General features: G+C 40.2%; 2 protein-coding genes and 2 pseudogenes across 2 annotated transcripts; all 4 read right to left on the bottom strand.

Moving 5' to 3' along the window:
• Positions 1-5664: 5664 nt before the first annotated feature.
• LOC133930479 (protein CURVATURE THYLAKOID 1A, chloroplastic-like) lies at positions 5665-6858 on the bottom strand. Its single transcript, XM_062377133.1, has 5 exons — positions 6658-6858; positions 6487-6578; positions 6290-6397; positions 6135-6206; positions 5665-5914 (listed from the first exon to the last, which is right to left on the bottom strand). Exons 1-5 carry the CDS (start codon positions 6764-6766, stop codon positions 5849-5851), a joined length of 447 nt encoding a protein of 148 aa, XP_062233117.1. The 5' UTR covers positions 6767-6858; the 3' UTR covers positions 5665-5848.
• A 1734-nt stretch (positions 6859-8592) lies between these two features.
• Positions 8593-36787, bottom strand: LOC133930189 (carbon catabolite repressor protein 4 homolog 5-like; annotated as a pseudogene).
• On the bottom strand, positions 11667-25492 carry LOC133931067 (uncharacterized; annotated as a pseudogene).
• Positions 36788-39881: 3094 nt separating the features above from the next.
• LOC133930478 (asparagine synthetase [glutamine-hydrolyzing] 2) lies at positions 39882-46784 on the bottom strand. Its single transcript, XM_062377132.1, has 14 exons — positions 46530-46784; positions 45047-45185; positions 44644-44739; positions 44357-44498; positions 43488-43583; positions 43214-43308; positions 41939-42100; positions 41697-41777; positions 41393-41614; positions 41045-41179; positions 40856-40936; positions 40682-40768; positions 40466-40573; positions 39882-40368 (listed from the first exon to the last, which is right to left on the bottom strand). The coding sequence occupies exons 1-14, from the start codon at positions 46607-46609 to the stop codon at positions 40117-40119; spliced, it is 1776 nt and encodes a 591-aa protein (XP_062233116.1). The 5' UTR covers positions 46610-46784; the 3' UTR covers positions 39882-40116.
• Positions 46785-60948: the final 14164 nt, after the last annotated feature.

Below are 60948 nucleotides of genomic sequence, written 5' to 3'. Positions count from 1 at the left end.
TCCTGACAATGAATCTAAACCCAAAAGTTGATCCTAACTAGGAGGTCAATCGTCTATGACAACCCTGTTGAGTTCAACTACTCCATCTGCACCGACGCGCACTACATTAGGCTGGTCTACTCTAACTCTTCTTCAATTGCATTGTGCGTCTAGTGGTAATGATCCATGACCCTTTACTCGTATAGTTTCCTAGTTGAACGTGATAGAAATTTTTATTTTGCGCTAGCGTAGCCTACTTATTCCCCAACACGAAGTCAAGTGGTCTTCCTTGTAATAGCCGAATAGTTGGATATCGGACTAGGTGGTCATTTGCACTGGATATTTTCTACACAAATGTCTCACACCCTGCATGCCCTGTCAAGGTAGCACATGTCAGGCTTCGCCGAGGAACCCACGTCTTGGAGATGGCCAGATTCACGTGACCACCGCTACGAATGGCGGCGAGGAGATCGTAACAGAATGAAACACAACCTCAGGTAGGGTAATCATTGGCGGTTCAGAACCTTTATTATTGCCAGTTTTTGAACTGATAATGATTCTCTATAAGTGATGGATTTTCTTTGGCGGTTTGGAAACTATCAGTTATACGACCAGAAAGGTAGGCAGTGATGATAATTGCGTGGTTTGCAACATGAACATAAGTGATATTATTTTAAAAACAAGCTATTCTGGAAAAAAAAGGTGAAAGAAAAAGGAAATATGTCAGATTTTGTGATTTAGAATATGATCCTTTTGACCCTTATTTTCTCTCTATACTTATTGAAACTATTTCTTTATTAATTTTTATAAAACCATTTCTTTTGTAACGAGGAGAGTAGGAAATTAAAAAATTGATTATTGCAAGAAAAGAACAATATTATTATTGACGGTTCAAGGTAAAGCGATCTACCATAGTCCAATATCACTTAACTGTAACTGATAACATCACAATATCATTGAAGGTTCAAATTGAAAACCGTAACTGATACTAGCTCACCATTGAAGGTTCTAGCTGTGGTCATCATCATTGGCGGTTCGCAAGGAAAAACCGTTAGTGGTAGATGGCATTTCACCACTAAAGGTTCTAACTGTGGTCATCATCATTGTCAGTTCGCAAGGAAAAACCCTCAATGATAGATGACATCTCCATGGTAGTTAAACTCACTTGTGGTTGTGTATCGGAACTCCGCATGGCCGAACCCACAACCCCGTTTCGGCGTTCGATGTGAGGTGACCCTTATCATGTATTGCAACCAGTCACATGACACCGCCTAACATGCTACAGTCGTCATTCGATCCGCTGATGCATCACACTGTCACGCCGCCCTGCAGGATGCCACAAGGCATGCACCATTCGTATTCTTTGTTTTGTGAGTTTGGGTCATTGGATTTGGGTCCTGCGATAGTGAAGCTATCTTCTGGGCCTCCATCTTTGGGGCGGTTGAGGGTGGGGGTGCTAGTGATGAGTTTCCTCTACTGATCTTGATGAGGACGCTGCCGATGTACTTTCAATGTGAAAGATGCACACCAACAGAGGTTTTGAGGTGCTAGCTCTTGCAGGTACATAATGTTTGGGCTTCTTCGTCAACTCTGGTAGGAGGATTGGAACCTTCCTTTGTGAATCCACGTTGTCTTACTTCTGCATGATGGCGTGAAGACTGATGAGGCGGAAGCCTTTGGAGTAGAAGAAGATTATGAAGAGGACTTTGATGTACTACTTTGCAATTTCTTTTGTTTTGGGGCGTTGAATGTAACCTAGGGATGTACTGTGCTAACAAATTAATATATTCCTAGAGGGAAAAAAGGCACGCACCATCCACCATCATCCATGCGAGCCTTTGTTCGTACGCGCCACTCTGCTCAACCTTAAGGTTGTGTTGTGCATGAATGCACGTGGAGTTGTGGATGCATCTCTCCACTAGTTGGCCAGCCTGCCTCAGCACCATATCTTGTTGAACACTAACTTATGTGAGCTTATTGCGAAGCTGTGAGTGGTTGTCATTTCGAACACTAAGTACCAACCAGAGTGGTCATTGTTTCAAATCAAACTACGGATTTATCGCTCATGAGAGATTTTAGAATTTAACACTCAATACAGCATAATCTAGGAACATCATATCACAAGCAAGAAAGTAGTAGGAAACAAGAATGAAAACTCAAAGAGATGGTGTCCATCGGCACAAAGGAGAGTGTCGATTAGCACCAAGGGCTAAGAAAGCTTGTTTCGGCCCAACTTCATATGGAAGATTTCCACCTTCTTTGCAATTTTGAAATATCTTCTCGCGAAGCAAGGTCTATTTCCTCAGTTTTCCAAGCCTCCAAGAAAATGACTCTTAAGTGATCCCTATAAATATAAAACACAACCTTATAGCTAGAGCATTCAAATTTTCATCGAATGAATTGAGGTTTTAGGTTAGATAACAGAAGATTATCATCATGGGGGCAAGAAACACCTGATTTGGCGAGTTGGGCCTAAGTGCTAATCAGCACTACCTCTAGCTCTGATCAGCATCGCCACACCTATTTCAATAAGCGAGTTTCGTTGTAGTGTGTTTTAGACATGCTCTTGATCTATATTTCATGATGTACTCCTTCGGTATGATAGGGTAAACCTCATTTCTTCATCTGGGTTGTTGAGGGTCTTGGCAGGTAACTTTGTGATGTTTATTCTATCTTGATTAATATAATACTTTGGTGTATGCAATGTATGCTTATTATCGTTTGGTTGCAAACTTAAGCTCTTAGTGAGATAGATGAAATTGTGATTGGGTCTATTTTTGTCGATAACCTCGTTATACTATGCATGTAGATGGTGGATAGATTAGCTACACTCATGATAGGTACTATAGAGAAAATCTATTGTATCTCGTGGTCTCATGTAAAATCCAAGTTATTCATCATCCTGATAGAGTAATCCGGTCGTAGCATGCAAGTGAAACTCAAACTTGTGGGAAGATTGCTCGTAATATCTAGTCACGGCCCATAATTTCCGTTGTGTTTTAGTCTAATTCTATTTAGTAATGAACTCTTATTCAACATTTTAGTTAGTAGTGAAGCCATAAGCTAGATAAATAATCCACTTCTTCCGTTGATTCGATAATCCTAGAATGCTCTAGGTAAATAGCTACAACTTACCAGTGTGCTTTGTGGTATTTATTTATCACATGTAACTTGCATCGGCACCCTACATCTACGAACAAGTGTTCCATGGCTTAGACTACCAACAAAGCTCACCTCCATGTTAAATAAGCTTATTTATGGATGAAACTAGCTACAACTATGATGCATCCAAAGTACGCATCATATTTCCTAGTGATTTTATTAATATTTATATCCTAGTGATTTCATTAATATTTCTAATAATTATTGCTCAGCTAATTATTGATTAATTATAGTTTGCACGAGATATGTTTCTTTTTGTTAGACTTGCAAGAAAAGTAAAGATTTTGCAAATCCATGTAGATAAATGTGAAGATTTTGCGAAAATGAAGCCAACCATACGGATCACACCTCAATTGGAGTTTCTAGGAGGTTTGGAGGAGTGTGGTATGATCAGTGGTGATCGTACCTCCTGACCATACCACTCACCCTTGGTCTAGCTCGCCAAATCTAACAAATTTCATGAAGGCGGCGATGTTGAATGGTGCAAAGCCCTATTTGAATGGTTATCTAAATGCGACATCGATCTACAAAAGAAGAGCAGGCGGCACCGAGAGAAAACAAAGAGAAGATGGAGAGATACCTAGCCACCACCATTTCCACCATAGTTCATCCATTCCCCCTCCATTAGATTCATTGTAACAGGTCTCCATCATTTCTCGGTGTAAACATTCGTCACATCAAGAAAGTTATTCATCTTTGCCTTCAATTGCGCTATTTGTTTATTTGATGATGATCTTCCTTGCTTTTATTATATATTTTATTTCCATTGTGATGAGCGAGTAGTTCCCTTAGGGCCCACCATTAGTGTAGATCGGGAGTAATCTTAATGTAGTCTTTTCCTATGCAAATCCTTATGTTTGTCTCTCATCTTTCCCATGTTTGTTTGGCCACAAATACGAGAATCGAGCATACAGAGGGAGATAACGACTGTGTGGATGATAAAGTTGTAGATCGGGGCGTGACATGGACTACACTCGGCTGTAGCAAAGAAGTTCCACATTGGTTCAATGGTAAAGCCACATGATGTAAATCATTATTCCAGGATTCGTCCCTTAAGAGATGTATATGGTGGTACTGTGTGCACTGAAGGATGATTGTTATTGTCCAATGGCCCACATAAGAGATTGACGGACATGAGGAGATTAGGGCGTGCCACCCAAGTGACAAGCATACTTAATCTTTATCTTATTTATTCATGAACATGTAGATCATCTATCGATCTGTGCAACCAACTAGTTGCATGGTTCTGACATGTCTTATACCTTACTTTTAATCATTGTTACCAACATTGTTAATTTCAGTACTATTTACTTCCCGTATTTAATAGTAGATTTATTATTTAGGGTTTTCTGTTTATAAGTATTTAATCCCCTTACATGAGCAAGATCATAGTGCAAGCTTGGTAGACCAACTGCCTCCCTAAGGGATCGATATTTAAACCTAGAGTCACTAGGGATTTTGTGTTGCATGTTCTTTGAGATGACATTGGGAGAACAACCGCGTATAACAAGGAAGCGTCGCAAAGTAAGCAAACTAATATTTAAAAAACAATTTCAAATATTCAAAAAAACACATAAATTTCAGTATACATAGTTTATCTCCATTACAATGTCATCCAAAATCTAAAAAAGAATATTGGGGTATGAAACCCAGCTACCACTGTCATCATATAACTAAAGTAGTATCATCCAGCACCACAAGTGAATTGAGCTACAAAGAGCCTTAAAAATATAATCTATGGCCATTTGAACTACCCTTGAAACGGATTAATGGAACTTTTTATCACTGTATTTTTTCTCATTCCAATATTTTGCTTTCCACCAGAAATGGCAAATAAAATTAGCAATTTTTTTCTTTAGTTATTTGCATCAAGAGGCCAAATTAATGTGTGCATATATACGCTTTTCTCAGTTTGTTTTTTTATTGATTGTTTCTTTGCTTTACTTGGATAGCAAAAACCACCGATGGTTCTTTTGCATTAAACTTTTTTATATCACTCTTGGAATAAGCTTTAATTTTTCATCTTTTAAAGATTTTTACATTACGCTTGGATTAAGCTTTATCCTAGGCCACCTGTGTGATTCCAAGGACAAAACAAAAGATGAGAACGCTCCATAGAACTCAACCTAAATACATCGTCCTGAACTATAATCTATTAGAATCTTATAGGTTCGATTTTACTGCTTGATCCACTGGTAATTTCACTTGTTACACCAAACTATTCTGCTGCTCATGAAAGGTGAAGTATACGGTACACAGATCCACACAAGTACTTTTCTCTAACTTCAAGAGCAAGTTAATAATCCGGTTATCTCCAAAAGCAAGTTACGGCCATTCGTTCAGCTTTTATAGTGCTTGGAATGGGATGAGAAGATGCAATTTTGCCAAATAACTTTTGATATATGTTACTATTATATCTTGGTGCTAATCACCCTATCATAGATTAAGATTTTCTAGGTTAATATAGATCACTCCCAGTTTGTTTTAGTTTATTTATTTTCCTGCAATATGTACTCACAAATCTGCTAAAAAAAAGAAGAATTTAATGAACTGGTAGTACGATACATTTGAACTACAATGTTACTGCACAACATAACAAAGCTTCCTTTGTATACAGATATATAGCACACTTGGGCAGTAGTACTCATGTAGTTGGTTCTCCCATTAGATATTTTTCCGAAGAGCCATCCAAAATTTTCGAGAGAGTTTATTCTGTTCCAGCGATCTTTTTCTTCAAGCTGTCAATGTCAGTGGCCAACTCTTTCCTGCTTTCCTGTAATCAAGCAAGAAACAAAGGTGTTTATGTACATTGTGCGCAAATGCATTCACCAAATCAAGAAAAACTGCAAAAAGGGTTGAGCTGATTTAATGGAAATACGTAAGAATTTTCCTTGCACGATCTGTCTCTAATTAATGCAACAAATAAATTCAATCTTCTCAATGCATTCAGTCGAGCAGAACCGCAGAAGTAACGGCGGATGCTCATTGATTACCTTGAAGAGGAGGTAGCGGTACACAAACCAGCCGGTGTAGCCAAGCCCAACGAGCTCCAGGAGCTTGGGGAGCTGCTCAATCACACCAAAGAGTATCACAATTCAGATCAGGATTGCACCGGAATAACCAGCTATCATCAGTGGACACTACGTACCAGCGGCACGGAGTTGATGGCGCCGACGACCACGCTCGTCAGCCAGAGGGCGACGATGGCGCCGCCGCCGTACAAGAGCACGGTCGGCTTGTCCTCAACGGCGTCCCACTGCCAAAAGCACGTCACATTGCTTCATGGTTAACGTGTATACACATGCGTCCACGAAGGATGCTGATGCGTGCATGGCACGTACGTACCTTTGCTTTCAGGTCCTCGATGAGCTCGTCGCCGGACGCCGAGGTGTCCTCGGAGGCGGCCTTGACCCGGAGCAGAGAAAGCCTCGGCGCATCTGTGATTGCCAAACAGCCAGTCATGCTCCTGAAGCCGTCTCATGAATCTGCTCTGATGGTACCAACTGACAGAGTTACCTTGGAGGCGAAGGGAGCAAACGCTGCGCCGGGGAAGAAGGGCGGAGCGCGGGACGGTGGGGAGGCGTGCGCCGCCGAGGAGCGCCACGGAGTACGCCGTGGCTGCCATGCCGGTGCCTGGGCTACTCTTATCGCGAGCTAGCGCTTCTTGGCCTCTCCTTTTGCCCTCCTCTTTGTTGTGCTGCTATCGACCAAACTGGAACGGTTATTGTGCACGTAGGTCTCGCTCGTGCCCTGCTGTCCTCTCCCGCTGAGTGGTGACTGGGCACGTGGCAGGATGCTTGGCTGTGAATGGCTGCCTCCCTATCTTCAACATCCATGGATGACCTCCCATTCGAGCTTTTTTTAAAATAATATTATTTTATTGAAAAATTGAAAAATATTATTTAAAATGAAAACTTTGCAGAAATAGATGTCTGTCGTTATTCCAATTGCCGACTAACCACTTAGGGCAACTGAAATGCCGACATCCTATTTGTCACACACGTGGAGGCCTATCGGACACTTCAATTGTCGATAAGTCCTGTGTCCTACAGGTAATATTCAAAGAAAAATTTATGATTTTTTATATGCTCAGATGGAGATGATATTTATATGAAAATTATACCTATAGACTATATTAACAACTTTGCAGTTGAACAATGTTATATTTGAATCAGTTTAAATGCCCAAAAATTGACTAGAAATGTCATATTAGTTTTTCAGATCTGAAAGTTATAACCAATTTTTAAACATCTAAATAGATTTAAATAAAAAATATATTCAACTATAAAGTTGTAGATATCATCGACAGATACAATTTACATATAAAAAAATATTTCTATTCCAGATCATATAAACAAGTTATAAAATTTTCTTTTAATATCATCTACGGGACACAAGATCTATCGGTAATTTGAGTATCGATAAGTCCTTAAGGAATTACATATCAGTTATCCGGTTGTCGACAAAAAAAAATATCGGTAATTGGAGTACTGACTAGTACCTATTTATACAACTTTCCTATTTTAAATATTATTTTTATAATTTTTAATAAAAATAATATTATTTAAAAAGATTCCTCCCATTCCCCGGACTGATTTGGTTGGCAACAGGGGAATGAGAATGGTAGGCCCACCTGTTACTCTGTTTCTCGGATTGTGTAAACAACTAAACAAGGGCATTGCAAGTTTGCTATGTCCATAGTCCATTTGTTCTGATGGGCATTCAGGACTTGGTTTTTTATGGTACCAGACCATCACTGTTCATTGAGTTGAAAACTAGTTTACCTCCTAGCAATCTAAATGTATTTACCGAAGTAAAAAAAGTGTAAGCAGTGTAAGTGTACCAGCAAAATTGTCACTGGTGTGTCAGTACAGCACCCACAAAGTTGCCGTGTTAGAATGTTGGTCAACATTTTCTAGTTCACACATCTGATGCACAGAATAAATAAATCCACCTAAACTGCTGACTTATTTGTTCTTCTTTTCTTTCCTTGAATACTACACCGTAGTTCGTACAGACTTGCAGAGAACTCTTGATTCGTTGCAATCTTGGCATTTGGCACAGTTGCCCCATACCTGACTCTCCATGTAAATCCCGGAGGAGCACACTTTGCCTCCCCTACAGAAACTGCATAGGCGAAAACTGCACAGTCGTTGGATTAGTTTGACGTGTGAGTTGAGCTAGATTAGAGTTATATGTTGTCGGGTTTACCTCTCTCATGTGGACGCTGTTCTGTTTTGATGTCAATATTGTCATCTTAAGGTTGTTTGCCGGTTCTATTGCACTATGCAGTTATGAGGTTTTCAAATTCGATTTTCCTTATAAACTAAAGCAATTTTTTTCTTTATAAAAATCAGCACGTTTTTTGACGATTTATCATCTTAATGCGACGATAAGAGTTAATACAGCTTTTATTATAAAAAATATAAGCAAAAAATTCACATTCAACGCTCACAAAAGTTTAAGCTTAAGCTGCTGTTTCACAAAAGGATTCATTTAAATTACTACAAGGCAGATGAGGCATTACCCTGGTTGGAAGGCCCCTTGTTCTCCTCAAAACACCTATAGGTAACGTGTCCAAAACTCTGGAGCATTCAAGTCCACAAGTGTCATTGTGAAAGGAAGTCGCTAGGGGTTCACCATGAAGACCCCTATTGTTTGAATTTCCCTAGAATAATTGGTAATTAGTTTCATTAAAGGCCTATATGTTAAAAAGTCAGTGTGCTCCAATTTTAGTTACAAACTAGTACCTTTAACATAGCATAAGAACTACAGAGCTTCAATGGATGTTCAGCGACCGTGACATTTGAATACCCTGTCGCATTTCTCACTTCTTCATCACTCCATTGATACTTGAGAAAACTAAGAGAAAGAACGGTATCCGTCTTCAATAGAGTAAAAGAAGAAATGTACTAAGTCAATAGTAATCAAACAAGAAAGACCTCTGACCTACAAAGTTCGTATAGACCATATTCAGAGCTATCAAGTCCAGATAACTGCCTTCTACCATGCAAAAAAATGTTCAGCTGGTGACACAAAAATCAAACACTATGTATGCGATGTCAACTAATTTTTGTAATAACAGTGGATAACTATAATATCAAAGAAAATATAATGAATCATTCTACCTTCATTGTCAACAAGAACTTGTAGATGGCACTCTGCTCTCGAAGAAAACAAGAAAAAAAAAAGAGATGAAATAAAAATATAAGCAACATGTCACAAAGGCACCCACATTCTTCAAATTAGATAGCATCTTAAGAACTTAAGATGGCCTAATCGTACTCGTACCACACTACCATGGCCGCACAACTAATTTATAGCATCATAACTAATGAATATTAGTGTGTTTAAACATTGCATTGCAGGAAAAAGAAACTTGCTGCATATAATTTTGTTCTATAATCTAAGGCTGCAATATGTGTCAAGAACAATATAAATATACACTAGAAAATAACATGCCGTTAGCGCGCCGTATGACCCATCGCCGAGTAAGATGGGTGATGGGTTAATTTATTCTCTTTCTCGATCAATTAAGTAGGTTAGGTAGTGATAGACCATCTTATTTGGCAACCAAATTGGCTAAGTGTGATTACCATTGGAGAACGATATGCACATTCATAGTGTATCTGAATAGGTAAAAATGATATTATTATATCAAAAATCACCAACTAAACCTGGACTTGTAAGCATGCACATATGCCATAAATCAAGGAGGGAACTTGTAATTCTAACCTGGACTTTGAAAAGGTTTTCGATAAGATAAAGCACCAAGTCATACTGCAAATTTTTATTACTTTATTTTGGCAGAATAATTGGGTCAAATTTGGGGATGAAAGCACCCAATTTTCCAATGTCAATGCCACAATCAAAAACAGGAGAAATTGTTGGAATTTGAAGAGGTTTTTCCTTTAAAATTCGAATTTGAGTTGGAGTCAAATTTGAATTGAGCAAAATTCCCTGAAAAAGAAAAAAAAAGGAGGGAAGGAATTGGCCTGACTGAATGGGCCGCTTCTAGGCCCAAAAGCCGAGCAGCCCACCCGGCCGGCTGCTTGCCCTAAAGGGGTGCCCGGCTGTGGTGCTGGCGGCGGCCACCACAGAGGCGTGTTGAGGGGCTCCTCCCTTCTCGGCTTCTCCGTTCGTCGCCCAGCGATTTCGGCGCGCCGTTGAGGCGTGGTGGGGTGGCGGCCGTGCTTCTTCCTCTCTCTAAAAAGGCAGGTGGTCTCACCTGTTCTTCACCTAAGATTTTTCCTTCTGCGAGCCTTTTCCCTCTTGCTCTGATCTACAGCTCTCTCTCCTTTTTCTTCTTGCGCGAGGCTGTGCCGGCTTTCTCCGGTGGGGCGTAGACCGACACGGTTGAGCTCTCCTCTGGTGAGTTCCCGTCGGCTCTGAGTCGCCGGCCTCGTGCGGGATTTTTGGCGCCGCACCTTCTGCCTATTTGGTGCTTGGCTGATTCGGTGACTGGCTGCGCGTGTGCGTGAGGAGATCAGTGGTGTGGTGGATTGGTATTTTCTGGGCTGTGCCTTCGAGTACGCCATTGCTTGCAGTGTTCAGCTTATCCACCTTGGCCCGGTGATTGGACTCCTGCTGTTGTGGTTTCTCTGCTTCTCGCGAGTTGGTTGTGGTGTGCCTCGCAGCCGGCTTAGTGGCATTGTATCTCCGAAAGCAATTCCCAGTTGACCTCGACATAGAGGGGGAATCTCAGTTTTCTGGGTCAGCGCATTCGCGTGCCTTGCCATCTTCATCCTCCTGGACAGTAAGCTCGTTCCAATCCCATCTTTACATTCTAGCGTGCAATTTTGATTCTTATCTAAATACTCTGTATATGCATGCTAGAATTGGCAATATTCTGCTCTGTGATGAATGCGAGCTAAGTGCGTTTAGTGTATCATTTGAGCTCTTAAGCTGGGCTGTAGTTGCCGGTTATTGATCTAGCTGAAATTCTGTTATTAGTCTGTGTGTCCACTGTGGTGTGCATTTGTCACCCTCTGTTCAGTGGTTCTGTGTTGGAAAGAGAACTCTGGAAAGCTTTGGTGCTGTCTGGTTCTGTTGGCTTGGGCGCCCTTTGTATGTTACCCTTGATCTGGTGTCACTTTGTGGCATTCTGCTCTGATCAGTTGTAGTCGGCTGTATTTGATATTGTCTGATCTTGATGGTTTGGGCGCCCTGGTGTGTTCTGTGTTCGGCTGTCATTCTCTGTTAGCCGACTGGTACTGTGCTTTCCAGAGGAGTTCTCTTGATCATAGGCTTGTGTAGCTTGGCCTAGCTTTAGAGGAGATTTGATACACTAATCGGTAACATCTTAGTATGTGATGATGGCCGTTAAGTCGGCAACTCGCTCTGAGAGCCATGACGTTGTTTTAATATATGTTCATGAGTTATATTGCCTCACTGACAGTCTTGATTCATTTGTATTCATGAGTAGCTTATGTGTTTTCATATATGCTTTTGAAATGCTCATGTGTACTTATATGAAATATGTTGTCAGTTATGTTTTTATATATTCTTGTACATTCAGAATCAATTCATTCGGAAAGTTGCTAAAACGTAATTTGAAACAACAGAAATGCCATAACTTGCCTAAAGGATTTACAAGGTGCTACTCATACGGATCATAGTAACTAACTAAACATTTATGCATATAGGTTACCTTTAGCTGCTTAGCAACATCCTTGGCTGATGAACCAGAGACTTCAATCCATGTCTTTGAGAAGAGTGCGCAAGCAGACAGCATGAAAACTACAAATAACAGTGCATGGAATGGATTTGCAAGCACATCAGCAGTTAGTAACACTTAATAATGTAGATAGAAGAGGTACAAAATATATCCAAATGAAAAAAAGTAGTGGTCTGAAAGAGAGCTAGACAGTGAGACAAACACTCCTGTGAATGAAAGGGAAGTCAAGAATAGCCAAAAAATACCTTGAAGGGGGCGTTGACATAGTAAGCAAGACCTCCAACAGGAATAGAGTGCCCAGAATAATCGGATTCCTTCCATTTCCCAAGGAAGTTTACCAGGAAATTTCCATTGTACTTCCTGTAGAGCAGCTGCCACATCAATAAACAAAATGACATAAATTGCCACAACATTAATTTAAAGTATACGAAGTAAAGGTTAGTAATAAGTGTAGAATGCAGGATGATGGACATGCTAGAAGTGTATAATAGATTAATAAGATATGAGCCTTGCTGTCCACGACCATTTTTTGATCTAACTGGAAGCACAAAACGGAAGCCTAGGAAGTAGATAACTATGGGAAAGACCAACACAGTGGCAAGCAAGTTGATTACATTGGGAAGATTCTGGCGGTAGAAGGCCTCACGAACAGATGAGTTTTAGCCTAACATCCCAAATGAGCATGGTTGTAACAAAGGGCTTTGAGCATAAATAGAATAAAAGTTTAAGTTTTGGATTCATGACCCCTTTTTGGAATATATTCAACAGATATCGTAAATCATGTTTCTTTCTTTTGCATTTGTAAAAGATTGAAAGGACGACATAAAAGATGGCTAAATCACTAATTCTGTGTAGTCTTATTAGTGTCAAGCCATATCTTGGATGTGATTTTCACTGAGAAATCAGAGTACCAACAACACGGGTCAGCCATGTAGGGTTTTAGTGTCATAGCTGACTGGAAACTAACAACAACCATTTATATGGAAGTAAAATATAAGTAGTTATTTAATGCTAACAAACCCAATCCTTCTTCTAGTTTCCTTTTTTGATTAGTTTTGTATCCTTTAAAATTGTTATACAAGTAATGGCAATAGTCAATATCAAGTATCGTTCATTAATTTTACTTTTGAACAAAATATTGAGATTAGGACTTTGTCAGTTCTATTAATCAACAGATGGAACAAGGCAATAACAACCCCTTCAAATTTAGCACAGCGCCCACTTGGCATGCATACTTCTATTAGCGAATGAAAAGTATAAATTTAGCATAAACTTACTAGATATTAGTGGCAATAAACAGAGAAACGCAAGAAACAAACCATTTCCCTTCTGAAGAAGCTCATCCAGGAAAATGACAATGATACCAGCAAAGGAGAGTTGGAATATAATGAGAAGAGCATTCCCGGTTCCAAGTTGGCTTACACTACCATACATTCCAGACAGAACATATGCTACCGCTTCCCCAATAGCAATCAGGATGCCGATCAACTTTTGGGAACCATTCCTGAGCAAAAAAGAATACTAAGTCACACGACAATTCCTGTGTAAAACATAATGCCATAAATTATAGCATGATATAATAATAGTATTCACAGACCATAAGCTATGCAATCTAACAAGCCAGATATTTCATTGTAGATGAAATATGCCATCATAAGTTCCTAGGTTCAACTAATTAGGGAATATAATGTGACAAAGCAATGTTATAGATCAGATAGGTAGTGACAAGGTGAGTACATAGTTACTTTCTCAACTTTCATATGAAGATAAGTATTGAACTTTGCGCTATCATTTATTTTCTTGTCTTCTATCAAACATATTAACTTTATAATACTACTTCAAAGTGGGTTGCTATCATAAATAAAAATAGCAAAGCACCTACATTTTACTCTATTGGAGCAATAGCTTGGCATGAATTTTATCAATTTGCATTTTTAAAGCATGCATCCTTTCTTTTTATATACCATCGGTGTAGAGCTTGTCAATCTGCAGTTTTAGATTCCTAGAAACATGCATATTTTCCCTCTATCTCAAAGCACTGGCCAGAAATTATTATTATAAATAATACCAATGGTTTGAAGTGGCAGTGATCAGTCTTAACCGACATGAAGCAATTGCATATATTACTATGGAAAAATTGCAGATTGGCAATACGAGAATTGTTACCAATTCAACAGGCACTATTTGCTAAATTAATTTCTTAGTTATACAACAACTAAGCTTACTTTCCATTAATTCTCTATCCTTCTGTGCCTAATATTTGTGCAGTATAAATACTGACAATGTTTTTTATTTGGTGGTAAGCAATCCTCTGATTCTATTTTTTATAGTCGTCCGTCATTCGATCAATAGTGCAAGCCTAAAAGTCAGCTATTTAAATAGTCAGGTATTGAAATAGCATGGTATTAAAAGGGTATTGAACTTCTATAATAGTACCGAAGGCCTTTTATTATCTCATCGGATAGGAAATGCAACCTTGTAATTAATAACATTATGAAATGTCTCTGAATCTGGTATCCAAATGTTGTAAGTCGTACCTATACGTATCACCCAACAACACTTCAAGGATGGTATCTCTTGACTAGCTCAGCGTCAAACAAGTGCTGCGTGGCCCCACGCATCCTCTTGCAAGTGCTGCGTGGTCATCGTCACGCCGTGCTTGATCTGCAGCTTCATCTGGTCAGCGTTGACCCCAGGTGTGGACCTGCAGTACACGCAACCCACACCCAAAACATCTCAGTTTACCAAGATTTTGAGCAAATCAACTCGAAATCCAGCCCAAAAATTGGAGTAATATTAGTGATTTGTTTTAGATTTTTGGGAAATTTTTGTGAGGCCTAAAAAATTGCTAGAAGTTGCAAAAGGAGCACCTTTTGAGGAATTTTAGTTTAAATTCTACATAAAATTGTTAGGTGAATTCAGTTAAAATGAGTTGCTTATAAATTATAGAGTATATAAAAAAATGACATATTTTTTATGTATTTTTTAGCTCTCGTGTACTGTTCATGAGGGAAACGTGGGGTCGGTGGCATTTGAGTAGCTAATCCGGTAGAGTGGCATTTTGGTGTGCGTCATTCGATAGGGTGGTAAAAAGTTAAATCCTCCTGAAAATACATCTAGGCCCCCTATATGGATTTTGGATAATTGATGATAACCGATTAAGAGACTAATGAGTTTATTAAGGTTATGAGCAGATTTTAATCTCATTGAAGTGTTAAAAGATATTGATGTCCCTCAAAAAGAAAAGAAAAGAAGCATGTAGTCACTCAATAGATTTAAATTATTTTTATATTTTGAATTAAGTATATATGTACCGTACTATAAAGAGGGATGCGTATAAATTGTCTTAAATATGTCTCCATATTCAAGGTATCCATTTAGATCAAAGATGAGAGACACAAGTTACCCCACGAACACCAGAAAATTCTAAGCCTCTGTCTATACCCGGATGTTCTGGACTAACCCGGATACTCCGAGTTACCGGAGTCTCCGAGTTTAGCTTCGGGCTGGGGTGCTCGGTTTGGTGTTGAAGTTCAACCTAGAGTTTTCGGGTTGACCTGGATATTTCGGGTTGCCGGAGTCTCCAGACTTAGCTTTGGCATAGGGTGCTCAGTTTGAGTTAAAATGTTTTACCTGGAGTCTTCAGGGTGACCTGGATACTCCAGGATCTGGTGTTCTGTCCAGACTCTCCGACTGGGGTTGCGGCCAAGGCTTTCGGTTTCATGTTCAAGTGCCAACCCGAAGTCTCCAGGATGAACCCGAATACTATAGGTTAGTACAAAAGGTACTGTAACGGCTAGTTTTGGGGGGCTGGGTTTAAGTACCCCCTCACTCCTCCTTCATTTATTGCTGAACTAACTCGAGACAAAAGCATTCAAAGCCTCATTAGAGCCCTTCCACTCCTCTAGTGCATTAAATCTTGCAAGGATTTAAGAGTTGGGTTGGGAAAGTGAGATCGAGTGCTAGTGTGCTAGTGAGCATAAATTCATCATTTGAGCACTTGAGTTCATCATCAAACTATCAATTCACGTTCATTACTCTTGGAGCTCTGAGCTCCTAGACGGTTATGCGTCACCTGTAGAGCACTCAAGCTTGTGGAGTGCCCTAGGAGGTTTGTGAAAGTTATCCTCACCTCCGTAAGGAAAGAGGAAAGTCAAGAAAGCCCCGAGCTCGATCTCCGTGATCGCTCGGTGGGGATAAGGGTTGAAAGAGAACCGGCTCTTTGTGAGCACCTCAACGGAGGCGTAGGATCGTTGGATCCAAACTTCGAGAAACAAATTCATGTCTTCTTTTGCTTACTTTGTTGTTTTAGTTGATTTTGGATGATTTGCCCTGATCTACGTAATTGTGTGTTTCTGGCTGCAGGTGATATATTGAAAAGCTTCCATACATGCTTAGGAACCTATGGTAACCCTAGATTCAACTAGAGTTGCTTAGTTTTTTCATAAATTTTCTTGTCCTATTCTAGCCAGATTATCCGGGTTGAGCACGAAACCTCCGGACCCCGAGTCTCCGGTTTGACCTGGAGTATTCAGATTCTATAATCCACTGCGAAGTTTTAATTTTCAGGAAATGCCTATTCACCTCCTCTAGGCGACATCACATACATTGGTATTAGAGCTTAACCTCCTACAAGGTTTCACCACTTGGAGGATTTAAAGATATCAGCGTCCGAGGAGAAAGGTCTAGCAAGCTCAAAAAGTTCGAAGGATGATCTTTCGATCTGGTAACGTTAAAGGCAAGGGAGTCGCAATTGAATTCAATTATGATAAATTGAATGCCTATAATTCTTATGTATCTGTGCCATCCAGGTGTGCACCTTATTTTGATGGTACACATTATGCCACTTGGAGACACAAAATAAAATTGCATTTAATCTCTCTTCATCTAAGTATTTGGAAGATTGAGCGTACATGTTTTGAGCTATCGATGAAGACAAAGAACTCAGTCCCAAGAAAGAGCAAAATCTACACCGCAATGCATAAGCCGCAAGTGTATTGCTTGACGCTTTGAACCCCGCGGAGTTCAACAAGGTGGATGGACTTGAGGAGGCTAAGGTGATATGGGATACACTCCAAGTAGCACATGAAGGCACCACAAGTGTGATAGAATCAAAGATAGAGTTGCTTGAAGAAAAATTGGGAAGATTTGTTATGGAAGATGATGAAATCTCACAAGCAATGTATGAACGCATAATGGTGTTAGTAAACAATATAAGGAGGCTTGGAAGTGAAGAGTTACATGATCACAAGGTGGTGAGAAGATTGCTAAGAGCTTTTGCCCCAGAAAAACCCACCTTGGTTACTCTCAACCGTGAAAGAAGGGATTATAAGAGGCTCACATCAAGTGATGTGCTCGGTAGAATTCTTGCTCATGAGCTCATGGAGGAGGAAACAAATGAAGTCAAGAATCTTGTCAAGCAAAGCTCAACCTCTAAGAACAAAGAAGTAGCATTTAAGGCAAGCAAGAGCAAACAAGTTGAAGAATCAAGCTCAAGTGAAGATAAGAGCTCAAATGATGAAAAGTTAGCCTTCTTTGTAAGAAAGTTCAAGAAATTTATGAAGAAGAGTGGGTATAGCAAGTACAAGAGAGACATGCCCAAAAGAAGAACATTCAAGAGAGCTTGCTATGAGTGCGAAGAAGTTGGCCACTTCATCGTCGAGTGCCCTAACAAGAACAACAAGGATAAGGAAGAAAAGAAGAACAAACCCTACAAAAAAGACAAGTACAAGACCCACAAGAAGAAATACTCAGGTTAAGCTCATATTGGCGAGGAGTGGGACTCCAACTCCAACTCCGACTCTGATGATGAAGGGGTTTCCACCATCAACATCCACTCCTCTCCATCGATAAAAACACTCTTTGGCGGCATGAGCGACGATGATGACACTCCTAAGTGTCTCATGGTTAAAGGGAGTAAGGTAAAATCACAACCCAAGCTCCTAGATAGCGATAACAATAGTGATAGTAGTTGTGAATCTTTGCTTAAGGGTTTAAGTAAAAAATGTCATATTTAAAATAAAAGAGCTAATGGAAACAATAGAGAGTCAAGAGGAGATTCTTGAGAAGCAAGAAGACTTGGTCATCCTTGAAAATGAGAGGAGCTCCTTGCTAAAGAGAAGAAGAAAGTTAAAAAATTGACCAAAGACTTTAATTTGACCAATAACTCAATTGCTTGTCTTGAGAATAGCAATGTTACACTTCAAGAAAATTTTAAATATTTGGATGAATCTTATAAAGCTCTTGAAGTGCAATTTGATGTCCTTAAAAATAGCACTTCTTCATCTAATGATGCAACCTTACTCTCTAATGCTTCCACTAGTAATGGTTGTTCTTGTTGTTACAATGTTGATATAAATGCATATGCTACTAATGTTCGATCCTTGCAACCATTACAAAATAAGAATGAGAGTCTAAATACCTTGGTTAAGTATGGATGCATCAAAATATACAAATCTAAGGATGCACTATACAAGACCATTAAGGTCAAGGTTACAAACAAAAGAGATGCATTGTATTTGATATGCATATAAGCAAGCCAAGTGAGTGTGTGGTTATAAATGGCAAGGAGTGCCTCAAGTTCATCAAGAGAGGCAAGCAAGATGATTTCACCACACAAGGCAAGCAACCCAAATGCCATGCCCATCAATCTACCTTTTATGCATCTTAGATTTTAAAGAGGAACCACCATTGTTGCTCTATATGTTGGTGTCTGCATAAATGATCGAGTTGTAAAAAGGAATGTGTGGATACCAAAAGTGCTTGTGACTAACATAAGAGGACCTAAATAAATTTAGGTACCTAAAACAAAAGCTTAACTTATTTTGTAGGCATACTCCCCCGGTGGTTTAAGTTGGATGCTTGATAGTGAATGCACCAATTATATGACTAGAGAGAAGAACATGTTCTCTTCATTTGAAGAAAATGGAGGACAACATGAAAATATTGTATTCGTAGATGATGGAAAGGGAGAGATAATTGGTCTAGGTAAAATTGCTATATCAAATGATTATTCTATCTCAAATATCTTGTTAGTTAAATATCTTAGCTATAATTTATTATTCGTATCACAACTTTGTAAAATAGGATATAATCATCTTGTTACTAATGAGGGTGTGACCATCTCTAGAAGGGAAGACTCCTCAATAGCTTTCACCAGTCGCTTGAAGGGCAAGCTTTATGTTGTTGATATTTCAACGGATGAAGTGAGGCCTAAGACTTGCTTGATTGCTAGTTCTAGCATGGGTTGGCTATGACACCGCCGACTAGCCTATGTTGGCATGAGGAATTTGTCTAAACTTCTAAAGGGGAGCACATTCTAGGACTAACAAATGTTTCCTTTGAGAAAGATATAATTTGTATTACATGTCATGCGGGCAAGCAAGTTGGGACTCCTCACCCTGCTAAGAATGTGATGATGACCACAAGGCCATTGGAGCTTCTTCACATGGATTTATTTGGACCAATCGGCTACATAAGCATTAGCTGTAACAAATATGGTTTGGTTATTTTGATGATTATTCTTGTTTCACTTGGGTATTTTTTTTCATGATAAGAGTGAAACACAAGCCACATTTAAGAAATTTGTGATTTGGTGCATATTAATCATTTCTCCCCCTTTGGCAATGAAAACATCAAGGACAAAATATTATGCAATGCATGAACAAGCAAACCTAATGAGCTTTTACAAGTATACCACAAAGTATTTGCAAATGCTAGAAATGTCAAAGGGCTATAGAAAGTAGAGGATGGAGCTTACAATTGTACAAAGGCTAAAAAAATATAGTGACACTGGAACATGAAGCTTCACAAGATAAACCTGAAGAATTGGTCGGCGCGTTTAATTTCACATGGCTGAATCATGTTCAAAGCGACCACCACATAAGCATCCACTCATGCCGAGATAATACAAGCATTAAGAACAAGCCAACTTCAATCTCAAACTCGGCAAACAAGCATTTATGACAGTAGGCTTTGCAAATGCTCACATATGAAACTAAGAATTAGTTAGATCAAATGATTAAAATAAAAATGATCTTTTAGGCACATTTCTTTCATTTTTATCCTTAAGTTGCCTCTTATCCAAGCGAAGTGTCGTGCGACTGGGTACGTCAAACACCTCGAGGCTTCAAGACAACCGTATTGGATCACATTTTTTGCGCAAGAAATTTTATTTTCACAAGTATCAAGTTTTCATAAGATCAAGTCAAGTAGTGTCTTTTTGACACAAGGAACATATGTTCCACCAAGATTCTATCATGAGCTAAACATTTGACGAGGACAGAAAATATAGTGCAATGTTCCTCAATCCACTGACTTGAACCAAGAAGCCTAGATCAAGATATTCATCAAACTAGCCTTAATATAAGCATTGACTAAGACAAGGCAATTACGAACATGGTGATCAAGAATGTAACATTTTATAGTCTACATAATTAATAAAATTGCCAAATTTTACCTTAAGGAAAGCTAGCCTGCTTGAAATGTTGCATGTCAAAGTATCAAGAGGAGTCTATGATTGAAAGCATACTCCACACAACTACTCAAATTAGTCCAAATTCAATTCTATAAAGACATACAAGTCAAGTCAAAGCTCAACTACTATGATTATCTTACATGATGTGATGCAATGCAAATGTAAGAAAAGTAACATAAAGTATATACAAAGGCAACTTTCCCTCACACAATGCCATAGGGATGGTACACACCAAGCTTTCCCCTCAAATAGGTAAATCTAGTAGCATCTAGAGGGCTTGGTGAAGATATCAGCTAGCTGGTGTTGGTTATCAATGTATTTCAAGTCTATGTCCCTCTTTTCATAGTGGTATCTCAGAAAGTGAAACCTCACATCTATATGTTTGGTTTTGGAGTTCTAGACTAGATTATTGGCTAGGCTTATGGCACTTGTGTTATCACACAAAAATGGCACACTCTTGAAATCTAACCCAAAATCCCTCAAGGTAGCAACCATCCACAAAATCTATGAGTAACAACTAGCAGCAGCTATATATTTAGTTTCAGTAGTAGACTGTGCCACGCTAGACTATTTGTGAGAAGACCAACACACAAGAGAAGTACACAAGAAATGACAAGCACCAAAGGTACTATTCCTATTAATTCTACAACCAGGAAAATCTGCATCGAAAAAACCTCAAAGAGAAAGTGAAGAGGCAGCAGAAAACCGAAGTCCATACTCGAAAGTGTGCTTGAGGTACCTCAGAATACGTTTCACCGCTTGGCGGTGAGACGTCCTCGGTGAAGCTTGGAAGAATGCACAGAGGTAGACGGTGAGGTGGATGTATGGTATTATCGTCGTCAGGTACAAGAGGGAGCAAATCATGCTCCTGAACTCCCGCTGGTCCACCACTTTGCCATCTTCATCCAAATCAAGCACAGTCGAGATAGCCATTGGTGTCGCCAAGGGCTTCGCGTCACTCATGTCAAACTTCTTCAGTAGCTCACTGGTGTACTTCGTTTGGTGGAAGAATGTACCATACTTGCATTGCTTGATTTGAATTCCAAGGAATAAGTTGAGCTCACCCATCATCGACATCTCAAACTCCATGCTCATAGTTTCTGCAAACTTGGCCACAAGTGTATGAGAAGAGCCACAAAAAATGATATCATCCACGTAAATCTGAAAAAGTAGGAAATCTTTGCCATGCCTGTGAGTGAATAAACTTTTATCAACCGACCCCATGACATACCCATGCTCTAACAAAAAAGACCCTAAACCTATCATATCAAGCCCTAGGTTCTTGCTTTGGCTCATACAAAGCTTTTTGAAGCTTGTATACTGTGTGAGGGTACTTGGGATGCTCAAAGCCTGGGGGTTGCTTGACATAAACCACTTTCTATATGAAATCATTTAGGAAAGAACTCTTGACATTCATTTGATATAGCTTAAAAACCTGGGATTTCGTAAATGCTAGAATGATCCTGATGGCTTCTAGACTAGCTATCGGTGCAAAGGTCTCTCCGAAGTCTATACTCTCAATTTGAATGAAACCCTGCGCCACTAGTCTATCCTTGTTTATCACTACAGACCCATCCTCTTCTTGTTTGTTTTTGAAAACCCATTTTGTGCTTATGGTGTGAACATTAGGGGGTGGCTCTATAAGACCTTGGCCAAGGGCTTCCCTTCAGGGCCCAGATTCCCGTAGTGAAGGGATTATCGTTCTCTTCAGCGCTCCAACGGTTTCCCTTCTTGGTTCTTGTCACAAAGAGATTCCCAAGATCATTCCCTTCAGGATGGTATTCTCTCTCCTTTCCCTTCGCGATTCCCCTCGAAGGGAAGCTGTTGGAGATGAGAGAAAATAAAGGGAATGAAAACATGGAAGGGAATCGGGAAGGGAATGAAATGAAGAGAATATGGTTGGAGATGGTCTAAGGACCCAAACTTGGTTTCCCTCAAAATTTTCAAGCTCTTCATGCATGACATTGACCCAATTTAAATCAGATAAAGCATGTCCAACATCATGGGGCTCAACAGAAGCAACGAATGTAGAATCAGTAAAATGAGCATGAGAAACATATTTGGACCTCGTTACCCTCTCATCGATGTCACTGATCATCGCCTGTAGAGGGTGTCGCCGATGAATGTGTTGAGGGGCCTCATGCCTTGAGAGAACCTCCCCCTCAAACACAGCTGGTGCAGGATCGAGAGTAGTTGAAGTGGAGGTTGTATGACCCTGTGTTGGAGTAGAAGAAGTAGAAGCCAGCTCTAGAGCAAGTGTAGTCGAGGGAAGTAGTGGATCATCCTCGTCATCACCAAGAGCTAGAAGATCACTATCTACAAAGATGTTCTCGCTCATATCCTAATCGCCTACACATTTAAAGATAGAACTAGAACAGAGGGTTAACTCATCAAAAGTCACATCACATGATTCATCAAAAGTCACATCACATGATTCATCAAAAGTCACATCACATGATTCATCAAAAGTCACATCACATGATTCCATGATCATGTTAGTGTTAAGATTGTAAACCCTGTAAGCATAATTGTGAAGAGAATACCCCAAGAAAATACCATTACAAGTGCGTGACTCGAACTTGTTAAGATTACCACGCTTTAGGATGAAGCACCGACAATAAAAAACTCTCAAATATGAAACCTTTGGCTTCCTCCTAAATTGCAACTCATAAGAAGTCAAATTCAAGATCGAGCGCAAGAAAATCTGATTTGAGATGTAGCATGCTGTGTTAATGGCCTCAGCCCAAAATTTTCTAGAAGTCCTATGCTTATCGAGCATCGTCCTAGCCATCTCCACAAAGTCATATTATTTCTTTCAACCATGCCATTCTACTGAGGAACGCGTGGGGCAGAAAATTGATGCTTAATGCCATGTTCAAGGAAGAAAGCATCAAAGAGATAGTTCTTGAACTCAGTGTCATTATCACTGCGAGTTGCTTTTAATGCACATGGGAGTTCTTTGAACAATCTCAAAGCTAAGGTCCGAAAGTGTGAGAACACTTCATCCTTACTTACAAGAAAGAAGATCCAAGAGTAGCGAGAGTAATCGTCAACAATAACAAGTACATACCACTTCCCACCCACCGAACGAACTCGGGAAGGACCAATAATGTCCCTATAGAGAAGTTCTCACAGTAGTTCAGTCATCACTAGATTGACTGGTGGGTGAGGAACGATAACTATCTTACCATGTCGACAGGGAGCACAAACAAGGTTCTTCTCAAACTTGAGCTTAGGCGATTCTTGAATCAAGCCTAGGGCACTCAAACGAGTAAGCAAGTCAAAGCTCATGTGCCCTAGTCTTCTATGCCACATCCAAAGCTTAGAACAAGGTTGGCAATTAAACACTGAGAAGAACTAGAAGACTCAGAAAAATTGGCTCCAAAAACTCTCCCAACTCGAGAAATCTTGCAAATCGAAGCACCAGATGAATCAAGAACCAGAGAAACACCGCGCTTGAAGCGCACTTCCAAGTCCTCGTCAAGCAACTAAGATACAGAAAGTAAGTTGTATCCTAGATGCTCAACTAAAGACACATCTTTGAGAGTGAAACTCTCATTTACCTTTACCGTTCCTCTCGCATTCACTCTACCTTTCCGATCATCCCCGAATGTGATGTACTCGTGATGCTTTGGTGGGGTGAGACTGAGGAACCATGATGAATCTCTGGTTATGTGACGCGAATAACCAGAGTCGATGAGCCACTTATTCTCCAAGCCTCCACCTACCACCTATATATGAGAAGAATAGAAAGTGGATGGCTCAGTACTAGGGTTAGTCAAAAACCTCCTGGGAATCTACTACTGGGTCATCCGCCCTAAAGTAGAAACATTAAGTGCATGAAAATTAACACCAACATGCTAGGGGTTAGTAACACGATGAGGAAAATATGGTCTGCCAAAGTGCTACGACTCAAAACCTCTTACACGTGGACCAAAGCCATATGAGTCATGGTAAAATCCACGTCGGGCAACACCTCTAAGAAAAGACTGAAAAGCGCTAGAGACTCATGGGTAGGAGTGGAGAAAAGGATCATGTACACCAACAGAGGGGCGGTACATGTCCCGGGTACTCCACTCCAACTCACACCGCTCATCTCTCCTACGACGATAGCAAAACCAAACCAAGTGACCCTTCCTCTGAGGGTAGGTGCAATGGTAAAGTCTCTCGGGAGTTTGATTGCTGGTCACTCTGGGCTCTCTCACAGGGGCTTTCATCTTAGGTTGTGGAGTTCTCTTGGGTGTGGGTTTATTCTTTATAGGTTGAGGTGTAGGCTTGTTCTTTTCTAGCATGGATTATGAGGCATCGATCTTAGCTTTCTCCTACTCTAGGGTAGTGGGTATGGTAAAAATAGTCTTGCTAGAAGTGGTGTAAGTAACTCTCTTAAAGCCCAAACCCAAAGCTAACCCATCCTTATCAGCACACATCTTGGTCTTGGCTAACATCAAATCCATTTTATCCTTGCCTTCTGAGCACTTCTACACAAGAGAAAGGAGGTACTCATTCTCAGCCATGAGCTTTTCAACTTGCCCTCTAACCCAGCTAAACTTGTCCTTAAGGATCATGCAAGTGGGACACTATGGCTGCATATCCGTAGAACTCTCAACACTCTCCAATCTAGACTCTAGCTCCTTTATGCACTTGTCTTTCACATCAGCATCCTTTGAGAGCAAAGGGAAATTCTTGCAAGCGCCTAAGAGAGTAGGTCTACACTCCTCCTCAAGGAGCTTCTTCTCGACAGTCTCAAGCCGACTGATGACTTAAGCATACACAGTTTGAAGCTCGGCAAGCCCACTCATGACAACCAAGCAACTCTCACAATCCTCATCCTCAATCTTGGATCTAGACCTAAGCAACTCAAGTTCAGAAAAAACAGACTCATACTTAGGCTAAAGCTCTTTTAACTCACGCACAACTTTCTTAAATAACATATCCTGGCTAACGAGAGCATCATTTAAGGTATCGACTTGGATGGAAAGCTGGTCGTAGGAAGATAATACCTCAGAGGGATCAAGTTCGGGGTCGCTATCGTTGTTGTTGTTTGCCATGAAGCAGAGACCGATGAAGTCCTTGGCCTTTTTCTTGCTCTTCACTTGCGGCTCCTCCTTTGAGCACTTCTCCTCGCTTGAAGAGGTGTCGATGTCGCTGAATGCTACTATAAATGCCCTAGAAACCACCTTGGCCGCCTTCTTGGCCATCTTGTCACGGTTCTTCTTGAAGAAGGGCTTCTTGTTCTTCTTATTGTGCTTGTCGGAGTCGTAGTCGTGGTCCTCCCTCTTCTTGAGCTTAGGGCAATCCGCCTTGAAGTGAATGGTGTCACCACACTCAAAAAAGCACGGGGACCCCCCTCTCCTCTGGTCACTTATGTTGTTATAGAAGCGGGTGAACTTCTTCACAATAAGAGCAAAGTCCTCATCATCTAGTGCATCCACCTGCTCCTTTGTGACAGAAACTAAGGAAGACAAAGCAAAATCACTCGGTGAAGTGTTAGTACTAGAAAAGCTAGCTCCAGCCTGATTGTCACCATTAGGTCGAAAAACCAATGCCATGTTCTGAGACATGGGGTTTTCGAGACCTATTCGAGCTGCTTTGGCTATCTCAGTGGACTTGAGTTTGCTGAAGAGTTCATCATAAATTAACATGTCATAAATTATTGACTCTTCAGTGCTCGAGATCTTTAGTTACCATATGCTACGATTGAGAGCATAGAGAAGTTTGATCATCATCTCATGATCAGAGTAGGGAAAAACACCAGTGGATGTAAGGTTGCTCACAATTCTATCAAAATGAGCAAACATAGTATCTAGAGATTCACTGGACCCTTACACAAATATTTGATATTCTTGGTTGTATGTACTGTGACGTCTGGCCTTAATCTGATTAGTGCCTTTATGAAAGACACTCATCGTCCAGATCTCCTAGGCAGTACGGAGGTGCTGTATCCTGTCAAACTTATTTTGACTCAGACTTATGAATAAAATATTTCTGGCCTTATACTGCTTGATTTGAACTTGAGTAGTACGAGCAGCAGGGACTGCATAGTTGGAATCAACTATTTCCCATATTGCACTTCCTTGACTTAGAAGATATGCCTCCATGCACATCTTCTAGTAAAAAAAATCTCGACCATCGAATAAAGGTATCTTCCCACTTCTCTCTATGTCGCCTACAGATTACAAAGCCTGTTAGGGTCAACAAGTGATAAAATAATCTTTGATACCAATTGTAGAATTGAGATAGGCAACAAGAGGGAGAATGAATAGGCGTCTTACAAATTTCTTACGAAATTAATGGCATATTCCTTATTCATCCAATGCTCCTACAAAATGCACAAACGGAAGCATAAACTTTAGATAGACAAAGTGAGAAAGAAAGTTTCAAGGCAACATAACTCTACGAATGGAATATGAACCATAGGCTCTATTTAATACCATTCTATGTGTCTTTATGTACAAAAGCTTGAAACTTGAATTAATAACACAGTAAAAAGACAGTCACTGAAAGAAGTAGCTCAAAAAGAAGAAGAAGAAAATCACAACAGAAAAAACAAAACTTGCAAACTTTCAAGGGAACCAATAGAGAGACTAGAAGGAGGTGAATTCAAGCATATGCAAAAATATAAACTTTATTACTCAAAATAGTCAGCCCTATTTTAGACGGACTACAAGAATTTTCTCTCAAAAACTCTCACCTATTACATTGGCTAAGCACTCATCTTCCCCTCCTCTAAAACCCTAGCACTAAACTCTCAAATGGGTGACACAAGAGGCTCACTTGGATGGTTCAAACTCTCTCATAGCCCTTCTCCTGTATTTATATGCCTGAAAAAACTTAACCTCTATGTTTTCTAGCTTGTTACCAAAATACCCCTCTGTTGTAGTACACTCATACCTACCACCGATGGTATTTTGGTCTATTTCTTACTCCGTCCATCGAACGGCTGTGACGCCTTCACGACTTAGCTTTGCCTCAACACAAGCTTCGCGATGGTACCACATAACCCTCCAGTCCTCGCATGGTTTTGAGGCCCAACCATTAAACCATCTGCACGCTTCTCTAAGCGTGACTCGCCACTTGTTTACATCTTAAGCAAACGCTTTGATGTCGACACGTGTACTACGTCTTGCAATCCTGATCGCCGACAAGTCTTTCAAGCTCTCAATCCCTTGAGCCATCTTGTCACTTACACTAGCATCCCTTTAGCTTGACTTTGTCAATATGTCATTTTCATCCTCCGTTTCATGCTTTGCTTGACCTATATGTGTACAGCTAGTATCATCCTTGACCCTGCCAAGCCTCCTTGATTGTCTGGCACCAAGTACCCGCTTAGCCCTGATTATCCACAATCGACCGTCAAGTTGCATACATCATCTGCACACTATGAGACAAGCAAACTGTTTGAACGAGAATGATGACTAGAGGAGGGGTGAATAGGCGCCTCAACAAATTTCTTGCAAAATTGATAGTCTTCTCCTATTTGATCGCCCAACATACCTCTAAAAGAGAATCACAACAGAATGCAACACAAACACGCAGCGTAAAAACTGCATCTACCCAAAAAAGTTCGGAGACTATGGAGAAGGGACTGGAGTATCGAGAGTTTTCGGAGTCTGGAGTTTCTGAGAAAAATTAAAAACTGTAACACCCTGATTTTCAGATTTCTCAAATTTCTAAAATTTTCCAAGATTATTGAATAGCTTCACCAGTAGAATAGATTTTAAACCTATTTTCTTAATCAATCACTCAATATAGGTTATTATTTTGTGTGAATTGCATGCTGAGTTTTATCAGGAGCCAGGTAAATGCATTAGAGTTCTTTTTCTTTTTCTTTCTCTTCGGTGTTTTGAGTGAAAAAGATTTTGAAAATATTTTTACAAAACTCAGTAGTGAATAAGTTAAGGATCTTAATGGTTGGAATTCAAAATCCTTAAATTCATCATCTATTCAATCCTTGATCATATCTGATCCTTCTCCGGGTCAATTCAAATCTTATCCATACCCTTGTTTATAGTCAATCTCTCCTCTTTCTCAAATTCTACCCAAATCCAAATTCAAATTCCTTATCTACTCCTATTCTTGTTCAACCTCATTTTTCGTTTCTTTTAAATTCATTCCAAACTCAATTCAAATTCAAATCCTATTCAAATTTCTCTGCAAAAGTTTTTTTTCTAAACCCTAGATATACCTAAAGTGTCTTTGAGCTCAATCTTTCTCAAGTACAAACCCTTAGCCAAGTCTTCTAGATGGCCGAACAAAGGATCCACGAAATCTGTAAATTTTCGCGGAGTCCTAGACAGCCTCATCTTCGCATAAAGTTTTGGAGTTCAAAACGACCTCAAATGTAAATCTTAGAAATACCAAAGTTGTAGGTCTCGTCGAGAGCTTCGATTTGAACCTATGAAAGTACCCTTTTGGATAATGGAGCTAGAAATTATGGCTCCCTAAATCAGTGTTGCGCAGATAAGCTTGAGTTCAAACAGTTTATCTTGTGGTGCATTTTTGGAAATCAATATGGCATCTTCAGAAGTTTCAATGAATAACAAAGTTATAGATATTTTCGAGTACTACAATTTAGAGTAAAGAAATGTCCAATTTGGAGTCCAGACGATGGAGATATCATCCACGGAATAGTGAGCTGCGAAAAAGAAAACCGTAACCGACTCGAACTCGAATCCGATTCGTGTTCGGTTTGGACACCACCTCAACCAGCCGCCCCTAACCCTATAAATATGAGTTGCACACCCTCTCATACCCTTATTCCACGCCACCAAACCCTAGAAGTCGCTGCTGCATTGTCCGTGCGCCACCGTTCGCTGGAGCCGCCGCCCGTGATGAGCTACCTCGTCATCTCCTCCGCGAATCCTCCTTCCTCGACCATCAAAGCAAGGTGAGGAACCCTTCTTATCCTCCCTTACTACTGTTTTATCATCATACTAAGTCTCTAGCCAAGCCCTAGTCCCGGCCAAAGCCCGATCTATGCCACCACGGTCGTCGCTGTCACGGACAGCCACGCTGTAACGGATTGACATCGATGTTCCTGACCGATCAGAGGTCAAATCACCAAGCCCTTTCACCGGTGCATATCCCATGATGTTCCCTACGCCCTCACCAACTAGGTCGGCCAGTAGAGTAGCCAAAGAATTGAAATCAAGGTCGACATACGCGTTGTCCGGTTTCTAGACGAGTTCTACGCGTGCACCGGATTTGCATTCGTGTTCCCGTCAATCCGAAAACCGTATGGATGCATCAACCGCATCATGACATCCCATCGAGTCTTCTACGTGACCCTAGGAGCCCATCCCCGTTTGTGCAGCGACACGACCAGGACGCCATTGCCAACCACAGCACGTCACAGCTATCACCCATCTCATCTCCATTGATCATTCTTCCTCTCAGTGGATGATCTACCCTATGTCATAGAATTGTGTTCCTATGATATATGAACATCTCTGTTCAAATGGTTTCTCAAATTTCATAGCCAATCTTCTGGAACGCGAGCGTCTTCGTTCCTGCATCTGTTCGTGGTCACCACCAAACCTAATAGCAGTCATCGTTGTTTTGCTGCTACCTTGGATGACCCCTTCCAAAACCAACCATACCGCTGAGTTAGTCTTTCCACGTTCTACGTCATGCTTCCCTCGTTTCACTGAAACACCACTAAAGCCCGACATCGATGTCTGTGGCCACGCGCCCGATCGCTGTCTTCGACGAAACCCGAACCACCACCGCTACATAGAGTCACCAGTAGTATCCTTAACCTAGAAACGCAACCTTCGGTCTTTTTGATCCATCATAGGTGGTCAATACTAGATCTCAGCATATCCCTTCTTTAATCCAAGATGGTATTTGCATAGCATGTCAAGTCAACACCACATCATTCTCCTTAGCCTAGCCAACAAAGTCTGGTCTGCCCTACACTTCTTGAATCTTGCGCAATAATATTGTCAAGCCTGACATAGTGATTGTGCAATAGAAACTTTTCCATAGGAAGATAGTTCCGGAAAATCAGTATTTCCTTTTCAGTCTAATCCATCTCTCGAAAGATGTTCTCTTTTCATCTTAACTCTGATTTAGGCGATTCTTGCGTCTAAATATTTCTAAAATCATCCCTATCCAACTATAGTGTTTTTAAAGTATTTTAATGATGTTTGATATGTTGTTCTTAGTGTTTGCTTTGTGTTGTTTGTTGGTAGTTCTCGCGATTAGTCGATAACATTTCGGAGCAGATCAAGGGACTTTAAGATCAAGATTTCGACAACAATGAGCAGCATTGGGTAAAAGACAAGTGTCCTTGATCATCTTGAACCTATATTTTAAATGTTTTGTTTTACAAAATTGCATGCAGTGTCTGTTAATATAATGGGTAGTCAGCTATGTTAGGGTTTACCTAATTCTTCCTTTACATTCTTTGAAGCCTAAGTGGTAGTTAATATAAGTTTCTTGGGTAGAATTGTTTAGCCATGCTTTTGGGATGTTGGAAAGTGTCATATACATGTTTAGTGGACATACGCAATGGTGATGATGAACTTGTTTTAGCAACATGAAATCCTAGGACTTAGGCAAAGAATGGGTTAGGGGATGTTGGTTCTTATGGTGGGCTTGTGGATACGTTCCAAGCAGAGATGTTAGGTTTTGTTGGTTATTTCAATGTTGGATAGTTGGAAAGTCTTTGCCCAAGTGTCACAAATAAGGACCGGTTTGTGGAGCAACAACCGAAAAATTACCGTACCAACCACGAGGCCGATATGGGTAAGGCTTAGCATATTGGTTAGACACCTGGCTGGTATTCGTTGGAGTACGAAGACCTAATCAATGGACAATGCTTCATAGTGATCTCCTGGCAGCACACCACTGGCGTGTGTTAAGTATCTTGCAAACACGATAACATGAAATTCACTGACTCGTGGGGAAAGCTGGACAACCTCTACAGAGTGTAAACTGTTCTAACAGTCATGCTTACGGTTATGAGAGACTTGGATCCTCATATGATTAGTGGATTGTGATTATGGGTTTGATTGTGGTTATGGTTCTGGTACAGGGAATACTAGATGGTTGTGGTTTTGGTTATAGTACAAGGAGTACTAGACGGTTATGATATGCAAGGTGGGGAGCCTTGTATACTGAGTGTAGGACTGTATGGGTTACATTCACTTAATAATTATTTAATGCTTTTGAGTCCAAATATCTTTTCATTACTCGTATTTATGCAAATATACCATGTGTTAGCCTATTCTTGATATAAGTATGCATATCATTATCTTTCCCACACTTGCTGAGCGCATCATGTGCTCACACGTGCTATTTTCCCTACCATACGATATGTGTGCTGCTGCTCAGTGAGTGAAGATGTTGAAGACTATCAAGACGAGGTTGTGATGTTTTAGGCGCGTGTCTCCCGGTCGGTTGCCTGCGGTGTTGTTGGGCACCAGTGCTTCTGTTTCGCTGCAGATATCTTCTTAGAAGATAATATATGTCAATTGTTGTAAGAGTTTAACGTTTATTTAATAAAAATATTCCTTTTGTTACTTCATCTGTGACGTCCTTATATGTGTTGAACATCCTAGGCACACATAGGCCGCATCTGGTTTTGGCCGTTAAAACTGGGTGTGACAAAAACCAAACTTGAAGATTCAAAAAGAGGTGGGTCTCATGGTTGGAATTGAACACTAGGTTCCACAGCAAATCAATCTATGACTCATCCTCACACATATGTTGAATATTGAGAAAAGATCAGTTAAGAAACAAAAGATGAACACCGGGTGAAGAAAATTTCCAAGATGATGGTTTAAAGGCAAGAAAATTCAAGACCCTATCACATATGCATGTGTATATGAATTTTATACCTTTAGCATTAAGAAGAACAACCTCCCAATGTGTTAAAATTTTAGTTTAAAAAGTAAAACAAAAATCAACACCGAAAAGGAAAAATTCCACACAAGGCAAAGAAACTAAGAGAGAGAAACTAGAATACGAATAATTCAAGCATATGTAACAAAATAAACTTCATTAGTCAAAGAGATCAACCCTATTTAGGAAGATTATAAAGATTTTTCTCTCAAAACTCTCACCTATTACATAGGTTAAGTGTTCATCCTCCTCTCCTCTAAAACCCTAGCACAATACTCTCATATAGTTGGCGCAGGGGGCTCAAATGGCTGGTTCCTTCTCTCCCATAACCCTACCCCTCTATTATAGGGCTAGAAAATTTGACCTCTAAGTTTCCTAGCTTTTTCCCAAAATATCCCTCTTTTATAGTACACTCCTACCTACCACTAAGGATATTTTAGTCAATTTCTTCTCCATTCATTCGACAGCCGCGACGCCTTTACGACTTAACTTTGTCTTAACACAAACTTCGCAATGGTGCCACGTACTTCTCCAGTCCTCCCACGGTTTTAAGACCAAACAATGAAACCCTAGCATGCTTCTCAAAGCGTGACTAGTTATCACTTACTTCCACCTGAAGCAAGCGCTCTGATGATAACACGTGTCCTCCGTCTTGCGATTTTGATCGCCGGTAAGTCTCTCCTACTCCCGATCCCTCGAGCCACCTTATCACTTGCACCGGCATCCCCTTCGCTTGACTTTATCAACACGTCATCTTTATCCTCCGTTTCATGCTTTGTTTGACCTCTATGTGTACGGCTACGATCACCCTTGACTCTGTCTGACCCTCCTTGATCATCCGGCACCAAGCACCCGCTTAGCCCCGATCACCCGTCATCAATTGCCAAGTTACATCTGTCATCTGCACACCATAAAATAAGCGAACATATTTCTCCACACTCCAAAATATCTCCAGGTTAGCATAAAATCAAAAACTTTAAGTTTCCGGTGATCTTATGTCCATTACCGTGTAATCCTACGTGTGTCAATCTACCGAACCACCCTTCTGCAACGTCTCTGCAACAAAAGCTTTGACGCCTTCTTTGGTGTTCACAAACTCAGCGCCGGACCATCTGACGTACATATTCAAACTTGGCGCCAAAAATCTCCTCTCCATAGAAAATACTGCGGCGCTCTCTAAGTCCATTGTCGGACCATCCGGTGCTTACTTCCATTTCTACTTTAACACTGAAAATGCTATGGTGCTCACTACACCATAACACCGGACTAATCGGTGTGGTAAAAAACTCACACACCGGATATTTCGGTGAGACATAATTTCCTAGATTCTAAAATAATCTGCTCTAATTTAAACTTTGGTTAGCTATAAATAAGATCAGACACAAACAAGCTTATGCCAACCAAAATTATTTCAAATCTAATGTTGTCAATGACTCATCACATGCAAACCAATACACATTTCAATTTGGTTTCTCACAAACATATTTCTCCAACTTCAACTCCAGTTAGTCCATAATCAAAATGCTTAAATTAAGCTTAAGCAATCCAAAACTTGACATACAAAATCGATAACCTTATCAATCACTCATCATATATAATTAAAGATACATTTTAACTTACTTTCTTAAAATCACCGGTAAGCACAGTAGCATGCGAATCTGCAGGGAGAATGGAGAACAATGAATTGGATAAAGTTCTAGGGTGGTGAAATATTTTGAAGCAATTATGTCAAAACTATGCATTTTATTCGCATCGGCCATCCGATCAGCAAATGAGCAGATACGATCATATGAGTAGAGAGATGTATAACAGGACAAAGGGGAAAACATGAGGCTCAAGTTAACTGATATACCTGGCCCAGTTTTACATCCCCCCGCTTTGGATTGAACAAAACATGAATATTTCCAAGAACTAATTTGTCTGTTCCATCAAGCTGAAAAGTAAACAGGTAAGAAACAACAGAAATTACTGTCAATATACCAACATTAAACACTGGTTACTTAGCTGCAAATTAACAAAGACGGCTGCAAACTAACAGCAGATTTTATAGCTTATGGTAACTTGGGAACAGTACATGGAATTAGTAATACACAAGTTTATTTGATTATTTGGTTTAGCAATTACTTATGTTTACATGCAATGTACAATCATGAGTCAAATTGGGGGGTCACAGGAGTGGAAAATAAGCAATTATTCCTTTAACTAACTAGTGCTAATTCAAGTACCTCGAAAACACATATTTGAGCAACATTATTTCGCAGATTGAATTCACTAAAGTCAATACTATCTTCCTCAAGCAGACGTAACCTATATTTGGAAACAAAGAAAGAAGATGAAAAGGCCACTTTATTCAGGCCAATGAAGATAACAAAGGATAAATGCACTGTTCATACCGGTTTGACTTCCAAAAAGTGGCACATCCATCCCTAGCATCCCCAGTTCGCCCCTTATGATAGCACAACGGTCGCTTAAGAACTGAAACACAAGAATATTTGGAAGGCAGCATCTTTACAGACAAGTGTTGTACCTGGTATATACCATCGTACCCTCTGTTCTTCATTTATACAGCAATGTCTAAAAAGAGTAAATTTTAAAACCTACAACTATTTTGATACATATTGTAAAAAAAAAACTACAACTTATATCGCTTATTTCAAAAAGCTATAACTATTTTGACATATTTGCAAAAAACTACACTTTTTGACTGTAGCCCACTTATCATCATCTAGCAATATATGAGTCTACGGTTAATTCTTATATTACATGTTATAAAAGATAACAGGTGGGCTCACAATAAAAAAGTTGTAATTTTTTTGGCATATGTCAAAATAGTTATAGGTTTTTGAAATAAACACAAAAAATTATAGCTTTTTTAACGTATGTTAAAATAATAATAGGCTTGAAATTTACTCGTCTCAAAATCTATCCACCTCCTAATTTCCAAACCACAGTGTTACTGAGTGCAGTGGAGAACTGGGAATGGCATAACCACCATGCAGACTTCTTACCTGAAGACATACGAACTTACGAAGTCGGGGTCCCAGCAGGGTTTGAAAATTTATTGAAAACCGCTCAGTATTCATGATATTTGGCCAGTTTGGTCCGCACCGTATTTTGAATTCAACGGTTTTCGAATTTGAATTAAAAAAATTCAAAACAAATCACAAAAAATTATAAAAATACTAGAGACAATTCTAAGACCTTATGTGAAAAACAATTTAAAAATAATGTCGTTTGCATCATATTTCATAGAGAGAAAGTTTGAAAAAAAATACTGAAATGGACCGTATGAACAGGATGATTTGATCCATCACGTTAAAGAAAAACTTAAAATACAAACACATATTTTTGTGTAGAGTGTATCTCAAGAGGACCTTTAAAATTAGTTTCACTTCATTTAGAGTTTTATTAATTTCTCCATGATTTTTACAAAGTTCAAAGCATAAAGTGAACATGTAGAAACAACATTGTAATTAAAATTTTCATGTCTACCATTATTTTTCCTACATAAATCATAGTATAAGTAAACTAATAAAAGTGGTTTCACTAATTTTGAAGGTGTGATGGGTGAGTTATGAATTAATCTAGCTGCAACACATTTACATAATCATGCATGTCAAAATAACTATTTCTTGGGCTCATGCATTTTTATAATACATAGGATCATGTAATAAGACTAAAAAAATTGGTTTCATGAATTTTGGATTAGCAAATAATTAACTATGCATTTAACTATGTTTGGCAAATACATTTTCTCATAGAAAATATTCAATATTTTTATGAATATAAATAAATTTATCATATAGATCATGTTACAAGGAAACCAATAAAATTTGTTTCACTTGATTTGAAGCTTAGATGAATTAGTTGTTGGTTTTACAATGTTGAGCCATTTTTTTACTTTTTTTGTTGAACTTCACTGCAGTTCGGGAAATGCGCTCCGTAAATCGAGAAAACCAAACAGTTTTGAATTCGTTCGAAATGCATTCAATGTGGAAAATTCAAAAAATGTGGTCGGTTTTCAGTGTAATTCGATCGGTTTTCTATTGAATTCGAACGGTTACCAAATGGTCGATTCAGATGAATTCTCGCTGAATTTTAGAAAATTGACCGAGTGAATTTGGCCGAATTCTCACCAAATTTTAAGCTAATTTTACGATATTCATGAATTTTGAAAATTCAGTGGGTTCCAATTTTCAACTATAAAACGAATTTATAAACCTTAGGTCGCAGTGACTAATATCACAGATAATAAGCCATCTCCTTCAATCCCACCCCGTAGCATCCCATCGGATGTTCCAATAAAGGTCAGTATGGTTCCGTGCATTGTAATCAGCCAGATGTTGTATGACATGATTGTGTAGGAATCTAGCAAAACAAAGTACAAGCATTAAACTTCTTTTTCTCGAACACTATAGGAGAGTTGCATATCATTATATTAAGGAGTTGAATGGAAAAGTGTGTGCACACTAACACACACCTACACCCCACACGCAATACAAACAACAACTCCACACCAACGCACTAAAAAAAAGGCCATAAGACCATAGAAAAAATCATACGGGACAAATAAATGTGACACGACCAACAATCCATTAAGCGCTCAGCTGTGCCATGAGCGCCTCCAAGCCTCTAGTGCCCGCCATGTGCCATAAGCTAGCCTCATCCATGATTGAATCAAACACTCTCCGAACATTAGAGGAAGCAACATTATAAACATAATCATTTTGATGCTTCCAAATCCATCAAGCTCCAAGAATCACAAGGGGATTGAATCCTTTTCTTTTCACTTTGCCAACGTGTAACACTGTTCTCTTCCACTAGGAATTTAAGGTGTTGTCCTTTTGTCCTAGAGAGACATGTTGCAATCCAACCTTGCTGAACAATAAGAACCAAGCTTGGTGAGTAAACACACAGCTAGTCAATAGATGGCCGATCGTTTCTTCTTCTTGGTCACAAAATAGACAGTGCTAAGGGTGCGGCAGTCCCCTCTGTGATAATCTATCGGCGGTCCAACATCGATTATGGACAGGAAGCCAAATAAAGAACTTGGCCCTTGGCGACTCCTATGACTTCCAAATCCATTTTCAAGGTTCCAATTCAGTGCTACCCAAAAAGAACATCTAGTAGGTAGACTTAGAGTAGAAGATGCCCAAAGGTTCAACCAGCCATTTGTGCTCATCTGAGACTCCCGGGTGTAGGATCACTTTAGCGACCATATCCCAAAGTTGCAGAAATTGAACAAGGGCCGCCATAGAAAGAGCACCTTTGATGTCACGTACCCACTGATTTTGGACTAACGCTTGGTTGACTATCTGGCAATTGACAATTTGATTACACACCAAAGCAGCTACTTGAGGAGCGAGATCTACCCAAGATTTCTCATGCAACCACCGGTCTCTCCAAAAGAGAGTGTTGTTCCCATCACCCACCTCTGAGACCATTAGCGTGTTGAACAATGCTTTAGCATTAGCATGAATTTGGAGTTTAAACCTAGCCCATGGTTTATCCGGTTGGGTTTTTTGTAGCCAAAGCCATCGCATCCTTAGTGCCCACCCCAAAGTCTCGAGGTTATGGATACAAAGACCTCCCAAATCTATAGGGCAACAGACCTAGCTCTAAGAAATAGCACAGTGACCGCCATTAACCTTGTCTCGGCCCTTCCAAAGAAAGGCTCTCCTCCTTTTATCAATTGCACGAATCACCTATTTCAGAAATTCCAATGTAATAAGTTGATAAATAGGAATGGCGGTGAGAACAAATCATGCCAAGACACACCGTCCAACAGGATGCATGAGGGCAGCTTTCCAACCCAGTAATCTCTCAATCACTTTGTTGATGATTGGTTGGAATGCTGATTTGGTGAGTTTTTTAACGAGAGCGGCAAACCAAGATATTGGTAGGGAAATTATTTGATCTCACATGATAGTACTTGCTGTACCATTTCCAAATAATCTGTCCACATTGGATAGGGACGATGAAACTTTCTTGGATATTAGTTTTAAGCCCCGATGTAGCCCCAAAACATCTAAAAACTTCCAAGCATAAATCCAAGTCATCTGAAGTCAGATGTAAGAACAAGACAACATCATCTGCATATAAGGATACCCTATGAATCAATCCTCTTGCTGCAAGAGGTTGGAGCAGCCCTTCTCCACTTGCTTTGTTGATCAAGGAATTCAAGACATCCATGACTAATATAAATAGCATGGGCATAAAGGGTCACCTTGCCTTAGTCCTTTTTTATGTTAAAAATAAAATCACGGTTCTCCATTCAAGAGCATACGAGTTGACGAAGAGGATAGAAGGTTACACACAAGAGAAATTCATCCCCTGCCAAAGCCAAGGTAAGACAAGACCTGTAGCAAGAAACTCCAAAAAACCAAGTCAAAAGCCTTTGTAATATCAAGTTTGAGGAGTAGGCGAGGTTTTTTTTCTAAAGATGCAGGAATTTGGTTGTTTGTTGGACCAACAAAAATTTATCTTGTATGCACCGACCTTTCACAAAAGCGCTTTGGTTAGAAGATACCAAGGAGGGCAGTCTAGAAGTGAGCCGGTTCGCTAAAATCTTTGCCACCAACTTAGAAAAGCTATGAATTAAACTGATCAGGCGGTAATCCTTGACTTTGATAGCATCAACCCTCTTTGGAAGAAGAGTGATAAAGGCCGAATTAAGCATCCCAAATTTCCGAGTATCCCCATCTTGTATAGCCATGATAGCTGCCATATTATCGTGTTTGATTATATTCCAACACGACTGATACAATCTCCTAGTAAAACCATCCGGACCAGGAGCCTTATCAAGAGGAAGGTTTTTGATAGTGTCCCAAACCTCCGCCTCGGTTATGGGATCATCAAGAGCTGATAGATCATGTGGAGGAATGTGAAAGACCTCGAGGTTCAGAGATGTTGGCGGTCTTCATCCATGCCAAGAAGGCCGGTGTAAAATTCAAGAACCACCCGCTGCTTATCTTCTTGAGATATGACAATCTGATCTTCTTTATTTAGCTTTTCTATCAAATTCTTCCTTTTTTGGTGTCTAGCGTGTATATGGAAAAAAAATAGTATTGGCATCTCCTTTTAGCTAAACGTGCAAGAATGCCATCCATCTTATAAGAATATAATTCCACATTAAACAACTCAAACCAATACAGCCCCATGAGTCATGGCAAAGGATCCGCATTAAACAACTCAAACCAATACAACCCCATGAGTCATGACAAAGGACAGTACCTTGATGGAAAGATAGCATGAGGAGACAAAATTCATGGTAGATAACAATGGAGGTGATCGTGCAGACAAACACACCCTTTAGAAAATCCTTGTTACAGGCAAAGTGCGTGAGACGATATGCCATCTAGAGAAATCAACGATGGATGTATAGAAGATAAATAATAAGATTAACGTATTTTTAGAATTTATAGAAGATAAATATTGAACACCTAAGTATAAAAGGCAAGTAATAGAATATTAAATATACTTTTAGAAAGAAAAACAAAATCTAACGATGCGCTGTGATCATTTAATTAACTTCAATAATAATCGATTGAATCTATCATAACTTACGCATTTTATAAAAATATAGAAAATTACTACCTTATTCCAAAAGAAAAAAAAGGGAATTTGATTTAACGCTGCCAAATACCAAGCTGTGCAGATTGGTAAACTACATCCAGTTTGCATTGGTAAACTACATCCAGTTTGCAATGGTATGTGGAGATTAGAATAGCCACAGCAATCTGCAAACCAAAGACCAAGAAGTAAAAGGAAACATATCACAGTGACAAATATTTACAATGCTCTGGTCGGTCCATGAAACAAACAGTGTGCGCATTTTAAACCCATACATGATGGCAAAGCATGGAGCACAAGCATGTCTCCATTGCATGATTGAAGGAACTAATAAGATCTGACAAAAGTTGAGATAACCAATGAACAAGCTTCTCTGTTCAAGCATTTTGTGAAACAATGAAGCTTAGACAGCAGTAGCTGAAGCAATGGTTTTAACGACGCTTTCCCCAATAGCTGGACGAAGGCTGTTTTCTGAGACAGGACTGGCAGAGGCAGGAGCTTTCCCTGGAGCATCATCGTACGCAGCATCGTGAACACCCAGAGCAGCACGGCCTGACGGATCAAGATTCTTAGACCAGGCTGCGTCCCATTCAACAGCTTTGGCGGTGCTGCAAGCCACGCTAGGACCTCCAGGAACTGTTGACCTTGCTGCAGGCTGCATAATCAAAGGGTTAGGTGAGCGGAGGCACTTTATCTTTCAGTTCAGCACACAATAGCAAGATAAGGCGCAATGCAGATAGTAGCTTCCTGACCTTGGGGAAGAATTTCTCGAATATTGTCCTATAATAGTACCCTTCTTTTGTTGTGGGTGTATTTTCTGGGTAAACAAAGCTAGCATTCATCATCATGGAATCTGAGACCTGAAATGCAAAGAAAAAACTTTCAATGGGGTACAAGACAAAGTCAAACCAAGTGCAAGTCCAAAAAGGTCAACTTATGAATAGTTTGACAAAAGAAATATGCTATACATTTTGATTTGCATGGTCCTTCAATCCATCAATCCAACTATACCCGACACCATCACTGAACTGTTCCTTTTGCCTGTAAAGAATATGCTATTCACAGAAAATAAAACCTACATAAGTTTGGGCGTAGAATATTTACAAACAGGGTAAAAATAACACAAGTGTAACTTCTCCAACCTTGGGTAAATAGGGTTTCTCCTCATCATCGAATGCATTACGGAGAACCCATTTCTCAATCCGGCCAAGGTCGCGTCTTATCTGATGTTTACAAGACAATAATTATAAGAAAGTAATAATGCTGGTAAAATTAAATAAATATATTACAGTGAGATCAGACCGATATTATTGTAATACATAGTAACATACCATCTTCCATTCAGGATCAATGTCCATTGCGACGTTGATAAAACTTTTGTCAAGGAATGGAACACGAGCCTCAACACCCCAGGCAGAAGTTGATTTGTTCGCTCTCAAGCAATCATACAAATGGAGAGCTTTAATCTAAATGTCAGGACAAAAAAGAAACTCTTGTAAGCACATCTTAACTGCAATGCGCATATACAACTAACTGAATAGCCAAGCAACAAAACTAAAAGGGCAACATGTGGGGCTGGGGCTGTGTGCTAAACTGCTGAAAATGCTTCAGGAATACATTTCATTGTCTTGCAACCTTGGAAAGTAATAACAGATTACTTGTGAGAAGATTTTGATTACCTTCCGACATGCTTCCTCATGGAATTCCTTCTTGTTTGGTGCCTTATGAAAATAAAGGTAACCACCAAATATTTCATCTGAACCCTCTCCGGAAAGAACCATCTTCACCCCCAAAGATTTTATTTTACGTGACATCAAAAACATTGGGGTACTTGCTCTAATTGTCGTTACATCATACGACTCAATATGGTAGATGACTTCCTCCAAGGCATCAATACCCTCCTGATATTGTGGACAACAATGAATAAAAATTAAAAGAGAAGCCCCTTTTTTCTGTCATGCGAAGAAAAATTGAATGAAGAACCTGCACGGTGAAGTGCAATTCATGATGTACAGTACTGAGGTAGTCAGCAACTTCCCTAGCAGCTTTAAGATCAGGAGAACCCTACAAAGAAAACAGAAAACTTTCATCATACAGTTCCCTGTCCTCTGCTTATATCACTCATTGGAAAAATTTCTATATTGTTGTCAAAATAACCATAACAGAGAACAAGATGGCCAAACGCAATACTAAACAATGACAGTACACAATATTAAGAAACTTGCCTTCAAGCCAATGCAAAACGTATGCAGTTTGTTTCCCCATTGTCCGGCAACTTTTGTTTCTTTCAAGTGCCGTGAAGCAACAGATGCAACCAATGAGGAGTCAAGTCCACCAGACAAGAGCACACCAAACGGCACATCAGTCATTAGCCTCTTAATAATAGCCTGCAGAATTTGCAACTTATGTAACATAAAACAGTATGTGATACTAGAAAGCAAATATTTCAGAACCAGTCGGCATGATTTTAGATGATGTGTCATAAAAAATATTAATACAGAAATCAACAAACTGAATCATCATTGTGATTACAATATAAAAAAGCACACTGGAATAACTCATGGCACATGCAATTTCAACTGATATCTGAATAAGCGTTGCCTAAACAGAGGTATTAATACAGCATAACAGCATGAAAGAAAATTGAAAAGAGATTATCATGAAAATAAATGTGACATACATCAACATAGAAAATATAGTATATGCATGAAAAAATATGAAAATGGAAAAAGTAAGATGAAAGGCGCATGCATATCAAATAGAGTAAATTGCATAAAACTACAACTATTATGCCATTTGTAGCACAAAACTAGAACTATTGTGCCTAGTAACATAAAACTACAAGTTTTTTACACCAATTTCATACATAACCCGATTTCTGTTATCTCTGCCGTCGGAAGTCACTGTTCACCTGTACAAAATCAGTAGTCTTTTATTTCTCCAAAAATCCTAGAACTCTTTGTACGTGTTCCATAATGCATGTGCAACCTATTTTAATTGAATTCACCCAAAAAGCCTGTGTAGAATTTAAACTAAAATTCTACAAAAAATGATATTTTTATAACTTATAACTATTGTTAGGGCCTCAAATAAAATCCCAAAAATCTGAAAAAATTCACTAATATTCTTCTTATATGATAGACTAATTTCTAAAATTATTTTCCGCCCTAGGTTATATGAGAGAAAAATGAGTTACTTTGTAATACTCCATTTATATGCAATGATAAAACTGAAGACCACTTATTTTTCGAGAAGCAGAAGATCATTTTTGTATCGATGAACAGTGCCGTTGAACAGTGACTTTCACCGTAGAGATAACGGAAATCGGATTATATGTGAAATTGGTGTACAAAACTTATAGTTTTGTGTTACTAGTCACAATAGTTGTAGTTTTGTGTTACAAATGGCACAATAGTTGTAGTTTTATGCAATTCACTCTATCAAATATACTTTATGTATCAACAAGTATGAAAATGGTAGAGTAAACGTAAGGTACATGCCTTCTCAAAAGTCTCTCGGAGGAGGAGAGGATTGTAAGGGGTTGAGGGAATGCTTTCTGAAAACCATGGTGGGTTGTACCACCTCCTTAACCCACCTAGGGAGGATAAATCAAAACAGGTTAGTAGGCAAAACAAAAATAAAAAATAAAAGTATTGCAACATAGTAGTATCTTGGAATCTTTTGCCTTCAGGATCTATCAAACTGCATTTCTGGTATTATGCGTCTGATGGAAGAGACTTTTAGTTTGTCAAAAAAGCAATAAGAAAAATCAACCTGTTTTGCTGGAATAGAGGTGCCCAGGGGGAAACGATATGAAGCGTTCACAATCATCGCTCAATGCCTTCATCTCTGAAGAAAACCAAATTGACCCTGAAAACACAATGCACCAATGAATTAATACCAAGTAGTAACTAATCCAAATCCAGAAAAGATCAAATGTAACAAGCTGAATTGAGTGCCAACACCACAGTGCCTATTTCTCCAAGACTGGAGAAGAGGAAAATAATAACATATCAGAGGAAAATAGCACTTCTTCAAATACATGTACATAGTTCCCCTAAAAGATATGAATGCATGGTTCATAGTACTTTTTCTGTTTTTGTTGTTGGGCAAAAGAATAGACTTGAACAGGGCTCCAAGTATCAGATTCCGCAAGAATCCCGCTGCCTGGCCAGAAAAGAAAACCAAAAGGTTCCCGGCAGGAAACATTATTAAGGCTGCTTTTGTGTGCAAATGCGAATTGCCTATCTGAACTCAAAACATAGTGACCATCACAAAAAAACCCGAAATTGTCAGGAAAGTGGGCTGCAGATTATCTGCAAATAAAATATTCTGACTGTGTGCCAATACAAACAGTCTAACTCCTTCGCGTGAAGCAAGTGGGCTCTAAACCTCTAGGCTATAATAACCACGAACAAAAAGTGCAGATAGTTCATCACTGCAATTTGCAAGTATTACCCAGGGATATGAATCCTGGCCTTCAAGCACTGACTCACCACTGAAAGAGTGGTGCAACAAAACAAACATAGAAAATTCTGAAGCATCATAAATTTAAAGGAAACAAAAGAAGAATTCACACGCCTGACTTTCTGCAAAAGGACAAATAGATGGATAAACTGATTCCATGTACATAGTCTACGTACCATCAAGACCCCAGCCCATGTATAGAGGACAGATGCCAATAGCATCACGAGCTGCAATGAAGCTTTTATCATGTGTGTCAAGAAGAACAAACGAGAACATGCCATCCAACATATCCACGAATTCTTCCCCATATTCTTCATACTGCAACGGAAAACCATTAAAAGGTGTCAATGCCATTAAATACTAGGATCACTTCAGAGGATTATAGATGAAGATAAATAAATTGTCAGCAAAAGCTACGCAACAATGGCACCAACAAAGTGCAACAAATAGATATGTAACTTACAAGATGAGCAATAACTTCACAATCACTGCCAGTTTGGAATTGATGAGATTTCAACTTAGCTTTCAGTTCCTCATGGTTATATATCTCACCATTCACCTGAAAAGGTCAACCAGAAGATATGATAAGGTTCCAAAGTAATTATTAAAAATACAAGCATATTTTCTCTAGTTTTTTTAGTGAAACCAAGACATCTGGTGGATTAAGATTATGCAACACTAAGATGTACTGAGCTTAATGACGACAACTGGAAAATCCCATGACAAAAATCTTTCAGAAACAATGGCAGTTGCCAAAAGCGGAAACAATAAGACATATCATATGTTAATACATAGAAATGAACTCCAGTTAGCAAAAAAAAAAATGTATGATAATGATGAATTTCATTCTCAATCCAGATACAGACCGTGACAACAACAGTTTTGTCCTCATTGTATAATGGCTGGTCTCCAGATGTCGGATCAACAATAGCCAACCGCTGGTGTGCAAGATAGCAATCCTGATGACAATGTAGACCACTCCAATCAGGTCCTCTGTGTCGTAACCTATGAAACAAATATAAATTTCATCTGAGTGAGAGCATAAGAAATTCATAATCGCGTGTTTCCCAAAGATGGAGAAGCTGCACATATTTAAGTCATAGACACAGTTCCCTTTGATTGCTTTATTAAATTGTTTTAGACTTCAACTCGACTCTGATCGTAAGTAACTGTAGAATTTCAAGGCAATTTTTCCTCGTTTATTCCTCTTATGCACATGCTAACTGAGTTGTGTCACCAACATTTGCAATTAGGAACAATTTTAAAGAAAAGAAGTCATTTCATCTACTTTCTTAATTCCTATGCACAAGTATAAAACATTTTGTATTTGGAGTCGAAGGTTGTATGTTTTACAAACACTTGAAATCATAATCTCCAAGCATCTCGATAAGAGGATTCTATGTGTATGTAGAAGAACCATATTGTACAGATTGGTGATATGATTAAGTACATTTTATGATAATCCCAAGCTAACATCCCCAAACATCTCAGTGCAAGTACATATGAACACGTAAAGGAGACATTTTTCTGCATTACAAGCCAAAGATGCAAGTTGCACAAAGAAAGGAGGCATAATTTTGCTTGGTGCCATATTGGTCCTATTGATTGCAAATCAAAACCTCCCCCCTTGCCATAAAACACATCTTGGAAGCAAATCTCTGGACATTAAGCACATTCGAACATACTACATTTACTCAAATTCAAATAAATGACATTTTGCATTTTACTCAAATTCAAATAAATGACATTTGGAGACGTCGACATGCAACAGCACACAAGTCACGCGTCTCCTATAGAAAAAATATGTCTATACATAACTATATTCTCGAAAAAAGTACATACTCAGTTCAAAATGAAGAGTTTGAGATTTATCATCTCACAAAATTACCGTCTACATGGCTACAGACACTACACCACGTTGCACTTCCAAAATCTGATCCTTTCAACTTCTCAAACGAAGTAGACACGACCTCATGCGATCGGGACACTCTCTTCCAAAGTCAGAACCTATAATACACCACAGCTCCTTCCCAAATCAAAAGGCCTAGAAAACAAACATTATCTTACAAAAAAAAACTGAGTAGATTCCCCCAAATATAGTTGATTCATTTGAACTTACGCAAAATCATAACAACCTATTAATCTAAAGTAAATCAGTAAACTCTTTAAAATGGCTAGATAAAACTGGGCTCTCCCGTCTACAAACAAATCCCAATTCACCCAAGTGCACCAAATTTCCGCCACCCTCTCGCCAATCAGACGCAAGCACCCGTCCCCGGGCGCGCGCGCGTACAGACACAGATGGAACAGAGAGGGGGGGGGGGATGACGAGACGGCGGGGCGCTTTACCGGCGGGAGAGCTCGATGATGCGGGAGCGCTTGGCGAGGGAGACGTCGGCGACGCCGAGGACCGCGAGGATGCCGCACATGGTCGCCTGCTCCGGCTCCGGCGCCGGCTCAGCTGCTGCTACTGGTAGTCTGGTACCACCCTCCCGCTCGGCTCCCTCTCAGGCGAAACCAAATGCGCCGCCTCGGGGTGCGAAGAGGCCTCTCGCGTGACGGGCGGCGAAATGGGGTAATCGTGGCCTCCCTGCCGTCGGATCCGCGGGTTAATAGGCGCTAATGGCGCGCGCGTCACGAGGCGGCTGCTCGGGGGGAGCCGTGCCTGGGGAGGAGTCTGTTAGGGAGCTGACGTGTGGCGCGTGGGTCTAGGTGGGGTCGGATGTCATTGGCGTGCGGTAGGGTCCGTTGGGTGGAGATGCGTGGGTATAGAGGGCTAGGGCAGTCAGAATCTTGGACCGCGCGCCCATGGAGATTCTGCCAACACACGTGATGCGATGGGATTTCCCGGACGTGCGCCGCTGGGGGTATTTTGAGCTGGCGGTCTTTGTCGCCTACCGTGTTCATTATAACCATTTTCTTAGGCGCCTGCTTGGCTAATCGCCGTGGTCACACCCACGAGTAATTCATAGGGGTTCGAGGATCAAAGATCGGGAGAATGATAAAGAAAGAAGTACATTTTTATTCTCGAATTTTCATCTAAGTGAGATTTTAGTTCTCGAATTTTAAAACCAGATATTTTACACTTAAACTTTTAAAACCATTCACTTTTTCCCCTTTTACTGGTTTTATAAGATATTTTACTGGTTTCACACGTGGCAGGGCCGTTGGTAAAAATATCAGGATAATAGAAAAAACAGCAATAAAAAATAAAAAATAAAAATTAGAAAAAAAATCAGGAAAAATGAAAATTAGAAAAAAAAAATTAGGAAAAAAATCTATTTTTGTCTTCCAATTGTCAAAAAATCTAACTATCAAGCAATTATATTTAGTCATTATAATTGATGCCAAAGTTCACTGGATTTAAGGTTTTGAGATCAGGAGGTTTAGGGATTGAGAGGTTTCCATGAATACCAGGCTTAGAAGGAGGTTATTAGAAGGCAGTTAGCTTGACGAAGGAGATTAAAGAGTGTGTAGAACGTGTTGCATGTGCTAGTGACATATTATGATATACTACCAGTTAGCAATAGACTCACTAGTTGTTACTTCCTAACGTTTTTTCCTTATTCTTTTTTCATTTTCCTAATTTTTTCCCCCATTTTTCTTGATTTTTTCTAATTTTTATACTATTTTTCTAATTTTTGTCTTTTTCTGATTTTTTAATTATTTCTAAAATTTTCTGTTATTTCTATTTTTTAATCTGTTTTTTCTATTTTCCTGATTATTCTTCTTCTTCTTTTATTTTCTTAATTTTTTTCTTTTTTGCCGACTGCCTTACCATGTGCGAAATCGCCACCATGTCAAAAAAACAGCTTATAAAACTAGCAAAATGGTAAAAAAATTGAATGGTTTTGAAAGTTTGAGTGTAAAACATCCTGTTTAGAGACTTTGATGATAGTTGGAGGGTTAAAAATGAACTTCTAATGATAAAACAATACTAGGTCGAATCACAGATATATAATGTTTTGGATAAGCTCTCACATGTTTACTTGACAAAATGGTACGTGCACTTTCTTACAGTAAGTACCTGATAAAGAGCAAACGGCAATAGTATGGAGCGAACAAAAATTGTTATAGTAATTAATCCTATCAAATAATTATCATACCTTAACATGTTATTATCCAGAATACATATCTTACTAGGATTTACCTATCGTTATTAATATTAACATCGAACGACATATTAATATCTAGCATGCTTAGGATTAAATACGTCTTATTGGAGACGTCGCTTTTCAAACACCTCTTCTCAGAGATAAGATTTAATATGATCAATGATAACTCATATACCATGAATCTTTGATGGTTGTGAATTCCGTAATGGTTGTGAAATCTTTGATGTCATGTGAGATATGGTGGGTGATGTGTAAAAATAGGTGAAAACTATTTGACGGGGGCAAGTGGAGTAGTACTCTGGATGAGGATGCTCCTGGGGGCTTAAGTCACCTCTATGGTGTTCATTGCCAGAAGATACCTGTCGTGGCTGCTTAAGGACCGAGTCATTGCGCCATTTGGCCTAGCCACCCTAGGTAACCATGCGTCCTGAATGGGCAGGACTTGACTTCTTCTTTAACGGACTGAGTTGGGAATCATACTAGGAGGCTGAGAGCAATGAGCAGTTAAGTGGTCATCTGTTCTTCTGTTTGGAGGTTTTTAGAACCGGCCTAGGCTTAAAAAGAGGGTTCGCCTTCAGTACATGGACTTTGGCACTTGGGAGTAAATCTCGTAGAAAAGCCCTGTAGGAAAGGTGATTGTAATGTCTCGGTATGATTCGCTCCTCCGTTTGCAATGGTTGGAGGCTGAGCATATCATGTGGGTACAGTGTATAACCTCTATAGAATATAAACCTATTCGAATAACCATGTCTATAGTCATAGACATGCAAAAGCAACAATCGTGTTGACTAGACTCTGGGTGCGTGTGTCTTGATGAGCGAGTGTATGGACTAGATGTCTGTGTGATGAAGTTACTGGCTCAATCCGCTAGAAGTTGTGTGGTACTAGAGATACATCATAGGTGATGATAGGGATTGCGGAGTGAGGTGTAGGCCCTCTCAGGACCGGAAAAATCTCAGATATAGCTTGTTACCTGGTTTTAAACTATTTAAACTGTTTTGAAGTCAATCGTAGATCATACAATTGGATACATGCATAAATTGTTTTATGCTTCAAACTAAACTGTAAAGCCTTATCCTTGAATTACCTCTTTATGTATCTATCAACACCTTGAAGTAGTACAGGGCTTGCTGAGTACCTTTTTTTACTCACTCTTGTTGTCATTCAAATGAGGAAGCTGATGCTAACTTTGCATGAGGTGAAGGCAAGGATGAAGATTAGTCTTAGATGTCGTGTTCGCACCCTAGTTGCTTGTGGCTTGAGCTTCCGTTTTCCGTTGTGTTTTGTTAGTTGTTCGGCCAGGTTTGTAATATACAGTATGGGTTATAAATTTTTATACTCTGAACCTTAGTATTTATGTATGAAGTTCGATCGTGATAGTACAACTGGTGTACTGTGTGTATCAGCTACTTAATCCAAGGACTAATATTGGAAGCACAGGAGATCCCGAGTTAGGGTCTTACAGATTCCCTACGAAAGCTATTACTTGGTGTGGTCATGTCATTCTGCAAAAGTTCAGCAGGGAGTTATTGCTGCCTCTGCATGGAAGGCAGGGAATCCTATGAAAGTATTAGGCGTAGAAAAGACATATTGGCATAATGATAATTCTTGGCCAGATCACATATAAAGCTGATCGTAAGCATTCGTTGCTTGTATGCGCCTATAGTACATAAGGCCACATGCATTGATGCGTACCCTATCCCTAGACAATCTACGACAAGTTATAATGGTATGTAGTATCCCAATCTCTAAATGAAGCATGTCTTATGGAAAGACAAATTGCCGGGTGTAAGAAAACTTCTATTAGGTTGGTGGAAAAGATGGAGGCTTCTCATCTAGATATTCCCGATGGATCTCTTGAAAGTTGTATGCATGGGAATAGGGGTTGTTGCATGTGTACCCTTGTGCTAGGCCACGTGCCACAGGCTCTGGCTTAGCCAGTAGACAGTATACGTTTTGTGGAGGAACCTGCATATTACTGCATGTAGTGAGATACTTATCCCACCACTGTTTATTGAGCTCTTGTAGCCTTATCTTTGGCTGTTCAACATCTCCGTGCCTCATTGCCTCAGTCTCCTAATATCTGTAGTTGATGTTTGCGTACTCTTCTTCGTTCCCGTACCATTCGTATTTGCACCTAGGCTTGTCGTACTGTTGGAGGGAAGTAGGTGAATTAGATGAAATTCGTAGTACGGAAGGATGTCATGTATACTTAGCCCACATCGGTACCAAGCAATTGTGGCAAGCGAGAACAGTTTCTAGTATGCTATTATACCGCAGTCATTCTGTGGCATGCACTACTACAAAAAATCCCTTCACTGCTAGCTCCAAAACCCCCTTCACTGCAGGTTTTGGAGCCAGCAGTGGGCAACAGGTAGTGATAATCAAGGACTATCACTGCCAGCTCGGTGGACCAGCAGTGAATGGGGTTATCACTAATTCAGCCGGCAGTGATTCTCTGGCATCACTGCCGGCTGTATCCTTCGGCCGACAGTGATTTGTTGCCAGCCAAAGGTTTGAGCTGGCAATGTTTTCCCTCTCCCCCCTCCATTGTCCTCCTCTCTGTCCTCTCTGTACTCTCTCTCTCCTCAATCTCTCCGTCTCTCTCTCAATACATGCATACAATGATACATATATTTACTATAAATCAATAAAAAACACCTTCATTAATACATAGTAATGAACACATATTACAAGTCAGGCATCAATAAACACACAATATTACAAGTCACACCCAAAAAAGTCGGTTGAGTTGAGCCAGTCCAATATCCCTCTACCTCTCTCGTGACAAGGAACGCATACCCGCACTGACAATTGATGGTGTGAGTATGTTCGGGGACGCCGGGGGGGGGGGGCGATGGTGGTGGAGCGGAGGACCCGGGAATGCCTGATCAACCGTAGCATCGCCTATGCTCCAGGCTCGCCGACGTGTCAAAGACATCGAAGTTTGATTCCTGAACGCCTCTAGGTTTTGAGCCTTCGACCTCCTCCACAGCACACTGACGGACCACCCTCTCATCCTCCTCCTCCTGGGCGCATTTATGGGGTACTGCTTGTTACTCATCTATGGTGCACAGCTCACGAGCTAGCCTCTCATCCTCCTCCTCTTCGGCACATTTATGAGACGCCACTTCTTGCTCCTCCTTCGCATCATCGTTGGAAGGCCATTGTGTCCAAGAGTCGTTCGACGATACCAACTTCACATCATACATAGTAATTCATATCATTCATTAATAAAAGGAAAAATCTACAATTTACAACTAAATAAGTGCTAGTTCTACGATATGCCATCCATTGTGAGGATGACAAGTGGGACCTGGTCCCACATGTCATTGACAAACTGGTGACATATCGTACAACAGATAATGTCATTCATTAATATTGTGTGAATTGCAGAAATAGAATACGTTGTCAAGCCCCTTGGTAGCCTTCCTCCTTATCGCATACTCTCTTCTTGAAGGTAAGGTGTCATCTGAATGTCTCGCAAGCGTGGACGGCACGATCGGTTCATAAAACTCGCCATTTAAGTTGATAACAAGTTCCAATAAGAACCCAGCCATCTGTTCTTGAATGGCATGCATTTCAGGAGGTTGTAACACACTTGTGTGTAGTTTGGAGCGCTACGTTTGAAGAATCGAAAGAATTAGTCCTTGAACACGTGTAGAAATTGAAAATAAGGCATTGATATGTTATTTCATACCTCAAGGTCATTCAACCTAATAGCGTCTCCGTCCGGGCTGAATGCGTGCATGAAAGTAAGAACATAAAGCGCACAGAGATTGTTGCCGGGTGGCTGCCTCATACACTTCAAGAGGAAAGGATTCATCAGTGGAATGAATTGACCCCTTTTATTCAGTAGGAAATGCAAGACATGAATTTGTATTGTGTACTGGAAAGTCAGTTTTTACAATGTACTCCTTCCTAAATGGAAAGTGGATAACGCTCTTCTTACGATATCTTGTGTACACCCTGTACGTGAATATGAATACCAATTAAACTTAGATGCAATCACTGAGAAGATTAAATGATTGAGTTAACCTATTTATGAGGTGTTGGTAAGTCGTTTGATCTCTCTTTGCTGAATCCAACACAATGATCTTGCACAAGTCTGGGGGGATGATAAAGAGGATCCAATGAAAACTGCCGAATATGTCACCATAACAAATTAGTACTAGAATTTAGTTGCCCATAAAATGAGGACACCCTTGCGCTCATAGCTGTAGGGTAAGAGTATGAATTTCTTGTATTGGTGGTGAAGCAAACACTTCAATAAGTAGGTCTCAGTGAAGTCTGGATTCTTCGTTACAAGTTTCTAGTTCACAAGGCCAGGATCGATGAATCCTACTTTCTTATCTAAGTCTTGTTCATATGCTTGGATCTCCATTCTACGAAAGAGAGAAGTTAGATATGCAATTACAAGGTGCAAGATCATATAACGTGAATTATATGCATAAGTCACTTGCAGAGTCCATGCTCTGACTATAGCCATATTGAGGGCATCTTCCTTGTACAGTTCGTACAAGTGCAAGAATTCCAACCAGAAGAAGCTATCCCTGTTGAGGAAATATTCTTCTTTGTATCTCACATGGAACGCCTAAAAACCCTGTCTGGACTGCTACAAGTACCATTGATGTAATCAACGCATTTGAGTTGTAAGGTTTCTTTCTATATCTGGTTTGACCAAAGGTTTGCCCAACTCAAACGACCATATAACATCCAACTTTGATGTATCCGCTCCCACAGTAAGTCGTGCTAGTTCTTCTGCTATTAATCTAGAAGAAGCCAGGAAGTCCGCAATGCTTGGAGCATCCTTAATGATTGGACCTGGTTTGCTCTTGGCCTGCATCTTGTTGATGCGTTCATAGTCAGTTAGCGGCTTACTTGAAGCCGATCCCGTCTGTTTAGCTTTGGCCATTTCATGAAAAAAAATTCAAGGCATCTTCAGGCACAACAAGCTTTGGTGGAAAAATAAGACATGACACTAGCGTCCACAACCTTTTTTGTTTCCTCAGTAGTGAGTGAATAGACATCCCTGGGTTTCGCCAACTTCTTAGATGCCATCGACTTCTTAGATGATGTCATCTGCTTAAATTTTGCAGAACCTAATCTTGTTTTCCAAGCTGATGGCTGTCTTCTTAATGGTGATGGCTTCTTGAGCGATGAACTTCTTCAAGGCAATGGCTGAGGAGGTGAACTTCTTTTGGGAAATGGCTAAGGAGAGGGAGATCTTTAAGGCGACGATGGCCCGAGATGTAATGGAGAGTAGAGAGTCTCGGGAGCTGTCCCTTATGGAAACACTATGTAGACCTTCTCCCATGCGATGAATGTATGCTCGTTCTCTACTATAGTGTTCTCCCCCTCCTCTGCGGGTAGTCCACCTCAGCATGGCGGTACTGGTCAACTGCCTCATCTACTTCGACCGTGGCGTAGCCCTACGGTATCGGACGTCCGTGCAAATGTTCATGGGAGCCACAGGGATAAGCCACGCTGCAAGCCACCTTGATGGTAATGTTCCTAGCACCAATGTGTAGTTCACACGCTATCCATGTTGTGATGAGGTCCACGGGATAAGTGATGGGGTCAGCTCCCGGAACTCCCGTGGACGCACAGCTACTCCTACGACCACTGGGGCTGGAGCGCACAAACTCAGGAGACATTGCCGGTCGTTCCTGTTTGCTCATAATGGTGCCTTGTTCACGCATGAGGGTTTGTGCTACTGCTTGTGCTATTTTTTCTTCTATGTGTTCTCTCTCCTTTTTTAACGCGTGTTCAAGCATTTCCATCATTCTAGCTTGTTTTGCCTCTCGTTCTGCATCTTGCTCTGCTTGGGATCTCTTTCGGCTCTTGTAACTGTCGACTTCGCCTGGGAATCCATATTTCCAACCCATCACCCCAACGCCCCGTATGCAACCACCGTGCTCCTTGTTTCCCAAGGCCAAAGTGAGCTCGTCCCTATCCCTGTCTGGCTTAAAAGAGCCTTGTGCAGACTGCTCGTGGGCTTTTGCAAGGTTTTTTGCAAGCGTTTGCGTCACTTCCTTGTCTTTGGAGATCGTAAAGCATAAGCTTCCATCAGACAAGTATGAAGCACCCCTCCCAAGAGGTTGATCTAGCTGTTGTTGCATCAATCGATCGCTCCAGCCCTCCATCTCAGGCATGACACCTCTCTCTCGCAGTTGATCTAGCTGTTGTTGCCACTGCCGTTCTTTCCTCATGTACCCACGACTGCCGACTTTGTAGGGGTAGAGGTTCTTCTTTAAGTTCGCTTTGTTCACCGCACTTAACCTCTGTGCTTCCTCCTATGACTTGTACTCTGTAAAGGCTTGCCAATGATCTTCCAGTTGCGACCACTTGCAGAAATCTGGCGTTGTACCTTTCTACACATATGTTCTGTTCAGTGTGCCCTTCCAGTTCTGAAATGAAAAGCCCATGATCATTAGCGTTTTACACTTAACTACTTCCATATCTGTCCCTTCTAGGAAGTCAAACATCTCTAATATCATGGGCCACAAGATATCATTCTTGATCAAATCAGGAACCACATGCGGACCACCACGCTCACTAGTCCATAATCTATAGTTGATAGGCACGTGATCCTTAACAGCAATCCCATAGACTGACTTGTATGGCCCAAGAATTCTCTCAGGTGCAATTAGCTTCCCTGCTGAAGAGACCTCCGTGATCACAAATTGCCCTATAGGCATCTTTGAGGGACCTCGGACACGATGCCGCGCCTGGGATTGCTCATTGTCGTGACCCTCTGGAGCATCAAGCATCTGCGCAGATGCGAAAAAACTATTGGGAACCTATACGATAATATGTAAAAGAGATGCATTCATCTAATTATGAAATACCTCATCGACTCCATAGGCGCCTATTTGTTCCAGGTTGAGGTAGTGGCTCGGGCTACCTTCTTCAATATTTGATGGCGGTACTACATCTCTTTCTGGCACCTAAGGCCGGATCGGTGGTTTGTGGTGCCATTCCTTCCTGGAAGTTCTACATACGATGACGACAAGAGGTTGAGTAGTATACATATAGAGAGCTGAGAATGGAGGGAGGTAGAGATAAAGTCGACGAGGGAGAGAGAGAGGCTGTCGAAAGAGTGAGATAACCATGAAGGAGTCGATAGACAGAATGCATACACATATAATATTATAATTGAGTACGTTAGAACCACATTTAACAAAAAAAGTCATATCTAATGTAGCAAAATAGGCATAAGGGTACAGACAATTGACACATTGTTCTTTAAGAGAATATTCAAAAATGATATATTGCAGACCACCCTAACACCAAAGAATATTCTTGCAAAAAAATATTAGGCTCGGTGGCTCTAGAAAATGGCCTTATTAGGACTTCAATATTGATTACATGTTCAGAGAGAAAGCATTCTTCGCAAGTCTTCATTTATGTACCAATCCTACTAGTTCAGAGAGCAGCTTCTCTCAAGGCGAGTTGGACGTCCTATCTGAGGTTGGCCTAAACAATTTTCTTTTACAACCTCAGATAGGATGTCCAGCTCGTCTTGAGAGAAGCTGCTCTCTGAACTAGTAGGATTGGCACATAAATGCTGACTTGAGAAGAATGCTTCCTCTTCGAACCCACAAAATCAGTACTAAAGTCTTAGAAGTAATAAAGAAATACGGCCTCAAGCCATATCATCATCACCACAGGGAACGGGAAAAATTTTCTAAGTTGCAAAGGGCGCAGGGCGTCGAGCTATTTGATAGGTGAGGACTTTCACTGCCAGCTCAATATGACCACCGGCAGTGAAATGGTATCTTCACTGCCAACTCTATAAGTACACCGGCAGTAAAAGTAGTTTCATTGCTGGCCTAATATGTCCAATTGCAGTGAAACCCCTTTCATTGCTGGTGCCGCGGGGGGCAAAAAAATTGTTTTAGCTTCACGTGCGCGTAGAGACTCGAACCCAAGCCCTACACCAAGTAAGACTAAACAAATTGCTGCGCTACTCATGTGATTTCGATTGAGTTTTTACTATCTATATTATTAACATTAAGTTGACCTAGCAGACCTAATACATATTTATTTAAATTTGAACTTGATATATACCAAAATTAATTTTTGTATATACCTAAAATCAAAAATCAATATAGTCAATAATAAATATATATTCCACTATACACTATGAATTGAAGTTTCCATAACAAAAGTGAGGTATAATTGCATCTAAAACAAATTCATACATAGTAATTAATACAATTTAGTTACTTTGTCTTAACGATTCGCCCTTCATTATGATCACAACGTACATAGGGAGGTTCGTCGGTGTCTTCCATGGGACCTAGGTCGACATCCTCTCCGAACGGAGGTAGCGTGTCGAATTGATTGTAGTCTTCCTCGTCAACAATAGTCTACACTCCGACAATCCTTCTTTTTCCTTAAGGAACCACATGGCGCTCGTCCTTGTTAGCCGGGTCCAAGTTCTTAACATAGAAGATCTGCATAACATCCTTTGCAAGTACAAATAGTTCTTTTTTGTATCCATTGAGTTTTTGGTCCACTATAGTCATACTGTACTTGTCGATCTTCACACCCCCTTGGAGTCTGACCCATTGGCACCGGAAAAGAGGAACCTTATCACTCCATAGTCGAGCTCCCAGATCTTCTCTATGAATCTGTAATAGGTCACCCTATTTCCATTGCAGTGGTAGGCATTTATACGGACACCGCTATTTTGGTTGGAGCTCTTATTATCTTGAGCTCTCGTACAAAATGTATAGACATTCATGTCATATCCTTGGAATGTGAGGATTGTAGTAGACGGTCCGTGAACCAACACATTCAACTGAGCACACTCTATCTGCTTATGCATCACTTGTCTGTGTTACCAAGCGCCAAAATGATCTCTGTGCTCTTGCGCGATCCAAACATCGAACTTCCCTGGGTTTCTGGTGCGTAGCATCTTCTGATGTTCTTCGACATACGGGTCCACTACAACTGATTGTTGCAGAACTGCAAAATGTGCTTGCGTGAATGAAATGGGGTCATTAGTGCATAATGTGTATGCACCTACCGTCCCTTTCCCCTCTAGCCTCCCCTCATAGCGAGATACAGGCACACTAATCGATTTGAGATTCATGCAGTCGACGCAGAAATCAATGACCTCCTCGGTTCCTCAGTCCTCGGCCATGCAGCCTTCCGACCAATTTCGGTTACGAACATATTTCTTAAGAACTCCCTTGAACCTCTCAAAAGGGTACATCTGATACAGAAACACGGGGCCAAGAATCTGTATCTCTTTCACAATGTGAACAATGAGATGCACCATATCAAAAAATGATGGAGGGAACAACGCGTCAAACTGGGATAGAGTCTCGACCACGTCTTCCTGCAGCTTATCTAGCTTGGTCGGATCGATGGCCTTCTGTGATATCGCGTTGAAGAATGAACATAGCTTTATGATTGGGTTTCGGAACTTCGGCGGCAGGATACCTCTAATTGCAATTGGAAGCATCTGTGTCATCATCACATGATAATTATGAGACTTCAACTAGTTAATTTCAAGTATTTCATGTTTACTAGTCTCTTTTTGTTGGCGGAGTAACCAGATGGAACTTTGATTCCATGCAAGCACTTGCATTGTAATTTTCTCCGTCTTGCTCAGATTGTAGCTCGCGGGGCCAAGATATTTGTTGACTTCTTCCATCTCTTCGGGATGTAGATCATGTCTGAGTTTCAAATATTTTAGGTCCTTCCATGCTTGGAGTGTATCCTTTGTTTTGCTAGGTATGTCTAGTAACGTACCAATCAAGCTATCACACATGTTCTTCTCAATGTACATGACATCGATTGCGTGTCGAACCACCAAATCCGGCCAATATGCTAAGCCATAAAAGACAGATTTCTTTTTGAACATAGGAGCTCTAAGATTATATTTTGAAACCGGTGTACTCCCGCGTCCCTTTCCAAGGATAACCCTAAGTCCCTTTACCATCTCATATACCTGTCTCCCAGTGCGATGCTTAGCAGGTGATCGAGTCTCAACTTTCCCATCAAAAGCTCTCCTATTGCTGCAGTACGGGTGATCCTTGCGAAGAAATTTACGATGACCTAGGTACACCATTTTTCGGCTGATCTTCAGCCACAAGCTCTCTATTTCATCCAAGAGATAGAAAGGTAAGTGAAAAACTCACTCTAGTAGTAATAAGTCAACTCCCTGATTCAAAGCAATGCACGCATGCACAGTAGCCTTTGACAGTCTGGCCTGATAGGTGCCAAGTGCTGGCTAATCTTGGATTGTTACGAACAGCATTGCGCGTAGGGTGAAGTTCTCTCGTTTGTATGCATCCCATACTTGCACACCATTATTCCACAGTATTACAAGATCTTCCATTAATGGTTTCAGGTAGACATCGATATCATTGCCAGCTTGCCTCGGCCCTAGTATCAGCACCGGCATCATAATGTACTTCCGTTTCATACACAACCAAGGAGCAAGGTTGTAGATACATAGAGTCACAGGCTATGTGCTATGACTACTGCTCATGTTGCTGAATGGATTCATCCCATCCGTACTCAACCCAAATCTTATATTCCTCACATCTTCTGCAAATGACTTTCTGTATTTTCTATCGATGTTTCTCCACTGCGTAGAATCAGCGGGGTGCCTCAACATTCCATCATCCTTGCACTCCTCGGCGTGCCATCGTATCAGTTCGGCATGCCTTTTGTTCGCGAATAAATGCTCCAAACAGGGGACTATAGAAAAATACCACATCACCTTCACGGGACGCCTTTTCTTCTTTTCTTCACCATCGATATCATCACCATCACACTAGTACCATGCTGCACCACAAACGAGACACGCTTGCATGTCTGCATGCTCTCCGCAATACAACATGCAATCGTTTGAACATGCATGTATTTTCTGTACTTCCAACCCGAATGGGCACACAACCTGCTTGACTTGGTATGTGTTTTCTGGCAGCACATTTTCCTTTAGAAGCAATTTCTTCAAGAACAGTAACAACTCTGTGAAGCTTGCATCAGATCAACCGTTGCTTGCCTTCAATTGTAGCAGTGAAAGCACGGTACGTAACTTTGTGTGCTCCTTCTTGCACCCCGGGAACAACGGTGTTTAAAGACCTCTAACATACATTGGAACTTTTGAAACTCTCTTTCATTGGTGAAGTTTCCCTCCCCATCACGCAACATCTGCTCCAGATCATCGATGTTGGCATCAGCCAACATCTCCTCTAGATCATCATCGGCCAACGTATCTTTGGTCGGCAACATATCGATGTATTCATCGACCAGCATATCGGTGCACATGTCTTCGTCTTCTCTTTCAATGTATTGCCCTTCCTGTACGATCTCAGCTTTACCGTGCTCGGTCCAACGGGTATAGCCAGGCATAAAGCCCCTTGGTATCAAGTGGGAATGTATCTGTTGGGTGATGGAGAACTGCTTCTTGTTCTCACAATCGACGCATGTACACCACATGTATTGAGATTGTGTATTTGACTTGTGCATCACAACTTGTACCAGGAAACAATCCACACCGTTCTTGTACTCTGCGCTCACACAGCTCGTATCGTACATCCATCTTCTGTATATCTACAATTATATCATTATTGTAAATCCAAATTCATAACATCTAGAACATTTTGCGATCACTAACAAATAAATTACCTTGTCATCTCCTACCAGCAATTGACCCGGGTTGGAGGAGCCACCTTTTGCATGCTTTCACGAACGCTTCCGATGAGTATTTGTTGGTGCCATCCTTAGAAATTTTCTTTATTATTCAACACCTTATCTATGACTCATTAAGAATACATGAAAAATAAATACGCTCATACATAAATATAATTGTATCTTGCTACATACCTAAATATCATGGCGAAATTTTCTAATTCATTAAAAATCAAAATAAATACACTCATACCTAAAGTTTCCATATTGGCAACGTGCTAATTAATTAAAATAGAAAAAATATAATTGGAGCTTTCTACATATCTAAATATTATGGCTAATTTTTCTAATTCACTAAAAATCAACCATAAATATGCTCATACCTAAAAATTCTATATTGGAGCTTGCTAATTAATTAAAATATAAAAAATACAATTAGAGTTTGCTATATACCTTAATATCATGGATAAATTTTCTAATTCATTAAAAACCAAAACTAAATATGCTCATACATATAGCTAATGTAAATCAATAATAAAGACACTTTCCACCAGAATTGAAACTTTCATATCATAAATGAGGTATAATTACATCTACATTGTCTCAAAACATCATAGCCATAGGTTCATCTCCATCATTTCAAAATCTAGAGCAATTTAGCAAATAAAATTCAAATAGAAATGGATTGGAGGGGAAGTTACACACCTTGGAACACCTAGGGCATGAGGATTCCTCAAAATTTTGAAACCACCAAGATCATGGTGAGCAAAAATGGCTGCCACCAAGTAAGAACAAAGCTCCTCTCTGTTGTGCTCGAGCTTGCGGAAGGAGAGGAAGACTTTTATATAGCCGGAACATCACTGCCGGCTCATTTAACCAACCGGTAGTGATGTTATGCTATCACTGCCGGTCTGTGGATTAAGTCGACAGTGATGAGGGAGCAGAGCATCACTGCCGGCTCAATCCATCGACACGCAGTGATGACCCTTATCACT

Source organism: Phragmites australis, chromosome 10, assembly GCF_958298935.1.
Source record: "Phragmites australis chromosome 10, lpPhrAust1.1, whole genome shotgun sequence".
NCBI classification, from domain to species: Eukaryota; Viridiplantae; Streptophyta; class Magnoliopsida; order Poales; family Poaceae; genus Phragmites; species Phragmites australis.
The sequence above is the reverse complement of the archived record's forward strand: the minus strand, read 5'-3'. Positions and strand labels throughout refer to the sequence as shown.

What these genes read in the sequence shown, in the direction of transcription:
- LOC133930479 (XM_062377133.1), bottom strand. Translation starts at nt 6,766, where the DNA reads ATGGCAGCCACGGCGTACTCCGTGGCGCTCCTCGGCGGCGCACGCCTC. An exon ending in CCATCAACTCCGTGCCGCTG is followed by an intron (nt 6,207 to 6,289) that starts GTACGTAGTGTC and finishes GTGATTGAGCAG; the next exon opens with CTCCCCAAGCTCCTGGAGCT. An exon ending in ACCGCTACCTCCTCTTCAAG is followed by an intron (nt 5,915 to 6,134) that starts GTAATCAATGAG and finishes GCTTGATTACAG; the next exon opens with GAAAGCAGGAAAGAGTTGGC.
- LOC133930478 (XM_062377132.1), bottom strand. Translation starts at nt 46,609, where the DNA reads ATGTGCGGCATCCTCGCGGTCCTCGGCGTCGCCGACGTCTCCCTCGCC. An exon ending in TTGATCCTGAATGGAAGATG is followed by an intron (nt 40,937 to 41,044) that starts GTATGTTACTAT and finishes TGTAAACATCAG; the next exon opens with ATAAGACGCGACCTTGGCCG. An exon ending in TCGAGAAATTCTTCCCCAAG is followed by an intron (nt 40,369 to 40,465) that starts GTCAGGAAGCTA and finishes TTGATTATGCAG; the next exon opens with CCTGCAGCAAGGTCAACAGT.